The sequence below is a fragment of the Nesoenas mayeri genome (assembly GCF_963082525.1).
Source record: "Nesoenas mayeri genome assembly, chromosome: 6".
In the NCBI taxonomy this organism is placed as follows: domain Eukaryota; kingdom Metazoa; phylum Chordata; class Aves; order Columbiformes; family Columbidae; genus Nesoenas; species Nesoenas mayeri.
In genome coordinates, this window is record NC_137545.1 from 6,537,365 (window position 1) to 6,609,453 (window position 72,089).

Here is a 72,089-nt window from a genome sequence, read left to right on the forward strand (position 1 = left end):
GTGCTCAAGGAGGCAGCAGAGACAGACAAAATGTCACTGCATCTAACCTGAGACAGAGCCCCGCAGGGTCTGGAGGGACACAGCAGCACACGATGCCAAGAGAGCCTTGTTTCTAAGACAAGGCACATGAGAATCACAGTCACGAGAGGGAGGCACCACTTTTCTCTGTGACAGCCGTGGTGCCTCCTGAGGAAGGAGTTGCCATCTGCCAGGTGCCAACTGCTTTGCAATGAATTATGAGAGATGAATTATGCCATGACAATATGGCAAAAACTCTACAAACAGGATGGGCAAACAGAGGCAATGGCAGTATTTATAGCAGGCCAGATGCCAGGCTCTACATTAAGCCAGAAGATTCCCTTGGCCTGTTCAGGTGCTGGTAGATGTCTATTTTTACCTCAGAAACTCATACCCCTGCCCACAGACACAAGGAGAAGCTCCTTTAGGTGCCACTATTTCATTCTCAAGCAGAATTCTCAATCAAGAGGATGACCTACCCTGTGGTCATTGTTCAACAGAGCATGACCTGTACAAAAACCAGTCATTCTGGATAGCAAAGAAGTCAAACAGTGAGCTTCATGTCTTTACAAGCAGTGTGTCCAACACCCAGCAGCAGAATGCGCAAGTGCAAACTTCAACAGACCCTCAGACCTTTAGAGGGCAGGAGTTCTTGCCTGAATGCTATGCACCATGTTGTCCAGGGTAGGTCTGAGAGTACCACAAGGCAAATAGTGTGACAAGCAATGTACTACCACAGTTCTGCTACTGAGTCACTTCCTTCCTCTTCAACATTGATTGCAATAAGTAAATCCCACAGGGTAGATCATCTGAGCTGGATAAAAGTGGCTCCTTCAGAGAGTCTTATAGCAGAAAGCATGGAAAGGAGTCAACTCTGGAGTGGCTTGGGTCTTACACTGCTCCTTAGGTGGGCTGCATGAAAGCCATCTCTACGTTGAAGAGTTTCCAGTCTGTAGGCTTGGTATGAGAAGGGCTGTCTAAGAAGGAAACTCCATATGTCTGTCCCTGATACACAAAATTAACAGGTTGGACAAAACAATAAAAAAGCTGGTAGTAAAGAGAACAGGATCATGCAGTGAATAGCTCTTTAATGGTAGTAATGCGTAAACAGTAGCAGCTGTGATTGTGATATCATCTGTGTAACACAGACCACAGGAGGGCATGGTACCTGCTAGAGAAGTCTGGGCTGTGTGGGTGCAGAGGCTGTGGGATAACTCAAGGCCCTCAAGAAGCAGTGGAGAGAGTTTGCAACAACACTACTATAGGCTGAAATAACACCTACAAGAAGATGTGATAAGAGGATATGTGTACAGAAGTCTCCCAACCCAGTGGCTCACTTCAGATAGCAAAGCAAATTGTACACATACCCAAAAAATGGTAAATGAGCTTCCCTGCTTCTGTTTTGTCAGGTACATTGATGATTCAACAGCAGACAACAAGAAGAGAGGAGGAGCTGCTTAGTCTGAGAACACAGGGAGTCCATGTACCTAACATTGTGTTGCCACCACTTCAGCCTGTAGGCAAATGTGTAGGAACACCACACTACAGCAAATGGCTGGATTTCAAGTAAGTTTCTCACCTTAACATAAATTATCAGGGCCATTACAAAGCAGCTGTGATGCCTGGTTCATGTTTTCATCAGCTCATTGGGACCTGCCCACAGCATCTTCCCAGCAGACTGGAGCAGCAACACACCGCAGAGCTCTGTGACTGCAAGCACGGCTGCTGCCTCTGTGCTGGATGCAAGTGCAAATCTGGTATAAGCAGGTGCAAATTTCACTGAAACCAACATTGTGCTCTCCACACTCAGCATATCTGGCGACCTCAGTTATGGTCTATTGAAGTTCTTCTTTCAACAGTTTTTATGGGATTGGCTGTCAATCTACATCAACCAAAGGAAAGATTCCGGCTTAATCACCTGCCCGGCAGCTAATGAAGAAACTGCGACAGTGCCTGCTTAGCTTAAAAGGTCACAAGCACTGGTCAGCAGCTAAGATAGTTACCATGAACAGAAAAATATACTTTATTGCAATAAACTCTCCCGTTTATCCAGGTGACTCTCATAACTTCAATAAATTCTCAGGTACATTTGTGTTCGCACTGAAATAAGAAACAAACCCAAACCTTCTACAACTCCCCTGGGAGCTACTTATGAGACTTCACGAAAGTTACAAACTCCCTGAGCACTGACAGTAAAGTACAGACCAGCAAATACATTCTGCAATTCCTCTGAGTTATGATCATGAGAAAAACTCCACAAAATAAAACTTTTTTATTGCTCCCAGTATACATAAATTCTAATGAATCCCCTAGTGAAAAATGTGGCTAAAGGTAGAGGTGGGTTGAGAATATGCTCTCTCTTAAAATATCACCAGTATGCACAGTCCTAATGCTTCAGATTAAAAAAAGAAAAAGTGAAGAAAAAATGTCACAGGAAGACCCAGAAATATCCTACACTGTTGTTACAATCACATATTTGTTCAGCTACCGTCATGCTTTCAATATCTGTTGGCATTACTAAACTCTTACATCCCAGCTAAAATCCAAATCATGACTTCTTAGCCACCAAAGGTATGTGGTTATGTTTCCCAGGTTCGATTAGGTGACTCACAGAACTATCATATACTGCCCAAATAAAATACTCTGTACTTCAACATTTGCATGTTGAAGTACACATTATTATTTGTATAGCTTAAGTTATAGTTATGCAATTCAACTTATATGTTAGTTACATGCTTCACAGTGTGAAAGCACAGTTAATTCTAAAATTTCTAAGTGACATGATCTGAAGCCTTAGTATTTTTCCATGAACTCACTGGAAAATGATTTCAAATAATGAATCAATGTAAGAATTTCACAACTGTTTGTGAATAGGAATAAAAATTGTTACATGAATTATTTATTGCAAATTATTCCCTTCTGTCTCCCAAGAAGCCTTCTAGAAGCCATAATGTACTCAGCAAGGGAAGCTGTAGAAGTATTTGTTAAAGTTACAGCATGAGCTCCAGGCTTATTTTTGGCTGAGACCTGTTCAGTTTCTGGGCAGAGCAGGTTATTGTGTGGATTTCCTCACAACCACCAGCTCTGCAAACAAAACCCGGGATCAAAGAGTCCTGCTGGATTCCTGTTCTGTTCAGCATCCAGGCATCAGGAGCGGCTCTGCAGCCCCAGCGACAACCCCAGCAAAGCACAGACCTGCGCTGCCTTCGCTTTGGGAACTGGATCTGCACAGGTGCTAAAATGACAATGAACTAGCAAGAATATTCTGCTTGTCATGTAGAGGGAGGAATTGGAGACTATTATCTTCCCTGGCTGTTCCCATGCTGCAGTGCTAATGGGAATATCAAGGAATACAAGGTCTTTTTGTCAGAAAAGGCAGTAAATGCAAACAATGAGCAGATCTCTTGAGCAAGACTCCAGCTTTACTCAGCCACTTCTCAGAGTCAGATCGATATTAAGTTTCATGTCATAACTGACACTTCTCATGAATTTTGTGGTTTTAGGGCTTCTAAATTATACATTTCTATTAACATTCCTTTAAAGGGCAATATATTCTCTGTCTTATCTATTCTGAAAAGTTTACATGGAAATAATTTAAACTCTGCTAGAATAAATAATTCAGGCTTTCCCTTTTTATTACATACTAAGAATATCCTCAGATGAGTGACAACTCTAACGTCCCTGTAAGGTGAAATTTTTACCACTCAAATCCGTAACTATTTTTGCAATGCTTTTAAGATGGTATGCCATCTATTTATGCACTCTGCATTTTTTTCCCCACCTGAAAAAATGGGCTGAATGGAGATGTTCCTTGTTATATATTTTAATGTTTTTTAAATATTTTTTTCGTCTGTTGACTCAACTTTTGTTGGCTACTCTTTTGTTTTGTTTTGTTTTCAGAAGACATGACTTTATCATCAGCAGCTTTCCAATAAGACTGCCCAAACACTGACTGGTCCCAATAATATCAGAGTATGTACAAGCACAAAGCGTGGCTAGTATTTGACACTATGAAAACCAAGATGTTTTATGCATTGGTTACCTAGGTCATGCCAGATTTGAGGCAAAGTACACAAATTATGAACTTTAGCTTGATCTTTGTGTTTCTGATTTCTGAGGAATTTCATCAGATGAATATTTTTCCCTAATGAAAATAAAAAAGGAATTTGAAAACACCAGCCTCCTCCCTAAGATCCCACTGTGGACAGGTGGTACAGTCAGGAGGGCTGTGCCAGCACATCAACAGCAAGATGCTATTTTCAAGTAACAGAATCATTCAGAATCCTCCTTCTTCCTATAAAAAAGGAATGACAACAGTGATTTTTTATTTTCAGACTCTCTTGGATTGCAGAATGCATTTAGGCAGATATAGGAAATTAAACATACAAGTAATGTCCCTGAGTGTTTAAAAAGTGCTCAGGCATTTAAATGCCTCCACAAAGAAAGGTTTGGATCTCACGAGTGAGAGCCATCTCACTCTAAGTATAAAAAACCTGGCAAAGTAACACTTACTACCTTAATGACAAACAGGAGATGGAGAAATTTGGGCCTTAGCTTGTATGAGTAAACTCTTTTCAGTTGCTGTCTGGCACCTTTCAGGATCACTTTGAAGATTAAAAAGGAAAAAAAGTGAATTAGCCAGCTGAATTCTGCCCAGTTCAACAGCTAAATCTGGACTAACTCCATTGATTTTGGCGAAGTAATCTCTTCTTCATGCTGCTTTAACAGAGATGTTTTGGCCTGGGATCATCTCTAAAATGTATCCTTTTCCAACTAAAAGAGCACAACATATTTGGGAGAGCAATGAGTTTAAAAGGAAACAAAAAAAGGAGAAACAAAGAGAATATTTGGGGTAAGAGAAAGTGGGAAAAAGATGAAAGAACATGGAGATATTTGAAAAGACTTCCAATTAGATTAAAATGATGATAAATGGGGGTACAGCACAGGGGTCAGGCTCCTCTTGATAACAGGATCTGAGTGCTCTCCAACAGTTGGTGTCTGTCAGTTATGTGGGAGCCCCTTTGGTCTCTTGTGACTAGAGTTTTTCATCGTGCGTTTCTGACAGGATAAAGCAGAGCAGCTAAACAGGATAATTCCCACATTCTGACGGGTGAGTCATTTCCCTCATGCTTTTGAAAAACCTTGTAGGCGAAGGGGAGCCGTGCTGACAAAGCAGAGGAAGTGCACTTTTTGGGATTTCACAGGGCGCCTGGTTCAAACATGTGTCGCCGTAACAGAGAACACCTGCAGCATAGTTCAGCAGCCGTCTGGCAAACACGGCTGGGGCCCTGCACAACACGTGAGCTACAGGGCTTTATTCTTTATTTTAATGTTATTTATTCCTTCTGGGCAGTAAGATGAAACCTCCAGCCAGTACACTTTTCTCTCTCATTATACAGCAAGATGCAATGACTAAATTAATGAAGCTGCCCAATGCAGAAACAATCTCTTAACAGCAAAGAGCCCCATGGTGTGAAGAAGAATATGTATAGCTTAATGCTGCTTGGCAAGGCTAAGCTCAACTGGAGCATCACAGCGTTAATAGTGTTCCTTAATGCCAGTTTAGCATTATGGAGGTAAAAGGGCTGCCATGGAGAGCAATCTGAGCGGCTGGTAAGGTTGCTGAACCTGATGATTAGCAGGCTAATTACCCCCTGTGGCTCACAACTCATTAATCAACCATTAAAATAATCATTTCCAAGAACAGTCTCAGATGTATTAGGAGAAAAAGGCTGGGATAGTTAGTCTGTAGCCACTTTGGGCCAATTTGAATTCATCTGTTCTGGCAGCCAGGAATGATATCTTTGAACAATTAAGTGCCTTAACCCTGCTCAGGAACCAGAGGTCTCCAAAATCTCCAAGTGAAAATCGCCTTTGGCCCACAACCTCTCACAGCATCCTCCTTCTTCTCCGCCCTGGTCATCCTTCGCACCAGGACATGCATCCCACTTTCCTGCTCCGGCCACCATAATTCTAGGCATTCAAGGCAGAAGTTCAGAGCCCTCTTGTCAGGGTCAAACATCCACCCGGCCCCTGGGCTGACACCAGTTGCAGCTGAGCACTGAGCAGATCAGAGTGTGAACACACTCAGTCCAAACTGAACCACACTAACCCCCTTCATGCAAACCTGTCCAGCTTAACCCTATGCCAAATGAGGAAGAAAACAGCAAGCAAATTAAGGTTTCACTCAAACCATGGCTCAGCTGCACTCACACCACCTCCCCAGGGCTACAGCACTGTAATAGGAGTTCATGTAAGTGGGCTCCAGAGCAGAGATGCCGGGTGAAAGCACCTGACACACACCACTAAAACACACCCGCGGACCCCAGCTGCCAGCAGATGGCATGTGGCAGGACGCCTGTCCTTACGTTTGCTCCCCGCTTGTTTTACCAACTTCTACTCAGCCCATCCGTTGTGCTTCCTTCCGGCTCTGTGCAGAGGGGCCAGCCTGGCAGTCCAGGTGATCTCTTCTTCACCATTTGCTCCTAACACCGATTCTTTTGTCTAGGCTTTATACTTACCTCTTCTATTGCTTTAGAGAAGATCTGTGTAAAAAGGCAGGCCAGCTAAAACACTGTCCTCTTTTGACTCCTGCTTTAAAATCCCCCCTGCTGGAATGCCTGCAAAATGTTTGATAACAGCCAGACCATGTGCAAAATGACACTTTTATCTTTTAAGCTAATGAAGAATGTTTCATTGTTTAACCTACCTCCTGTCTGGCCAGAGGCTTCTGCTTAGTCTCGCTTATCCATATGTACAGCTAATCAGGTCTTCAGTGAAAGAACTATATTTATTACTTGTGTCCAGCACTTAGCACGACAAAGTCCTGAACACATGCTGAGGCTGCAGTACAGAGTAGTAGGATAATTCACATATTTTCAGGTCAGCTGGGCTTAATTAAAATCCCAGGATATTTAGAGAATTGGCTGAAGATGCCTCTAAGCACTGAGACCCCCCAAAAGAAGAGTGAGGCTTCATAAAACTAAAATCCAATTCCTGGAAAAATGTTGAGCAAATAAACAAATTACTTAAATACCTAGAAGAAAACAAAAGATGAATAAAAGCCAACATGAATTTGTTACAAAGATGCCATGTCAAACCAGTTTTACTTCCTTCTATGACAGGGGAATAGCTTTAGGGGAAAAAGAGAAAATGTTACATATCTCAACTCCAGTAAGGTTTTTGACATTGACATGATACTTTCAAAAAGAAGATAAGGAAACGTGGGCTTGACAAAAGTACGCTGAGGATCAGGCAGTGCAGACTTGGTTGGAAAATCATTCACTGTCAAAATAAAAAGATGGGCCTAGTGAGGTTCCTTAGGGATGATTTAATGTTCTCACTCGGGCCTAGATGATAGATGAGGCAGGATACCCACCAAACTTGCAAACGATGCAGAGCTCAGGCAGCAACAATCAGCTGTAGAAGTTCAGAACAGGGTTGGATAGCAGTTCTGTAAGAAAAGATGAGCTCACCATGAATTGAGAGCACCATAGCACCTCTGTACAATAAAAAGGGGGAGGGCAGCACATACAAACAAGAAAGTAATCTGCATATCATATGAAATAATGTTTCCATACTATTATTAAGGCCTTCACTGGAGCAACAGCTGTTTAAGAGAGATATAGACCAACTGGGAGACAAAAGGAGACTGACAAGACATAATAAAGACTGCAAAAACTAATATTGCTTTTTGCAGTGAAAATAACACAGAGGGGAGCTGTGCTGAGTCCTGAAATGCAGAAAGAAAAGCTGCAGAGACAAAGCGATGTGTTCGCTCTCTCACCGATGGTGGGCAGGATGAGTTGGAATACACTGAAATTACCACAAACATTAAGTTAATCATTGAAAACTGTAACAGGAGTGTACTATCAGACTAGATTTCCTAGGGAGGCTATCAAGTCACTACCACTGAAGTTTTTAAAGAATATTAGACAAAAAATCTTCAAAGACCAACATAGGTTTAGGTGAAAATGCTTAGGGCAGGGAGCTGGACTATATATTCATAGTAAAAAAAGAAAAGTGCCAAACTGGATGAACTTCAGCCCAGAGAAGTTCAAAAGCATAAGCGTTCCTGTGCTTCCGAATCCATAATATAGTAAGGGAGGATTTTGTTCTTGCACAGTACACTTTTCACAGGTACCCTTCCATCTGCTAAGTGCAAAATGAAGGCAAATGTTACGGTACTACATTACATCCTATTTGCATAGGTGTAAGCAAGAGAACAAATCCTTGTATTTACAGTCAGGGTTATATTAGACAGCAAAACATGAAGGTCAGAGTTGTTTCTGGGTTAAAATGACAAAAGCACAATTGAATTGCCTTTTGGATAACACATTTTAGCCCTTGTTTCTCCCAAGAGGGGCATGCATACCTGTGGACACCAATTGAACCCTTTTCCCATACTCTTGCTAACACAGCATCTTATTACATTCCTCTGGTGTAGCAGCAGTTCTAAGGTGCTACTGGAAGGAACAGAACAGAATCTCACCCTGTGATGTATGAGGGTAGTTCTGAGAGTGACTTACGTATCAGTACATTTGTTTCATGCCTAGAGTCATATCATTACAAGGTCTGATCTTCTCAGGTCTTGTAACTAGGACTAAGCTCAGTTAACACTCAACTAGGAGACTTTAAAAGGAAATCTAAGGGCTGGTAGAAGTGTTTGGCAAAGCTTTGGACCAGCTCCTCAGCATGGTGTTGAGGTCACTCTAGGACAAAAATGGGCAACGTTTCATGCAAAACACAGCGCAGTGTTTATACATCTGTAGAAAGAAAAGAGAGGAGAGAAGAAGAAGAAAAGCAGTTTCTACAAGAAAACATTGGCTATGCCACACACAAAAGCCCATCATTTTCATTTAGAAAAACAAAATCAAATATGCCAACATTTTCAAATGTCTTTTTCCTACAGAATTTCCATCCTCTTAAAAAACAATAGTGACCATGTCAGCATTTTGTCCTAAGCAGTAATAAAAAATTCCTGAAATGCTGAAGTTTTCCACATAACAGAAATCCCAAATGTTGCTCATTTTTATTTCCATCCTTGTGGTTTTGGAGGTTTTTTGTGTGTTGGTTTTTTGTTTGGTTGGTTTTTATTTGTTTTGTTTTTTGGTTTGGGGGTGTTTGTTTGTTGCTGTTGGGTTTTTTTGTCAATTACACGTCTGTCATTTCACAGACAATGAGGGCTGTGGAGATAACTTACCCTGCAAGAGCTGTCAAGAAGTTCCCAGCTGTCCACTCTCTCCCAGGGACTCCTGCTCTAACTGCAGGTACTGTTGACCTGCTTGTGAACTAACTCCTGGCAGTGACTTAGGATTTGCTGAACTGTTTGAGCTATAGTTTACAGCAGATCTCAAGCATTAACATAACCCTTCTAAGTCCACCACTAAACCAAGTCACTAAGTGCCACATCTACACATCTTTTAAATAGCCCCAGGGATGGTGACCGAACCACTTCCTTGGGCAGGCAACCTTGATAAGCATTTAAGCGAATAAATTTTTCCTAATATCCAATCTAAACCTCCCCTGGTGCAATTTGAGGCCATTTCCTCTTGTCCTATCACTTGTTACTTGGGAAAAGAGACCAACAACCTCCATGCTCCAACCTCCTTTCAGGTAGTTGTAGAGAGTGATAAGGTCTTGTCTTGGCCTCCTTTTCTCCAGACTAAACAACCCCAGTTCCCTCAGCTGCTATTCATCAGACTTGTGGTCCAGACCCTTCACCAGCTTCATTCCTCTTCTTTACACATGTTCCAGCACAGTGTTTTTCTTGTAGTGAGATGCCCAAAACTGAACACAGTATTTGAGGTGCAGCCTCACCAGTGCTGAGTTCAGGGGGACAACCGTTTCCCTGATGCGCTGGACACTCCAGTTTAGATGTGTCATTAAATGCAATCAGTCTTTATGAGACCTCCAGAAACAAAAGTGAGAGGTTTTAAATCTCTCAGGGCCTGACAACTAACAGTGCAGAAAAATGAAAGTATCTAACTACTTTTCAATGGTGAAATAATTTGAAGAGAACAGTTCTGCAATGAGATCACCTTGTGCTGTGGTAAGGATGACAGTACTAACAACATAGTTTAGTCTCCTGCAAAAACTAGACGTTTCCAGGAGCCAGACTAGGCTGTCTGCTCATCCAGTGAAAGCCTTGTTGTACCTCTTCGAGAAACTCAAGTGCTGATAAAACATTACAGCAAGAGTGCAGTACACATCATTACAAAACAAACAGGAGCCAAATAAGCATTTGCTGTGGGTATGTGGTCAGCAGCACTGGAAGGCTTCCCAGAAACACAAGGTTTTTAGCAGCCCCTCATGGATGAGAGGGAGGTTGTCCATCAGGTGGAGATCAGCATTTTATTATCACTTTACTGATTAGTTGGGATCCAGCCCAAGCAAGAGATGCCCCAGAGTGGTCTGCTCTGATTGATTTAACCAGCACAGCATAAAGCCTGGTGAGTACTTCTTGGATCTGTTCATAGAGAGGCAGAGGCTTGCAGGAAGGTGAAAATGAACCAATAATCAGTCAACTTGAGGTAGACCCTTGAGCAAGGAGCACAAAGGGAGGAAACACCTTCTTCTGGTGACACAATGAAGGTGTTCAAGCTGCAACCAGCTTGGCAGAGTGAGGCAAGGACTCATTATTAGTGAGAACCCTGAAAGATTTTAATCGAGTGCTGTGTCAGCATGAGAGTGTGGAAGAAAGGGCACAGCACCCTAAAAGTGCAGCTAGGGTACAGATTGAGGACAGGCTGAACGGCCCAGCTATGAGGAGAGGGGCTTGCTCCAAAAGTGAATGTTCTGGCTGTGGCTGAAGCTGTGACCATCAGCATCTCTGTCTGCTCATCCCAGCCTCTCAGCTAAAGGCAGTGCTAGAGGGGAGAGAAGATCTTAGAAGTGAAAACTAATGTTCATAATACGTAAGGCAGAACACCAACCAAAATCCCTTCCATCCTTCAGCAGAGGATGGAAAGGTAAGAAAAAGGTAAAGGTAAGAAAAGCCATGCTGGGCTACAAAGCATAACAAAGGCGAGTTGAGGAGGCAGACGAGGACTCATCTCTTTCAAAGGGGATCTCAAGTCTTCCAATAATTAAGTTACATCACATCCCATTTTCACTTTGACAGAAGTTATAAATCAGATCAGAATATTTCATCTAAGCCTTACAGATAATTTCTTCATCAATACGCTTTATTAAAAAAGTGATTTGAAAAAAATCCTGACCTTTTATAGGTCACTTCTCTTTTCCTAGCCAATCAGATCTTTTCATTCCCTGAGGTGCTAATCAATTATCAGCCCATTTATTTCACTTGATATGAAGACTGTGCCCAATTAATTCAGAGATGCATTAAAGTGAAAGGTTTAACAATTGAAATGAATGTTTCTTACTTTCTGTCATGTCCTGCTCTGGGAAATTAAGTTTAAATAAATGCTAACGGAATTGTCAATAATGCATTGCATAAAGGTCAGTGTGGTCAGGCTTTATACAAGGGATGTTTTTATTTCTTTATATTAGAATGTGTTTTCCTCTTTTATCTGGTAAAAGAGGAGATGCATACAGCTACCACATCTGCAATACAGTTGAAGCTTCAATGCAATGAATTGTGATTTGATACCTTCTCAACCATGGCTATTTCGCACCTCCAGTCTTCTGTCATAACGTGAAGTTAAATAGGCTCTCCATTCGACATACATCAGATAGACTGAACTTTGTATTGGTTAAACAGCTCATTAGAAAGATTGGTCTAAGTAGAGCTGAGATCTCTGGTTCTACAGAAAAAGTCTTCACCCCTTTGAAAAGAGAGTAACTTCTCAGTTAAGGCAGACAGATGAAGTTTTAAAAATAGTAGATAATGTGCCAGCTGCACCCACATTCCCTCTCATTTCTTTCTGTCAATTCAGTTTAGTGCCTCCTCTCCTGTTGCTGAGAAGCAGTACTGCCAGGTTTTCCTGGCTATATTCCCTGTGTGGAAACCCTTGTCCACTTTACCTTTGTAAGAGCCTTGGATACAGGAAAAATTCACCCTGTATTACAAAGATGAAGCTTAAACAGAGAGGAGCTAAGGCTAGGATCTGTAGATGATGGCCAAGTTGGGAATTGTTGCAGGAAACATGCCATGTGGAGGAAGAGGGCTAAAATTCAGCTCCCCAGTGTTACCCATTTGTCTTCTGCAATGTGGCTGCAATTATGGCATTTTCATTGTTTCAACAATCTGTACAGAATGAGCCAGAGTCCCTTCTGGTTTCAAAAAGTCCCCAGTCAACAAATATATTGCTTAAAAAACAGGGTAGGAGGCTAAGAAACACAAACTTTAGCTTCATGGGAAAAACTTGGCTGATCTCTTCAGTTTTCTGCACTTCAGTGACAGCACTCACAACATAAAATCAACCTCAGAATGGGATACAACTTTCTGAAGTTAGATGTGTTTTCTCTGTATAAAGTGGAAGCAGTTGAAAATCAAGAAAGTCATTCAGCTTGCAACCAGTTTGTCATGTGGCTGCCATTTCTCAAGGAAGATGTAAAGAATGCTCAGGCCTTTTTAGTCTTGGCGTCTTTTTTTTTAAGCCTGTAGCTCTTTTGTTTGTGGAAAACAAAACAACACAAGCCAAACAACTGTGAAAACATAACTTAAACATCAACTCTGAGACACACAATCTGCTCTTTCCATTTCAAAGCAAGGCAATTCAGATTTGAGCCGTGGTACCTTTAATTCCACCACTATTAGCTCCTTCACAGTCCTGGGCATTTAAGAATGGTAAATTGAGTTTAGCACTATGAAGATCTGAAATATGGTTCGGTCCTTCACCACATAAGGCAGCACAGGACATGCACGATTTGCTTTAGTGAGAAGAGCTCAGCTCTTTAAAGTTTGAAAAATACTGCTCCAGGATACTGAGCATCCTCAGTTTGCACTGAGCCTCAAGTAATTAGGTAATGGAGCTTATTTTCAGTCTTTATGCTGTGCTCTTCTTAAAGCTTTAAGCCAAAACACATCATCACTCATTCTGAGCTGCTTCCCACCCTGTGAAGCTGAACCAGCACTTACTACCTAACCTGTCTCAGGTTTCAAATTCATTGCTTGATATCACACCCCAGAAATGGGGCCAGTAGGTTTTTGGGGATTTATTTGCAAGCCCAGATTAGTACAGATTCATTTGCCACAACCATCTATGTATTTTTTTTTTTTTCAAATGTACTTTTCCTTTAACTACCTTCATTTAATTTTATTTTTTAAGCATCAAACAAAATAACTGGAACTTTGTGGAAATATGGATTCAATCAGCGATCATTGGCTATTTTTTCCTGCCTCAGTTATGAAAGGAGATGAGGTGTTTAAATTACTAGATTTCACATGTGGAAGGAATAAGTCTGAAGGAAATAGCATAGGATTCTTTCCAAGCTTGAATTACAAATTATCCCAGGACCCATGAGAGGAGCAGAGCGGAGAACAAGACTTCAGGAGACTCTTTGTCGAGTTTCTTTCTCAATCAGCCTTGAAAGGCACCTTGAGGACCCAATTTCTTCCTTATGTTGCATTCCTCTACTGCTGTAGAAGCTTAAGGAATCCAGTTGGTACCTTTTTCAATAGCTGCTTATATGATGTGCCGAAGTATTTATCTTGCAATAATGCATGTTAACGTCAATTTTGCAAGAAAAATTAGCTAACAGGTGAACTACTTCCCCCAAAGAGCTTACTTGTTACATCTTGCAGGTCCATACTACTCACATATGACTAGCCTACAAGCTCAAAGAGACTTTTTTTTAAAATAACCCTCACAAAGTGTGGATATTATTGAACTGCTCAAATATCTGATAGGTGGAAATTCACATCTTCCTTTAAGCCCTTTCAGTAAAGCAAGAACAGTTATCTTCATCCATTCTCTCATTCTTCCATGCCAAGTTTCTTTTCCTAAATAGGCGGTTCCTTCAGGCAGGCCGGTAGGAGTAAATGACTATTCAGAACACCAGCCCAGGTACTTTAATCAGCTGTGTGCCAGCAGGTGCTGTTCCTGCTCTGAATGCTCACAAATCCAGAGAGAAATCTCAGCCTAGAGGTTATTTTCCCCTGGCATCAAAATGGGGGAAGATAATTTCCTTCTCTGGTGCAATGCAGTTCCCATGTCAATTGGTGCCAAGAGCATTCTGCAGAGAAATAGCAGTAAAGGGAAAAACAGCAGCCAAGCTCCTGTATCATGTTTTAAATTTGATTTTTTAATTTCTCTTTTAATAATTGACCTGTCAAGATAATTACTGCAGATCATGAGACAATGTCTCTAGCACATTTGTGGAAAATGGAACCGTTCAAGGGAGGATATACATTTTCAAAGGGTTTGCTGCCTGGAGTGGAATGAAATTTCATCATCCCCTTAAAGACAAATGTTAGGGAAGAGGGGCAGGAGGGGCAATTGAGGAGGGTGAGGGACAAAGGGGGCTATGGCCTTTTTTAATTTTCATTTTTGTTTGGCTTTTGAGAGCTAAAAATCCAGTGGCGAATGAGCTTGTCCTGTAAAGGCTACTATTGATATTAACGCAAATAGACTTTTCTTGTAGATAGCTGCAACGCAACAGACATTCTCAGTGACAGGCTACAGAAAATGCCACTTCTTGCATTATTCAGTGTACGGTTTGCATAGTCTTTAAAGCCCAATCCATTTTCTTTGACTTCTATGCTGACTTCCAATGGGGGATTTTTATGCTCTGCTCCCCCCCTCGACTTCTGTCCTCCAAATCCTCTCCAGGGACCATGAGCCAGAGCATCTCCTCAGGCTGTTACACAGCACCATGCTGCAAATTCGAGCCATTAACATGACAGCACATCTGAGCCCAATGCTACTGTCCACCACTCCCTGGCTCTCCTATGAGAACAGCTGCTTTTAAATGGCAAGACACCACTGTCTCATGCTTTGATATTCAAAAGCTTAGTGGACCGTGCTCTGTGCACTAGGAAGAGAAATTTAAGCTGAATCTGCCCGAGAAGAGTTCTGCTGCACAGTTTAGCTTTTGCAGTTATTTTAATGCAGCACTGACCAGATAATAAAATCCTCAATATTGAATATGAGCTTCTGAAGTCACAAATGTCATCAGTTTAAAGCAGAAGCAGACATGATCCATTCTAGTATAAAAGAAGCCTAAATCATGGCTCCTTTGAAATCAATATGAAAGCACTTCTTAGCCTGAGTAGGCCAGAAAATGGACATAATTATCATAAAACTTGAAATTTCACTTCCCAAAAGGAATGGCCATCTTTTTTCTGTGAGCAAGGGGGAACAGCCAGATATCTCAGTTGTACACTAGACTCTCACTTTGCATTTTTAAGCACATTTCTAGGTGTAACAATTGATGAGAGAACTGTGAGAAAGCAACCTAAGCATCACTGCTTAGAAGATCTGCCTGAGTCTGCAGATAGCCTGAAATGCCAACTTTGAATTTCTCCTTTCCAATCCAATTTGGATTCCAAACAGAATACTTTAAGTGGCAGTATCACTGTTTCACTGCTCAAAAGCTTTTGAAAAGAAGAGGAAATCCCAGTGTGAAGATAGAGTGCTTGTAGGGGTGGGTGTCCAGTAATGGAGCTGTGAGATAGAGTAATACTTTTCTTCTCCCCAGTAGTTTAGGTTTTAAACACTTGAACAATACACTCCTGACTGCTGACTAGACCTACAGCTTAGCCCTACCCTTCTATATTTTACAGCTGACCCTGGATTTAATAAGAGACAAATCATCCTCGTTTATTCATTAATAGGTAAGACTGCATAATCACCTTACTCTCACAGGATAACAATGATGCCACTATTTGGGAGGCCACAACTGATCACTCTTGGCTATGCAAGAACAAGGAGTAGAGAAAGAGGAGTGGGACAAAAATGCAGCAGGTCACAGTTTAAAATAAAGGAGAAATATTTCAAAGTTGCTCCTAACCTTGGCTTAACATCCCCAAGGACAAGAAAGCCCTCACGGCTATTGCTATAATACCAACCAAATGAAGAAAAGATACTTTCAGCTATTCTAAGTTCTATTCTTTGCACTTCTTTTAGTTCAACATTTTTATCCAAAACCCGACTACCATACAGTGTATTCCTGGTTTCTAAGGCCTCACAGGCTCTGCTGTTTTAATGCTGCTACTACACTGAGGGATCTTCATGTCTGTAACAGAACCCAAGTTTCACTGCAGAAAGGAAAAGGAATTGATCTGCTCTGAGTCAGAATTACAGATTCAGAACACCGTGAAAGCTGCTGTGAGGTATTCCCAGTAGGAATTAGTGGCCAGCTGGGACCAAGCAGCAGTGACTGACTGACTTGAGAAGCCATTAAAACATAGAAGCATCACTTAACACAGGCAAAAAATGCCCTCCTGCCTTTTTTCCTCCCTATCTTGCCTCTTAAATCACCGGTCAGCATTATTTAAAAAGGGCTTTAGAAGCTTCTGTTCTGTTTTTTAGGAAGCACTGAATGAGAGATCAAGGCCAAATATGACCAGAGATCAGCTTTAGGGACAAGTGCTGATCTTGAAACAGCACTTCACACTTGAAAGCATGTACATTGCTCAGGCAGAAAGGAAGAGAGGAGAGAAGGAGCTGGAGCAAGGGCAAGAAACGCATGTTACTGCATAACTACAGCTTGGTGTTCAGTTTACCCTTCACTGTGCACAATGGAATTAAATAGTACAGAGGATGAATAAAATCCCTGTACTGCCTTGTATTTCTCCTGATTTGTGCTTGTTTTCTTTACCCAAAAGCTCAAAGACTTTCCTGGTCATTGGTTCTGGAAAGAGATTCGTTGGGATGCAAGTTTCTGACTGCTGCTTGACTTAGTGTAGACATATAGGAATTCATGCTGTCCCAGCAAGGGGCTGTAGCTCTCTGGGCATCCAAACAGCCCTGGTGCACTGCGGTTGAAAGCAAGAGCAGAGCTTCTTTGCGTCCATGTACTACAACATCTGACAAGGCAAGTCCCCTCTGCTCTAAGTGCCCAAGTCACTCTGCGCCACCACACCAGAGCTTGTTTCTAGCTCTAGATTTGGCACTTCACTGACCCACAGAGGAACACATGAGACTACAGACATGGGGGAGCCCCACTACGAGATCCTCTACCTACCTATGGTTTAACCACAGCATCTCTGTTGGAATGTAACTGGGCATGGCCCACTGCCTCAGCCACAAACCCGCATTGTGAGCCCTCTCATGAGCCAACATACAAGGGAACAGACAAAGAAAGCAGTCTGAAATGCTCTCCACGTACAGATTAATACAAAATATTCAGTGCCTTTAATGACAGACATTAGCCTTCTCTGAAGTCACTGCACAGGAAAGAACCAGAGACAAAACAAACCAGATGTGCCCTTGCTTGAAGTCTGGAGTAAAGTGGAGAACAGGGCTTCTGCCTTTCCACCAGGTTTTCACCATTACACCTTCCTCTGGATATTTTGGAGAGAAGACATTTCCCCATGCCCCCCAGCAAGCTCAAAACAGCTGCTTCCACCCAAGTACCTATGTGCAATAGCTTGCAAGAGAAAAGAAAAAAAACCCTGCCTTGACGCCTCATTTTCCAAACTTGTTGCTAGTTTAAAAGCCACGGGAAAACATGGAGATGCTGTCAACTCCATTACTCACAAATGCAGATAAATCCTGATGACACAATATTATTCCCAAGTGATGTTGTGACTTGGGCAACGTAAGTGCTTCAGTCCCTCCTTTCCACCTGGATACGTCCTTCTTGGCATGTTTGCTACTACATTGTATTGCTCGGTAAGAAATTAAAATTGCAAGAGCAGGGATATATCAGTTCCCCAACTCCAAGAAACAAGAGCCAGACAGTTCCTATTTAGTATGCATGGGAGAAGCATACATGCCTTTTATGGCTGAATGTACATGATGAAATACTATATTTGCTGAGGAGAGGAAAGGGGATGTCCCCCATTATAAGCTATGATTTATTTTTCCTATCTCTGCCTTGCTGCATTTACAGTAAGTTTCTTCCTTTAGAAGCAGGTAGGTTCATCTGCAGTTCCACAGTGGTCACAGGAAGATTTTCCTTCCCTCCTGGAAAGTATCCAGTGCTCTTTCTCTCTAAGGAAAGGGCAATCCCTCCCTCCCTCCCTCCCACTCCAAGAAGAGCAAAGATCTGGAAACCTGCCACGTATGACTATCGCATCAGTTTAATTTTACCGGTTACAATAAAGAGGATCTCTACCCAATTCTGGAGACAGTGGCATACACACTAAAACTACTGATTTTCCAGCCCCTACCCCTTCATCAAAATGCTAAAGAGCTGTAGTTCTACAACTACCTGGAGCACACTGTAGCCAGGGTTTTGCCTGGGAGCCAATTGCAGCAGGCACACACCTCCTTGGAAAGACTCAGACTTACAGCTTCTGCTTTGGATGGGAAACAGAGTGAATGAGCCCTGAGACTTGACCATGCAGTCTGTGTGAGAACGTAGCACCTCATTTTACCCCTCCCTGCCCTCCCCCTATAGTTCTTTATGGCATACACAGGTATGTGAAGGATGAGTCCCAAAACAAAAAGGTCCTCCTAGGGTGGTAGCTGAGGGAGCCAACCTTTGCCATCAGTACTTCTCAACCATGCCCCCTGTGAAGCAACACTGCTTTCCTCAGATCAGATCAACTGAGCTCTTCACCTGAGCATGCCCTGAACAGCCTCAGTCCAAACTAACCAGCTGAGCCAACACAGCTAAAATGAGAGGCTTTCACTGACCCTCTTCATTTCAACTGAAATCCGACAGGCAGCTAACACAACAGCAGCTTCACCAGCAGATGACACAGGAACACATCCTCTGCAAAGAGGTGGTGACAAGTAGCTACTCAACTTGTCTGTCAACACAACTGCAGATAGAAAATGATGCACCATAGATGCGAAAGCCCAGTCTCAGTCTAAAAGCCCATTAAATCACTGAGTCCAGTGGCTAAGCACCTCTAAAAAGACCTAAAGCCAACCAAAGGGAAGCAGTGGGCACAGGACACACTTGTGTCTTTCACAGTTGAGTCTTAAAAAACATATTTACCCCTTGTCTTAGGCAGAAGACAACCACTGCAGTAACACTGTCATCACAGCATCTTCCCTGTGGTTATCCTGCCCCCAAAACATTTCTAAGTCTGTTTAAAGGTGCTAGAAGACTCATGCATTGTTTTTCTTCCCCCAGTATCCTTGTTTACAGCCTGCGAGTACAAGGAGGCCTGCTGAAAACAAGAAAAAATATTCTTCAGTGTGTCTTATGAAATAATATAATGTATGCAGCACTGCAAAGATAAGTACTCCAGAAATCTGGACAATGTGAACACAAGTTACTTAAACTTACTCCAAAGACTGAGACGGTGATGGAGATATGTAAAGCTGTGTTCCCAAAGAAGTCATATTGGATACTACTGACATGCAAATAAGAAGAACACATTTAAATACCACCTAGTTGCTCCTCCCTTGAACACTACTGATCTTAAAAAAAAATACATTATCTTATCAGGCTTGAAAGAGCCCAGTCTATCACATCCTATAAAGTTATATCTTTACTATGCATAAGAATACCATTGAACTAGTCTATCCCAGTACTCCAGTCAGCCAACAGTAACACTGTTTTCAAGTGAGTTAGCTTGAAATTAGAAGAAAGGATTTGAACTGCGCACACATTTTGGTTACGTTAGGACCTTGGCAGGTTTAACAAGACAGCTGGGTCCTAAATTAGCTGTAAGTACTCTGGGGAGGGGAAAGAAAAGAAAAAGACCTAGGTATCTTTGAAACAGCCTCAGTGGAAAACATCTGGTCATTGCTCAAAAAAAAAAGAAAAAATTACACTAACGATGAAGGAGAAATAGGACAGTAAAAAAAAATACATATTTTTTGTAACGCCACTCTATAAATTAACATTATGCTTCAGTGTGGAACTTGCTGTTCATTTCTGGTTACCTATCCTGGGCAGTAACTGCAGTGAGAGGGAGGAGCAAATTCACACATGCTCTATGTTTGCCAACACACCTTCATCTGCTGTCACACATTTTGTTCCGTGTCATTTTAACTGTTCAGTCAGATCCTTCTTCATGTGAAAGGTCTTTTCCTGACTGCTATTGTCTACTCCTTAAGATCATTCTTAAAATAAAACGCCAACTAAAAAGTTGTTGGTATCCCTATGGACTTTGAACTCCAAGCTACTGTGACATTTTTACTTAATGGTTTACATGCTCCTTAAATAAACCCTCATTAGAAACCTTTCATGCTAGTTAGAGTCACCCCTCCTCTTGGATGAACTCGCAGGAACAACTGTTCTGCACCCAGGGAAACTGCTGCTCTAAACCCCTGTCCTTTTGTCACACCCAAGTAGTTTGAGTATGTTTGGTTGCAGCTCTTCTGTTATTACTGCTTCATTGACTGACTTCTCTGCGATCTCCCTTAGCAGCATGTATGCAGTATCTATTTATCGAGGAAAAAGTTGTTCCCACAAATCCGTTACTCCACGTCGAATCACACTGCGGGATAATTCTATCCACGTAGACTGGCACAGGCACTTCACTAAAATTTTACCTCATCAGTTTACTCAGAGTCATTTCTTTCTTTAGACTTACAGTACTCTTCTCACACCTCTGTGACCTAAGCTGTCCTTTGGGTATAGTTCATAGCCAGGAATTATAGTATCTTATTGATTTTTATCATGGTATCATATTTCAAGCTCTCTACTGAATAATGCCTATTCTATCACGGTCCTCTTCCCATACTAAGCAGGAGTGTCTGGGGCTGTCAATCTCACTGCCATTCATAAGTACTAACATCCACTAAAAAAAAATTAGAACAAAAGTGATCTGACAATGAAAAGCTGTAATTTGAAGATATTGAAGAAAAAGCCTTTTGTCAAATTTGACTCATATGGAATGTGTCATATAACATGACCCAAACTGTTTGACAAGAACAAATTACCATAACACTCCCTATCAAAATAAACCAAAGCCATTAGAATATACAAATATACCTCATCTCAAGTATGAGAGTAGAAAACCGTATTACAGGAAAGAATGTTTACTAGATTACATCACTGGATATAAAAAAAAAAAAGTCCTTATGAATAATTAATGAAGAGCTACTCATATTTTCATAATGATGGAATTATTAAAATCTAAAACTGAAATCAACTTCAAAAGTAGATTGTGTAATTCCATAGGGTTACTATCATATTGAATAAAACAGAGATGCAAAGGCTGAAAAAAACCTGACTCCAACAAAATGTAGATTAAGTGCAGAAACAGACAAAAGGCCACAGCAGCAGATCAAAGAGAAAGCAGCTTGGCAAAGTATGATGGAGCATTACCATAATGAATTTTCTGAGTAAGCAGTGTCCTTTAAAATAATGCTTTTGATCTCTTAAGAAGGCATTTACTATAAGCAAGAAAGGGTTTACTTAGCAAAAAGAAAAAACAAAATAAAAATAAAAAATGAGTAGACTTATCTAGGACTTAACTTTAACCCATCTCCAGCACCTCCATTGTGATGTTTTACAGATTTCTAACAGGCTTACCCTGATTATCTCATCCAACCTTCTGAATTCCAGCCAAAAGAACTTCCCACAGCAACTCCTGGCTTGTACACTTTAAGAGTGATTTCCTCCTGTTTCCTTACAGGATGAAGAGTGAAAGTGAGAGACTAGTCAGACATTTTAATTTAACTAGGGTCAGGTGCCTGGATTAGAATGAAACCTTGAACAGCTGAGTCAAGAGTCTTACTCAGGGCTTCCCTGTAACACAGGTGCCTTCGAACACTCCCAACCCAGGGTCAGAGAGACAGGGTTGGGATGTTCTGAAGGCAGCTGAGGTGGCATAGTAAAGCCAAACAGAAAAATCCTGGTTTGTTGTTCCCACTGCTGCTGGCTGCACAGGGGCTGGGGCAGCAAATGCTGCTGTAGGAAGGCCCCATTCTACCAACCCCACTTCTCTCCATCCCATAGCAAGAGATAACCCCATCCCCCCAACTTCCTCTCAGCAAAGGCTGCAGCCATCAGCACCGTGAGCTGCAGCTTTGCAGGGGGCTGCAATCTCGCAAAACTGTGGAATTACAGTTGCCATGGGCAACTAACTGCTGGCCGTGCCTCCTCCTCCAGCCGGCCTCTGCTGGGCTTGCAGGAGCGGGCAGAGCTCCAGCATCTCCACAGCGAGAGGCTGAGATGCTGGAAGGAACCTGTCTCGTTCTGTTCAGGTTTTGATCCAAAACAGTCCAGCAAGTGTACGGGGGGATCACAGAGCAGGCTGTGTCCTGCCTTGGCATCCAGCTGCACGCTGGTGCCATCCCACAGGCCAGGCCATGCACCAGCGGATCAAAGGGAACCGGAACTGTCATTACAGCTAACATAATGAAGACATGGTGCTAATAATTGTCTGGAGCAGGAGTCTGCTCTTTTGAGAAATTTTCCTGAGCGCTGTTAAAGGGGCCCTGGTTGTTTTCAAACAGCCAAGTGAAATCGAAGGCGCTCAGATCTGCTAACAATTATCCCCGGAGCCGCTCTTGCTGCTGCCTTTTCCCACTCCGTCCATCACGCCGCTGCCTCCAAGCAGGAGCCGCATGGCAGGTTGAGCGCTCTGTGGGGCGGAAAGCCAGCATGCCTTATTAACTTGGAGTGACTAAGCCTTTTGTGCAGGAGCTGAATATAATTAAAATCCGTTTTCATTGCTAAAGCTGTTAGAGTGAGGAGGAGCTGGGCTTGGGCTTTTCTTTCTGTTCTGCTTCTCTAGGGAGCTCGTGAAAAACAGCAAGGCTGAAGTTCACAAAATACAAAATGATTTGTTCACAAAATAATAACAACAATAAATAAAAGACAAAAGAACAATGACTGCACATAAACTTAAGCCACACAGACATCTGATACAAAAAAACCCCACTTTTTTAGAAAAAGAAGAAAGTGACTCAAAGTGTGAAGACAACTGTTTAAACAAGCACAGGCAAGTCCCTTTTTGTACTTAATATGGCAGTTGACTGCAAGATTCCATTTTCCAGTCTTGACTTAAGCTAGAGAAACTGCCAGAGCCATCTCGATTTGTTTAAAAGAGGCTTCAACAAGCTGGAAATCCCTTCCACCCTTGTGGGAATTCCTGCAAGGAACTGAGCAGGCTGAAATATGACAAAAAACAATGTTTGGCATAAGTAACTGTGGCGGCTGCTGCTGCAGTAATTTAAGACAGGCAGCAGCTGGGAAAGACTGTTTCTCATGGTAACCCTTTCCATGTGTCCTCCACCCAGATGTAAAGTCAAAGACCCTCCTCTCAAAGGAGCAGCTTTGAAGTTCTTAAGTGAGATTTAACTCCAACAACATGGCCCCTGTATCCTTGTTATAAAGCACCAGTAAAATAAGATACCACACCCCAAAGACTCCAGGACTTTGAAGAGTTAAAGCAGAGGTAGGAGACACAACCTTGCTTTGCTCAGGAATCCCAAGAATTGTGCTGCGTTTTAGCAGCATCGTTTGAAGTTGGAAAATGCAAAGCCACTCAGCGAGATTTTTATCTCCTCGATTCAAACAACAGTGGTAATAGAGACTCCATCATCTGAGTGCGCCTATGACCTGATTTTTGGCTGCTTCTCTGAGATACTTTTGAATTCATATGCTTTTAATTTCTGAAAGAAAAAGTGTTTGGGAAAGGAAGTGGGTATGAAAAATATATCTCCAATCTGGGAGCTACAGTTAATAGAAAGGAATTGTCTGGTTTTTATTTATATATATAAACACACAGAGTGATGATGAAGCACTCTAGAATCTCTGGGAGTTTTTCAGAGTGCCATGAAAAAAGCAGTCCCCATAAACTTCCAATATGGCTCATCACATACAGATTGATGCTCTTCACCCATGGAGAAGAAGCTCTGTGCTTATTCCTCCACTCCAAACAAGCCATGCAAAGAACCTCATGTTACTAGCACAATGAGGAGCTCCACAGCCTCTTCATCCAGACCTTGTTATTACATTAATGAAAAACATTTGGATCACACAGTTGAATGGTATAATTGCATCTATTTAACACTGTAACTATTCTTTCTGGATAGACCAGTGTCAACCATCTAATAATACCTCTATATTTCTTAAATGCAAGCTGAAGAAGAAAGGGGGAGCATATGTATTTGAACAAAATGTCTTATTTTTAGCAGTAATTCCACTTCCATCCAGAACCTCTGCAAACATTCACACTAGCTGATTTATAGCTAAAAAAAAAAAATGTTCAACATGCTCAAGCATGGCTTATATCTCCATGTATATGTGGATATATCATGTTCACGTGACTGTGGAGGAACTGTTTGAGCAACAAGCTGAAAAAGGATCCTGAGAGCTCAAGGGGAATGCCATAAAACTCAGGCAATCAAGCACACAGGTATAGTACAACAGTCTGCTTTCAAAGCAGAGCAGCAAACAATTAATGAGAAATGTATGGGGTGACAACTCTTATCAGCCACTTCTGAAATAATTGCAGGTATGTTTACAAAACTCTGAGCATATTCAATGACAATTTGAAAAGTGAGTATGAAACTCAATTCATTAAATAAGTTAATTATTTCAAAGAGTTCAACCACTTCCTGTAAATCACAATCTGAAGAAAGCAGCCCTGGCTGAGAAGGCGTTTCTGTTCGGCACGGAGTAGTTGCATTTATACAGTCCTAAAATTACATTTGTCCCTTTGAAAGCAAATGTGAGGCTGATGTGGACCCCAGTTAAAATGAATTTGACAGCCCTGCTGTAGGCTGTGATGGCTACAGTATAATCACTTATTTCTTTGTGAAGGATTTATAATGGTATTAAAATGGACCATTTCAACCCACAGCAAAGGAATAAACAAAAGCTCCTCCTCTTTTTTGTCAAGATCATGGACATAAAGGGCTTGTGTGGATCAGCTTCACAACTGAAGGACCCCCAAAGGGAAGTGCTGTTTGAACTACCCCAGGGCCTTCTGAGGCTGCCACACAGCACCCAGGACTTACCTGGCCTCTTCCCACTGCACCATCAGGTCCCCAACACCAACCACCATCTTCTCAGAGGGGCATCAGCATCCATTTCCTCAGGAAGGCAGCGCCCATCTCCTTGCCAGGCACCAACAACCATTTTTCTCAATGGACACTGGCAGCCATTTTCTCAGTGGTCACTGGCATTTCCTCAGAGGGTTGTTGGCATCTATCTCCTCAGAGGGACACTGGCAACAATTTTTTCCAACAAGGCAGCACCCATCCCTTTAGCAAGTACCTAAGGTATCTCCTCAGTGTGCCACTGGCGGCCATTTTCTCAGTGGTCACTGGCACCCATTTCCTCAGAGGGTTGTTGGCATCCATCTCCCCAGAGGGACACTGGAATCATTTTTTTCCAACAAGGCAGCACCCATCACTTTAGCAGGTACCTGAGGTATCTCCTCAGTGTGCCACTGGCAGCCATCTTCTCAGTGTGGCACTGGTGGCCATTTTCTCACCAAAAAGCAGGCACTCATCTCCTCAATGTGGCACTGGCAGCCATTTTCTCACCAAAACACAGGCACTCATCTCCTCAGCGTGGCACTGGCAGCCATCTCCTCAGCTGCCTGGTGAGCTGTGTGCCTGTGCCCTGTGAGGGGACAGGGCAGCCTGAGAGAAAGGGCAGCAGGCTCAGGCAGCAGGGCAGGCAGAGCAGCCAGCCCAGCGAAAAGTGGGGGACTGTCAGTGTTTTCTCAAGTCTGCTGCTCATGGAGGCTGCAAGACAGTCACAGCGGTGGTTTGCAGCATGAGGAGAGCAGAGCCCTGGATAACTTCCCTGAGCAGGTTTGGAAAGCCCTGAGGAACAGATAAAGGGTGAGTGTCAGGAGGATGGAGCCAGGCTCTTCTCGGTGACAACCAACGATAGGACGAGGGGTAATGGGTGCAAACTGGAACACAAGAGGTTCCACTTAAATTTGAGAAGAAACTTCTTCATGGTGAGGGTGCCAGAGCCTGGCCCAGGCTGCCCAGGGAGGTTGTGGAGTCTCCTTCTCTGCAGACATTCCAACCCACCTGGACACCGTCCTGTGTAACCTCATCTGGGTGTTCCTGCTCCATGGGGGGATTGCACTGGATGAGCTTTCCAGGTCCCTTCCAACCCCTGACATTCTGTGATTCTGTGATCTGCAGGACACCTGCAGCTCTGCACCTCCACAAGGCCTGGCCTTTGTCTTGCGCACCCTGCAAGCAGCCAGCTGAATCAGGACAGGCTTTCCTGCACATTTGATGGCTGGAATGCATCTTTCTTTCTGAGGAATCCCCAGAGGAATGTCAAGCGATGAAGGTAAAGGTGGCCAGAAGCCTGCAAGCCAGGTAAGTCTGCTGTGTTCTTGCTTCCTCTCAGGCCTTGGCCTTGTGCTGTCTCCTAAGTACAGGAGGAATGACACACACTGTGGGATATCTAAAATGCAGCGGTGGAAATAATTTTGCAAAAGGGTCCTTTGAATGCACAGGCCTGAAAAAACCTCAATTTAATGTCTGCTAAATCATACCAAAGTATTTGCCATTGCTTCTCACAGTGAATGTTTGCAGGACCAGGCCCCATGTCCCTTTTCACCTCACTGGGCTCTCAGGTACAGACAGAGCCTGGAATAACAGCAATAGCAATCTTGAAAACGTGCAGATTTTGTTAGTTCAAGCTCATGCCCAGATATCTTTGTGGACTGAATTTTTCTAGAAAACCTTAAAAATAATACACTTCTAAAAACATGTAGATTTGGGCAAAATTTTTGTAATTAAAACTATGCTTACTAGACAAGCCAGGCTAGGCAAATCAATCAATATAAATCCCTACCTATTAGAAAACACTCTACCAAGCACATTTGTAATTTGAATGCTCTGAACAAGGAGAGAGTTAAAGGAATGAAAATCATGGTAAGGGTGAAAACTTGAAGCATTTTTATTCATGTCAGTTAATTTTTTAGTACTTTTATTTACATTGATATAATTGGAACATAATTTGTTTTCATTTATTGTTTAAAATCTATCTCAAGTATCTTAAAACAGCCAGGTAAAAGCCAGGGCACTGTAAGCAGCACTGCTCACTGCCCATGCTCTTCTCCTGCACTGCTGTCTCTTTTTAATTTAGACAACAGAGTTTCACCTCTTCACAGTCCATTGCACTTTCTCATTCTTTCGCACTAGCATAGGGTGTTGCAAACTGAAATGCAGTAATTTTAGGATCATTTAAATGGAAAATGCAACTAAAAACACACAGTAAAATCTCCTATGCATCTTCGGATTTGGATCACCTGGCACTCTTTGTCTTTAAATTCCATCATTCCCCAAATCTAATCTATATCCACAAATTACTTGACAGTGTGCCCTGAGATATCTAGCAAGACTTATGTATAAGGTGGGTGTTTGTGTCATTTACTAGCTAACAGGAAATAATTTACTGCTAAATTGTTTCTGATAATATGTATTAGATTGCTGCTATGTGGGATCTGTTGTGGGTTCATATGCCATATAATTTGTGTGCTTTACAACCTATAAAAGATTAATCATAAAGCCAAGCTGTAACTTCATCACAATCAAGGTAAAAAAACCTGCTTTTGTGGTTGCCTGTTTTCTATTACCTCCAGATTTTATAGTAACTATTAGATCTAAGGTATAAAACTTAATTTATGTCTGTTCAAAAAGTTTACATGCCGTCTGGAAAAACTTTGCAGTCTGCAGAACACACCCAGTAAATGCGAGGGGGAACATTATGAAGTAGGAATCTGTGTATTGGCAACATTACTCAACATAGAATGTGAGCCGGGATTGTATTTCTCAGGACTGACTTGTTCACACTGCGGGTACTAGAAAATAAGTTTTGGGTTTGCATTTCAGGTTCATTTGCTTAATTCATTATGCTGATCTTACCACTAGAGTAGACTGTTTCACAGCAAAGAACTCTACCTTGTCTAAAAGTCTTTCGGATACATTTAAGCTACTGCTGTGCCAACAAGATCTAATAATTAGTAGATTTCTCAGCAAAGGAGCTGAAACCAGAGATGCTCTGAAAAAAACCAGAAGTAGAGGAAGGCCTCCTATGCTTTTTATTATATACAAAGATATCCAAATAATTGTGTGTCTTAATACTGTTTGCAATGTGAATAGTATGAATCCTCCTGTTTTTGCTTGAGAGGAGATGGATAAGAGGTGAGTCTCTTGGAAATACTGTGCAGAGCACAATAACTGAGGGAACTAATAAACAACGGTATTATCAAGGAGCTTTTTCTGGTGTGTTACTGGCTCTTGGAGTGAGACAAAATGCACAGTGATGTGGCTTTGTGTTCTTTTTTATTATATACGAGAAAGCTCTGAAAAAATGTTCGCTTTCTTATCCCCACCTCCAACCACAGGGTTTTTGTATGTTAAAATTTCAGGTACCTTCGTCCCAGGACAGTTGTAGAATTACTGAAATTACCAAAATCATCATAGTAGAAAAGCCGCAAGACTGCAAGCTGAGCAGTCAGCAAGTGATGAGGTTTATCCTCAGCTTGTTTAAAACTATTCGCCATTTTTTTTCCTCATAAAAACACTGACTTTTAGTGCTAAAGATTCAAAACAGATGCAATGATAAACACATTGCAAGGCTTTCTACAAAACTGCAGGAGATGAGAGCTACCAGTCCTGATATTCCTGACCTAAAAAGCAATTTGAAATCAGCTCATCCTTAACAATACATACAACCTTTCATTACATGAAAAAGTAAAGCAGCAAAATAGCCTTTAAAAATCATGCCTACATCTCTTGTAAACTTGTAATAAATGTCCCTTTGCCATTTTGTAATTGTTGATCATGCCTGTTTTAATGTCACGATACCACAATTTTTTTTTCTACATTAACCTTTCAAGAAAAACAAGGTAAGAGCTGAATCTTCTAAACAGCACATTTTGGAAATTTTCAAGTCATCTTCACTAAAAAAAGGGGAACAGTATAGAAAAAGAAGAGTATTTCCAGTAATGTCTTTGAAGGTGAATACAGATCTCTTTAATAATCCCTCCAAAATCCATCTTTCTTTGCCAACCAAGTATTTCTGTATTCAGTTGATTCCACCTCCCCATGATGAGTTGGATGTTCCTCTCCCTCCATGGTTATCACTAAGAGATTTGATTCTGGGCAAGCTGACAGAAATACACCATGGCAGCAGCATCTTCAAATTATGAACGGTACAGGATTTCTGTGTAAACATCAATTTTTCCAGATTGCTACTGCCTGAAAGCTTTAGAAGCTATGCTCACAACTTCTGTCTACGCTAATAAATCTTGTGAATGTTTACCAGCAAAAATGTAGCTAGCACCAGCGCTGATTGTACCAGCTCTGCTAGGGCAGACCAGAACCAAGGCTTGATAACCTGAGTAATGCCCAAGTGTTGGCAACTGTTCACCTCAACGCCAACACCTTCTTACATCCTCAGGCCATCACAGAGTGAACACTGGTACTACTACAAAAATCATTCTGAACATTGGAAGCAACTACACCACTGTTGGAAAATGGGCGCTAAGTAGCCTGCATTAAGACTGTCAAACTGGCAATCCAGCTCCATCTGGATCCTCAATGATTTTTCATCATCATATAACAGTATAAGGTTCATTTGCCATCTGGCTCCTGAATCAGCTGCTGTCATACAAGCAGCACCCAGCTGGTCCAGGGTCAGGATTAATTTGTTATTTGGGGTATCTCCATTTTTAGGTGCCCAGCTTGAGTAATTTTCCTTGCTGACTGGTTATCAAAGGGGATTGCAAGCACTTGTTACTGGGATACTGAAAAACTTCAGCAAACCCTTTAATGGTACTCAGGGAGGTCAGTATTGCAGCAGCAATCAGAAAAGCACTGGAGTGGCCATTGTTACAGTAGCTGGGCCTCAGGTCTCTGCATACTCTTAGTTCACAGGGGGTTTTGTGGAACTTGAGCACTTCTCTTTTTCTTACTGGTTTTGGTTGGTGGCTTTAGAAGCAAGAAATACTCAACTGAAAAAAAAACAAAACAAAACAACAAGAACCATGTATAAATGCATTACATCTGGGTCCCAGCTCTTAAAGTATGAAAACTAATAATTGCTTCTGAAAACTTTTGCCTATTTGCTTTAATCTTTTGGCCATCATCTGTCCTTTCACAGTCTCAGCTGTTTATCCTTTTCCCTGAGCTTCCCCCTGAACATATCTGGTTCAAAGCTGTAATGAAGGCACCTCATTCAATGAAAGAATCTCCTTGCCCCAAGGAAACTGCGAAGTGGAGCAGTACTTTGCTGTAAGCACTCCATGAACAAGCACAAATGCTGAAAGAGCCATTGGTTGTGGAGCTCTCCAGCTACTGGAACACTTCATTTCTCATTTTTCATTCTTATTTATTTCAAAGCCATTTGTAATAAAGCTACAGCCTGAAGTGGAAGAACTCACCTTAGCTGGAAAGCTTCATTGCAAGGCAGCAAATTGCACTGTATCAGAATATCAACCTTATCTAAGATTCATTGAATCAATTATACATATTGCATTGCCTTAAAAATGAAAACTGGTGAAGTATTACTGTAATTTAAAAATCGAAGTGGATTTGTACAGAGAGATTTAAAATTTAAACCTGTTTAAATATTGAGCTGATTAGGAAAAAATATTTTTGAGAAATGGTATTCAATAGGAGAAGAATCTCCATTCAGAGAAAAGACAGCCTCAAACTAATTTTGTCATAAGAACGAACCATAAAGGAACGTATTCACTGGGCAACTTCCATCTAGGACAGCACATAAAATCACAGTCACCTGGATGTTTTAATGTCCCTTAGTGTGAATTTATGCTGAATTAGGAATCCAAGGGAGTGCAAGGTAATTTACCCTGCAAGGATGGTAACAGAGACATTTTGGAGAATATTAATTGTGCTAACTTTATTTTATTGATTTATTTTGATCAAATAAAAGCCAACAGTTACTGTTGGTAGCTGATGAATGACTTTTTGTGTGTATTTTTAAAAGCACAAACCATAGTGGTGACCAGATCCCAGCCTCTTGATTACTGATGCCTGTTCTCAGGTGAGTTGGTGTTTTAGCCCACATCCTCCAGCAATCAGTATTTCTTGTTACAGCAAAAGTGACACCTCTGTGAGAGCAAGGTGTCAGCTTCTATCCCTGATCTGCTAATTAGTTGACCAGATCAAGGACCAAACTGGCAAGATGATCTTTCATCTTATTATCATGGTGCTGCCAGTGCCTTGTTTTCCCTCCTCCTCTGTGAATGCTGCAGGATTTTATAGGTACCATTTTCCTGTTTAATAATGATTGACCATCTTGCTTTTCACATGCCAGCATCGTTTGGCTCTGATGAGGACAACAGTAGAAGTTTTAGATAGCAGAAGGGAGAGATATGCCCAAATGCTGTCTTGCAAATGGACTTACATTAGTGAAGTCATCTTGAAACTGATCTGAAATCAGGCATCAGTTTTAATCTCAGCATTGCTCACTATGCTTCATACAGCATGTGTCTGCTAAACAAACATGCAATAAAGCAGGCTGGTGAAGTTAACCAGACAGATGGCTGAAATCCTACATGCAGGATGGATTGGTAAACGGATAGGTAAGGACACAGATGAGTGTTTCAAAAGGCAGAGAAAAGGGTAGTTGATTACAAAGCTAGATAGAAAAAGGAAGGTATTATAAAAAGAAATATGGGATAATATAAACAGAGCCCTTAATCCAGTTGACTGTAAATCCCTTTTTCTTAATTGGTTTAGAAACTGTGGGCTGTAATGTGAGACAGAGGGCTCTCAGCTGCGTTTTCTTCTTAGCTGTCTGGAATCACATTAAGTGGGAAACAATAGCAGAGCTGACAGCTCTTTGTCTGTAGGGGCACTTGGAGCTAATCTGCTATTGAGACTAATATAATTATATGAGATTATAGGATTGCTGCTGATACACAGATTAGGGAACTCCCAGAGGGAGTTGCATCTTGGGGTATTACAAAGGGGAAAAATACACAAGGGTCCCGATTACCCAGAAGTCAGGGGGGAAAGCTACAAAAACACACTTGGATTTATTTTTTCCCAGACTCTTACAAAATACCACTTGCATGCATACACAAGGATCTCGACCCAGCAGTAGGAGAATAATGTGAGATACTTTAATATACATTGTTTCCTCCGCACACAATGCTCCAGTGTTGTCCTGAACAACCTGAGGTCAGAGACAAAAATGCTCATTTCAAATTGCTCTCCTGCAAGGGTGCCACTTCAGTGCAGTCATTTGAAATGAAGGCACAACCTAGATCCAGGTTTCATATAGCAGCTAACTGTCCTTGCTTTCTCCCTTCCTCTGCATGCACAACACTGAAAGATATCAGCGTCTAAATGGAATGATGTAAAGTCTCTTGGGTGGGTTTTGAATACTGATAAATACTACAGCTGTGAGCCCAGTCCTTACCTACTCATACAGCTTTACTCCATACTCCCAGAAGAATGAGCCCAGAGATACCAGCTTCTGGGTACTCCAAGCCATTAGTGAATTAGACTCTTAGCAGTGTCATTAGGTGTGTAAATGCAAGTGTGTTAATTTTAAACTTATTAACCAACTCACCACAAGTCATGCAAAAAGTCTGCATTAGTGTAGCTAATCAACTGTAGCTATCCCAAGTCTCAAGTTATTGGGCCATGTTTTACATATAACCCTTTAAATTCATATATTTCATATATTTCATACACGTTCTTTTTCCCTGGCCAGCTGGCAGCAAAATGTAAGCATGCTGTTCCCATTACTGCTATTCCCAACTCCAGGACAAACAGCTGCAATGCTGGTTAACAGCATTTGCTCATATGACAATAGCAAGTAGAGAGCTTCAACAAAGCTTCCCACCTCCTACTCTTAATTTTGGTCCAGGCATCTAATAAGAGATATTCCCAGCTCCTGAGCTCTAGAGCAGGAAGAAAAACAGAAACGTGAAAAGAAACTATGATTATCTTATAGCAATGATTTATGGCAAAGCCAGGAATAAAATATGATTGACAGCAAAGCCCAGTACTCACTGGACCACATTGTTGTAATTCAGATCTGGCAGTTTCTAACTGCAGTGAAGGAGGGGACTGGTTTTCTCATTCCAAACTTTAAAATATTTTCCCGTGCATCCAGGACAAAATTGTAAGAGAGCTGATGCATTTTTTTAAATTCAGGTAAGTGAGTTTTTTGTAGTACTAGACAATATCTCCATAAAACCCACATTCTTTAAATCTTGAACTGGAGGACTTTTGGCCTTCACAGATCATGAGGAAGAGTTACAGATGGGCCTAAGCATCCTTGGGAACTCATCCTTCACTTTATTTTAGCCAAAACATAAAACAAAGTAGCCTTCAAGTCTTGAACCTGCATCAGGCACTACCCTAATGCCAAGACAGTTTTAAGATTAAAGGAGTCAGGTGGGTGGTTGGCCTCCAGCTTCTTCTGTCTCTTGCTTCTTGAATAGACCATGAGACCTTGTCTTCCTTGGTGGTACCTAAGGGTAGGTTTCAAGAAGTGTCCTCCCATTGTCTGGCATAATTTTTAATGCACAAAAGCCAGTTCCTCCATCTGAACCAAACTGCACACACTGAGCATTGTGTTATATATGGATCTGGAGCCTGAAGCACTGTCTGAGGGACCAACCTGAAATATTTCCCTAGAGAGAACATGCTGCTTGCCAGTTTTAGCTGTCAGCTGAGAAACATCCAGCTACTGCACACTGGGGAAGAGTAGTCAGGGGATGATGCTGAGCAGTAGTTCATTGATGAAGAAGGAAACAAGACAAATTCCTTGAAGTAAATCTAATTCTAATCATGGTCCCTGCATGAATGAATCAATGGTTCTCTACTTCCTACAGACCTTCTCCCATATTGACAGGATGTTTGCAATGAGATGAAAAGTTGGCCTTTCTGTAGTGATTCCATTATTTATTAGTTGGTTACCTCGCTATTGACTCAGAAATAAAACAGCAAAACAGGTTCCCCTTGCTGGACTGCTACAGTTGGCCCCAATTACTGCTCCATCCTCTATTTTCTATTTCTCTTTCTCTGCCCCATGCCACCCCCCACTTTAAGATGGCTTTTCCTTCTGATGTGTATTTTTCTCTCTTTGCAACAACTTCCAGCCACTAAAATTAACCAGTTCCTGCTAAGGCTAATACAGCATTGTGAAGCTAGAGAATTAACACCCTAATATACTCGATGCAGATGGAATTTCAGCTCGAATACAGGTCAGGCTGCCTGCACATACAGAAAAAGCATTTGTGTCCAAAACCTTAACTATTTTTTCGTTGCTACATTAAGTGACTCAGTACAAAATAATTCCTCTCCCTGTAGGTCTGGGCTTGAAAACACAGTATATTCATAAAATTTATTTTCCTTTTTTTAGCAACCAGGGAGCTATAATATGTTTTTATTTGTAGGAAAGCTCATCTTCTGAAAGCATTCTGTCTAGGAGACAGGTCATCCAGGCTCATTCAGCAGACTAAGAGTCTGTACCCCAAAATTAAATGAAACAGGGATTAGCTTCAATCAGTCTTTATTTTTGTTCGGAGTACTGAATTTTAAACAGGCGGACTGAGTGGGTGAAAACAGAGAGCATGAGTCTGCCAAACCCCTTGGACATCTAATCTGATGAAAGTTAGAGTGGGAGCCGCAGGTGCAGCAGGGAGTGTAAATGGCACTTAATGTGCAGTGTGGAACAGGAGTGCTACATAAAGCGCTTTAAAGTGGGACAAGTGACAAACTCTCTTGTTTTTAAAGGTGAAAAGCATCTTGTTAGGGTCGGAAGTGGGTTAGAGAGTAGAATTTACTGAGGAATTTTTGTGAGGGAAAGAGCAATGTGGAAGGAGAGAACTAGGGGAGAGTGAGCAAAAAGCGGCTCTAGGAAAGTGAAGTCAGAGAAAGCAGACTGCCATGCAGAGACCTGCTGGTGCTGGCTCGCAGGAGAGGAATGTCTAGAAATGAGGCTTCTGTTGCAGGTGTACGTGAAGTCTGAATGAATCATAGAATCATTTCAGTTGGAAGAGACCCTCAGGATCATTGAGTCCAATCATAACCTAACTAGAGCACTAAACCATGTCCCTAAGAACCTCGTCTAAATGCCTTTTAAGCCCCTTCAAGTATGGTGACTCCACCACTGCCCTGGGCAGCCTGTTGCAACGCCTGACAACTGTCGGTGGCACAGACCTGTTTACTCATAACCCACAATCTGTACTGGTGCAGTGCTTAGACAACTACAAGCAAAGATGGGTGAGCTTTGCTCCTGAAGCCCTGCAGAGCATTAGAGGTAGAGCCTCTCTCCCAGGGCTGCCACAAGGAGCCACAGAATCACAGAATCATAGAATAGCCTGAGTCGGAAAGACCCCACAATGATCATTGCCATGCTGTAACCCTGTTGTCATCAACAAAAAGGAGCCCACAGCAAACTTTGTGCAAGGGTTCAATGGCTTTGATTCCACCCCTTAGATTATTATATACCTAAGCAAGAGATCACAAATGCTATACAGTATACCCTGGAGAGAGGTTGACTCAATAGCCTTTCTTTCCGAGTGCTCTATTGTATAACTTCTAATTGTGATGCAAGTGAAACATAATTACTTGTAATAACACGGAAGGAATCAGCAGCTACGTTTGTTCACATATATAACCTGGGTTTCTCTGGTGTTTAAGTGCAGTAGCCAGCTGCCAGCAAAAATGTTTGTTGCAGTTTTGGTTTACGTAGTTATGTGAGGATTGAAAAAGTTAAAATGATGAATTATTGTTCAGTCATTACTGAAGAAATATATCTACAACTCAAGAGTGGGCAAGAATACTGCTTTGCTGCCAGATTTATATACACAGCTTTAATCCTGGTTATATATGAGAGGAGCTGAATGTTTATGGTTATCTAACCAAGTGACTATAAACTTTGAAAACAGATGAAGACAGAAAAATAATGTAATTCAAATTAGTACAGAGGGTCAATCAGAATTAAGAAAAGAGAAAGGAGAGGAGAGAAGCTGATTTAATTTAAGCAGCATTAGGGGGCTAGATATTTCAAATGTTATTTCCCTGGTGCTTGACTAAAAACTGCTTCATAGATATACAAGGCTGTTTCTTATAATCAGAAAAGATGTTAAGATATGCATGAAATGACAATGAAAATTCACTAGAACCAAGATTTCTAAGAAGCAAACGATATTTTCGGGGTGTTTCTACTGTGGTGTGTTCAACTTAAGACTCACAAAGGGCTTAGCAGTCTTTCTTTGACTGACTCTTCAAATGTCTCTTTAGCGAAAAGTTGAGTGTTAGAAACCAGAGAGACCCAACATCATTATTCATGTCTTGATAAACTTGTAACAAAAGGGGAGAACCCAGCATTTTCTATATATTACTCTGAGTTCTCTGGGATCTTAAACATTGAAGAAATATTAAGGAATGATCCAAAAACATTTTACAAACTAATCTATCTGTCAAGAAGCACAGATGGGCGCATTCTGAAATTCAGCAACTGCACAGAGGTGTTCAGCACCACCATACCATAGTTCAGAACAGAAGTAAAGGCTATTATAAGCAAATAAAACTCTGAGGATGAAGTTCTGGTGGCAGAAAGTAATACTCCAAATTGCAGCCTGATTTATTTTAGTGAGCCATGGGAATCAATGTGTTAAAAATAAAGCATGTTCATATTTTACACTTGCATGCTTTTAAACAATATTAACAAGATTAATTCAGACCCTTTACAACATAGAATGAAAGCGTATTTGGAAACTTCTAAAGCTGCACACTGTGAACCCAACAGTCTGTAACTGCTTTGTTAAAATATAAAAGTTTTCAAGCTAACATAATGGATTCGTGGATAGTAAGGTCTAGAGGGATGGATCATTATGCTCATCAACTCTGACCTCCTGCATATGACACAGACCAGAGCATTTCACCCAGCAATACCACCATCGAGCCCAATAATTTATAGCTGAACCGTGCCATCTCTTTTAGAAGGAAGGACATCCAATCTTGATTTAAAGACTCTAGGCGATTAATTTACCACATCCCTTTACCATCTGTTCCAGTGGTTAATTATCTTCAGATAAATGTGTATCCTATTCGCAGTCTGATCTTTGTCGACTTCAGACTTTTATCTCCCTCTCTGTGTGGACATGATGGCTCATAATACTTTGATATTTCCCATACATTAGGAAGGAAATGTGATGCCTAGACTGGAAATTTCAGGTTTGCAGTTTTGTTTTGGTTTCTCTTGTTGAAACCTTAACACAAAGACTTTCAAGGCATTGGCACACCACGCTATGATATTTCATTTTGGAGCAATTTCAATGACTCAGTGTTAATGGCATATAGTATTCCAGATTTTGAGGAATAAAAATATTATGTGCACTTCATCTGTTTGTTTAAAGTGTGTTTTTCCTAATGAAGGCTGTACTGTGCTGACATGTGGAAGCAAGAGTTTGATCTAGTGGTAAGAATAAGGAATGCTGAGAGTTTTAATTCTTCTGCACTGATCCCAGTTCTGCCACTGCAATTTGATTTGTGAGCCAGGGGAAATCACCTCAATCGTAAAAAGTTATGGGGGCTGTGTCACAAAGTGCACAGAGATTTTTGGAGCTGTGCTGGTTGAACCACATTAAAAACAGTGCCTGCCTGATGCTGTGTGCTCTTGAAAGCTTAGTATTAATAACTTCAGCTAAAGTGATTTCAAAGTCCAAACCCTACCCCAAACTTTTAAGTGTGTCATACCATTATGAAAAGTGCTTTGTCTACCAATATAAAAAATATATTTTCATGAGCAACGCAACACATACCCCCTTTGTATCTGCCACGTGCAGAAGTAAAATCTAATTTTGCTGCTGGCATTGTTTTATTGTTTAACCTGAGTTATTGTTATTGCCATGTCCTCCTTATAACCTTGTTCTAGATCACATTTATTTGAATAATCCCACTGTCTATTAAGCCCAGAACTCCATTCATTCTCTGGTATTGCACTTTGGCTGTTTTTCTTTCAAATGCTTTCCTTTAGCTGTACAGTCTGAGTTCTTGGAGGATGACCATTTCAAGTTACTCTTTTCCCAGAAATGCTATGACCTCTGTGAAGTGCAGCTTTAAGGCCTTAGTGTATGTTTTTGACAATACAGAATTCAACCTTTTTCCTCTGTCTACAAGCAATTAAATAAAGCTCTTTCAGGTTACTGATTTTGTAGCAGATTTGATGATCTGAATACAGAGAGTTCCTCAAATACCTGGTATTTTCACTACCTAAATCTCTCTCTTGCCCATTCCACCGAAGTCTTCAAATTTATCAACAGCCTGTGCCTTTCTTGGTAAAGAAACCCTCTATTCCTAGTTCTGCATCATGCTTGGTTCCCGTTAGCCACATGAAAGTAGTCTTAGATGTGGAGTAAAAAGCCTGGAGTTAAAGTGTCTTGCTTTGTCCCTTATCACATTTGTAGGGTGTCCTGACACATCTACAACATTATCCAGCCTCTTCTTAGCCAGGCCACCCTCACAGCTGACATATGAACTCCCTTGCAGACATTCCCCCAGTTGCACTTTCCTACCTATCAACAGACAGAGCTCCATACAGGGATATTGCAGACATGACCATAAATTTAGTGCTTACAACCTGCTTTGCAGTAACTCCTCTCTTGGTGCCTGAGGTCCAGCATATACTTTTGTGTGAGGCAGCAGCCCTCTGATTTCATGCACTGGTGCAGCTTTACTAATGCAGTTCAAATTCATGCTTTTGGACACTGCACAATAACATCCATATGCAGACAAAGTCATGGTGTTAGAACCAGTCATGCTATGTTAACAAAGGCTTTCCTTTCTCCAAAGGGATCTCCAGGATGCACGAGGAAGGACCAGCGCCTGCTTCCACTGCCAGACGGTGCTGTGCTGTCCCTTCTGTTCATGAAGCAATTAGCACTGAATTCTGGCAGGATACCATAGATGGCCAAAATAACAGAACTGAAGGAGTAAATTCCTCCCTAATCCTCCTCTCTTCAACACTCATTGAATGCTACTAGATCTCCTTCAATCAGGAGCCACAATTAATAGAATCCTTTCTTGAGCTGAATTAAAACCTAAGAACCAAAGGCCACTCAGGTATTACAGCTTTAGAGAGATGCTCCCGAGATGACAGGAAGAATTTTTTTGATGGAAAAGGAGCTTCAAACAACCACAAAATTATTACAGCAGTGTAAATACAAATGGAGACACTTCAAGGAAGTCACCAAATTCCTCCTGATTTTAATTCTCCTCTGCTTTGAACTTGTGTAATCGCAAGCTTTATATCCCTGACCTCTGCTTTTCTCAAATTAGCTGGCATATTCCGGATACTATCCATATAGCTGAATCAAGACAAATAACTGGAGACAACGGTCACACAGAGCTACACGGATTATGTAATGATGAGGCAGTTTTGCTAAGTCATTAACTAATTAAGAGATGCAACTATTAAGATTTTTTCCTCCCTACCACTTCTGTTTTACTCTTGATGGATAATGTATTCCCAAGATATATCAGGCATTGTGATCCTCATCAATATTTGTGCTTCTATTGTTCAGACAACAGCAAAAGGTGAAAAATGCTGTGTATCTCTACATACAACACAACATAAAAAAGCACTTGCCTTGAGAGATCTGTTTACTCAACTGAGGTTGGCAGCTACTAGCTCAGACACATTTGAGAGCACTAGAAATGTACAGCTAGGGAAGTGCACTGTGGATCTAACAAGGAGTGACCCTGCAAAGCAGGATTATCTGCAGCAAGAGTTAATTAAAGAGAAGCACTTCTGTAGTAGCAGTACTGGAGCGGTCAGCAAGGTCTCAGGCCTGAGTGCTTTGAGCACCCTGGCCACCCAAATGACCTTTTTAGTTTGCCCCCTGCTGTCCTGCAGCAGCAGACCTGGCCCAGGACACAAAGCAATGGTCCTCTTATCAGAAAGGAGCAGAAATAGCTTAAAAATACGCTGTGCTTGGGTCTTGCATTGAATAGTGCCAAGCACACAAAAGTCAGGCCAAGATATCTGGCCGTTATGCTGCACTGAGAACAAAATTTCCTTTGATCCATATTAAATTTGTGCCTTTTTATTTCATCAAGAGCTGACTTGCATTTAAGCTATGGGACAGAATGGAATTCATTATCTCTTGTCTCATATTTTCTCTATTACTTTGCACTTTTCAAATTAAGTCATCCTAGTCTTTTTTTAACTTCGTCTAGCATAGACTCTCCCATTCCTCCATTCTGTTTCTTTAATAATTTTGTTGGGCCCTTGTCTGGCTTGGTCTCTGCAGCAGCCATTTAGAAATGAAGCAACCAGAATGGAATGCAGAAGTTTAGCTGGAGCTGTAACACCAATCAGTGTAATCCTGCTATCACCCTCCACTGCAGGGTGACAAGAAACCATGGCAGATGCTCTCTGTTAACCCCCTGCCCTCCCCATAAGGAAAGGTAATAGGAGGAGAAGGGACAGAGACAAGTTGGAAAAGTTAAAAATGCTTTATTAATGCTACTAATAAATAGAGAAAATAATACAAAATATATAAAACCACTCTTGAATTTCCCTGAAACTTGGGAGTTACAGGACATCTCTAATCACTTTCTCCCACTTCTGTTTTCCTTCTCTTCTCTCCTCCCTCACCTATTTTTGCAGAATTTGCTATCAGTGGTTTCTCTAACATAGGATTCCCATCCACTCCGTCCCTTAGTCCCAGGTCCCAGCCAGGCAGTATTAGCAAAAGACCAAGAAAAATGTGGCCCAACTGGAAGTGTTCTGGAGTAGAGTGGTGAGAGTGAGAAGAAAAGAAAAGAAAAATACATGGCTGTAAGGGAAAAGCAAACGAAATATTCCTGACTGCTTTATTCCTTTTTCTGTCAAAAGGAACAGACAAATGTTACCTCTGCATCACAGCAGCATCTTTAAGTATGGTAGTATCTTTATGCATCTTCTCCACTGTGAAATAACTCATGCTTTAGAATAAATTTGTACGCATATATTTATATCTGCAATATAAATATATAAATATATATGTATAGAAATATATTCATATGCATGAATATAAAATATAAGTCTTCTGAGAGGAAAAATAAACTCCATGAAGTGACTGGTAACAGCTGTCATTAGGATTAATGATTTAGGCTTGGATGCCAGAGACCTACACTGAAACCAGTGCCCTGGAAGCAGAAAAATCCTGACGTAACTCTGCTTTTAACCATAACTCAAGGCTGATCTACCAGGAGCTGAATAAAGTAAGGCAGATAGTTTTGTTGTAGCCACTGGGAACGTTCTCCCAAGTCTACAGCTAAGCCTGTACCGAGACATATCAGCACTACCATTAAACGTGGAGCGCAGGATGTGATAAAACCTTGTTTCAGTGCTCACGAATTAAATTTTTTAAATGCTTTAGAAGCAAATTGTTGCCCATCCCCAAGGCTTCTCTAATTCCTTATCCTCAGCCACCTACCCACTGTCTCTACCTCACAGGCCCAGCTACATCCTCACCTGAAAAGTGCAGATCCCACCACTGTTGTGGGATGTGCTGAGCCTGTGTGCAAGATCTGATCGTTTGGTAATTGTAGTGCCATTTGAGGTCACATACTCTGCTCTGAGAGAAGGGTAAATTAGCTCAGCTCAGCCATAGGGGAACAAACATAGACTGAGGACAGTCCTGGTGGAGCAGCTGACCCAAGGTGACCTGATGCAGGGAAAGCACTGACCCCAAGGAACCTGTTGTTAGGTTCTGCAGATACAAAGCAAACTAGGACAGAGCTAAAGGGAGCAAAAATGTTGTTAATTAAAAACATTCATGACCAAATACGTGTTCAAGTTCCAAAGCTTCCTGAGATCTGGTAGTTTTCTGAGCTGTTAAGAGGCATGTAAACCCCGACTGTACACCCTCATGAAGAAATTCACCTCCAGCTCCTCACAGAAAGGTGGGAAAATGGCTTTAACGGATCAGAAGAGAATGTGCTACTTACTACGCAGTGTTTATCTTGTAATAATTGCCGTTTTACTGTAGAATCCTAACTCAAATCCCACTAATTCTGAGATTCTCTGAGTACTAGCTGCAACATTTCATGATAAGCACAGCAAAGCCAGTTCATAGGAGTGTATTTCAGGAGTTAGGGTATTATGACATCTGCATGCTTTTTCTCACAAGATTATAAACTGAGGATCAAAATGGTAACACAAGACACTTGGTTTACTGCCTTCTCCTCCTCCTCCACATCTTCTAAGAAACAGCCAAAAATAAGGTATCACATCCGGGATAACCCATTTAATGCCATAGAAGCAGTTCCCTCAGTGCTGGACTCAATTAACGATAAACATAGAGACAATTCCTGCTGTGCAAAGCCTGTCCAAAGGCATGGATGTTTCAGGGGTTTCTTGACAGACAAACCAGACTCACTGAGCATTGTTCTTAGCTCATATACTCTCTTTTGCAATGCTGTTCATTAGGAAGACTGCCTGATAGTTATTCACAGTGCTGTGCTGATATGCTTTTTGGTATATGATGATATACCTGGGAGTACAACTAATCATTTGAGTTGTTTGCCTGTGGAACTGTAGGTCATTCAAGTTTTTCAGTGTTTAAATCTACACAGATTGCTCTGGAGACCCCAAAGAATTAGCTGCTGTTTACACATGTACAGACAAAATCCCTTTAAAAAAGTGAGCCTCTGAGTTGGGAACTGCCTTGCCAGACATGAGACTCCCAAGAAGACAGATCGTCTCACATATTGATACAACATCACAATGCAAATATCATATTGCAGTGTCGGGACAACATGCAACAAGTGTTTTGTGGCTCTCTCAAAATCCATTTGATGTGATCCATCCCTCCTCTTGTTCCTTCTGTCTGTGCACAGAAAATGTGGTTTGTTTCTTCTCTCTTGCTGGATGCTTGGAAAAATAAGAGATGAAGGCTTGAAAAATATGCTGCATACGAGCCACATTAGCTGCCCTCAAGAGCTACAAACAGCTCTATTATTCTTCCAGAATATTTATATTACAGCAACGCCTAGAGGCTCCAGCTAACAGCAGGGCTGTACAAAACCAGGCTGTGTGCCAGCCACGGTATAAATGTACGTTAACACACAGCCCATTCTCCAATGAGCTTGGGATCCTCACTGCAACCAGCCATATATACCACAGAATTCAAGATCTTTTTTCCCCACAAATGCTCCTGTGAGACAGGGAGGTTTCAGATCCTTGCAGTTCTCACACTGCAGCCAAAACCCCCGATAGTTCTGATAGGAAATTAGTGCAACAAAACTCAAGGTGGGATCTTATGAGAGGGGAAGCTGGTATTTATTTACAAAATCTCTAAGTTGATTTTACACACTCATACTCTCACAGATTTCATATACCCATACTCCTTCTCTAAATACATACTTTATATAAATATGTATTGTTTTGAAGAAGCAAGCTGTTTTAATAACTACTGGAAGTGGACATTATTTACAACATATGCTAAAATTTTTATGTATTTCAAGCTAACGTATTAGTAAGAAGACAGGGAGTTTGCTGCTGCAGAAATGATTATATATACAAGTGATGATGACTTGTACTAGCAAACCCACCTCTCAGCATCAGTAGTTTGAAGAATCTCTTCAGGTGATAGAGCAAGAATCAGGAATGCAAAGTGCAGCATTGCTGAAGTGTTGCAATAAAGGCCACGCACCTCAGTTCGTACACCACCCTTTTAGGAGGAGAAACATGTCAGCTGAACAGCAGCTCAGTTACACTCCTCACGAGGTACCCTGCCAGGAGCAACAACCTCCCCGCATACTACAAGGGCTAAAGGTCTCAGGATTAGAGTGAACAAGGTCAATGTTAATTAATGCTTTAACTAATCACAGGGTAAATGCTTCCAGCCACAGGCAGCCTACAATATTGGCTTAAACCGCCATATATATGGTCATGAGCTGCTGTGATTATAGTAATGTTTTCAAAGTGTACATGCACATATATTTTTTGCATATAATAGTGAAACCCATATTGAACTGTCGAGAAGTCAGGCATGTTTTTCAGGACCGATCTTCAGGGCTGGGTACCTCCATTAGGTTAGTTAGTTAGTTAGTTTAGTTAGTTAGTTAGTTAGTTTAGTTAGTTAGTTAGTTAGTTAGTTAGTTAGTTAGTTAGTTAGTTAGTTTATACAGACACGCACCTAAGTAGCCCAAACTTCTTAGCTTTGCAGCTTGGGGCTGCTCAGGGTGTGGACAAGGTCAGCATTACAATAGTTTGACACTCAAAAGCGGTGACCGCTGTTTCACCGCTGGCTACACAGAAAGCTGCATCCATAACTCATGACCCTTCTCTTCCCAGACAGTGTGTGTTGGTCAGGGGGATAGTGACAGTTAGTGTAAGTTCTGGGACACAACCAACAGAGCAAAGCCAAAATCCCAAAACAAAGAGTAAAAAAGAAGGCACGAAGAACAAGTGAAACCCTTTCTCCTCCAAGTCATAAACATCTCTTTTGATCTCCGTATCTCCTATTTCTGATCTGACAAGTATTACAAATGCCAAGCCCACACCTCGCTTTCCTCCCGTGATTAATGTGCTACGGTCTTTCTGAAAGCTTAAAGAGCTCTCCCTCCGGGCCACAACATTTGATAAAGAAATGAAGCCTGGCGATTAATAATTCCCCGGGCTGAGTTTTTGTTTAATAACTATTCTGTCAGTGATAGATCTAAAGGGCGAGGGTGTGGATGTGTGTGCATGTGGAAGGAGTAATTTGATTGTGGCCAGGAGATTTGGCAGGCTGGCATTACAAAGCAGCTCTTTAGCAGTGGCTGGAAAACCGGCGTGACAAATCACTCCGTTCTCTGCTTCCCCAGCCTACCCCCTCTCAACAGAGCTCTCTCATTAGGCTCGAGCCAACCAATCCAAGCCTATGATTTGGGAAATATTTCCTTCTTGACATTCAAGAGAACAATTCCTTACCCAGGGAAAATTACATTTAAAAATAAATGGAAAAGCATCAATCAGCTAGGAAAATATATTCAGCTTTTTGGATCTCTGGAGAGAAAGTGATTTTTTTTTTTTTTATTTTATTACATTTAAATAGGACTGAAGGCCGTGGTTTGATTTTTTTTAAAACTAAGATAACTAAAAAGATAGCACCGTAACATTTGCATATAAACTGTTACCGCTTCTTTATATAGAGACAGTATTTTTCATTAAAGCTAAATCTTGAATATTTACAGACCTGTAGAGATGTGCTAGCAGATACCTGTTAGTAGAGACAGATATGCTACATAGTATGAGAAAATGCAAGGCCTATTCTTGGGTGATTTGTATTAGTTTTTTTAAACCAGCAAACCAGCTATGTTTCCAGGTGAGATTTTTAAGAATTCTCAAGCCTTCTTTGAAAAAAAAAGATCAACTTAAAATAGCTTTCCTTTAAAAATAGTTCTTTCTACTGAACAGCATCTTGTTCACTCTTGCTTCCTTAGGCCAGAAAAATATGAGAGTTGGCCAAGCCACTAAACAGTAATTTTTTATGCGTAGTAGCTCTAAACTTGGCTCATGCAGGCCAGTCTTCTTATAACATGTCAACCTATGCATGGAGCCAAAAGAAAACTACCACATTAGAACAGCTTTCCTGGAGCATCCAGAAATCCGAGCTGAGGTAGGGAGGGATCCTGCACCTCCCTGCACATGTAACACCCTGTCTCAAGGAGCTGAGATCTCACAGCTCTGGACATCTGTCCTCTCCTGACCACAGTACTGCTCACAGCCGTGCATCACCTCCTGCTGAAGATTACCTCCCTGTCAGGCAGGCTAAATGGCTCCAACACATTTCACCCAGAATGAGCTGGGTTGGCTAAACAGCTGAAATAAGTGAGTTTTTACAATGCCAGCTGACCTGTGACAGATGGAATTGGAAAAGTCACAGGAAAGAGTCTCAGCAACTGAGGGTGCTCACCCAGCATCATGTCAGAAATACAATCCATGTGTTCTGGCTCCCAGTCCTTCCCTGTTGATGAAGCTCACTGCATTTACAATGCTGACAAAAAATACATTCAGCAAAACCTTCTAATGACATTCCCCCCCAAATCTATCTAAGGAGATATTTTAATATTATGAGAGAGATTATGAATTTTATCCAGGGGGTAAATAACCGAGCAAATGAAATGTGTCATTGCTAGGCCATGAAGGAAGAATTCATTGCATCACCTTTTCCTAATGGGACATTATAACTGATCGTGTTTTATTTCTGCAGTCCTGCAAGCTCCACCATGTCCCATAATTCACCGCAGAGTGTTGGAATTCAGGCTTTGCCCATATCATTACATGAAGATGAAGTGCTAGTGCTGCTCTGAATTACATTTCTATTCATTTTACTCATTTTTTTTGAGTATTTGCTTCCCATACATGAATTGTTACTATTATATAAAGATTCGCTAAGGCACCTTACTGACAATTTTTCTTCTCTTTTACTCTGAATTAATAATAAAATGCAAATCAGTAGCGGTGGGATTTTTTTTTTCCTTCTACATAATACAATGCTTGAATAACAGAGCATTTAAAGATTTACAATACATATTAATGGCATTTAAGCACCCTTCAGAACAAATACATCTTTGTTTTTCATCTTCTCCTTCTAGACTCACCTTTTCCTATCGTATGCCTGCTCTCTGCACCTCACACACTTTAAAATGAGGCCACCTCATCACACTCTTCTCTGCCCCATCCTTTTCAGTTGGCAGCAAAAACCATCTAACTACGTAAAGAAAAATGACCACTCATTCCCCGCCCCACTGCAGAGCAAAAACTCCATATATCTGGTCACCTAGATAAATCCACACAGCATTGTCTAGGCTGAATGTCAGGCCACAGTCACAAAGGCTGCTGCTCTATTAAATTCTTCAGCTGATAAAACACTGGTGTGGCAGCTTTAGTCTGTGCCATTACAAACAACTGACTATTGCTTATTAAGTGAGACAAACAGCAGTTTCTGAGATTGTGCCAGACTTTTACCTCATGTAGCCAATTAAAGCTATTGGTTGTACATACAATTTCTGTTTTGTCAGTGACACTACTCAATTACTACTTTTTATTCAATGATGAAGTGACAGACATCTTTAAAAAATTTAAAAAAAAAAAAACCAAACCTAAAAAAAAAAAAATAAAAAATAAAAAAAAAATCCCTAAAGTATCTACCCCAGATTTTATGTGAAAAGAATTTACAGCCTGTTTAGCAGCACTTTTAAGCTTGCAATAGGAGGATGGTTTTGTGACCATGATGAGTTGTGTGAATGAAAACTGTTATCTGCACCACAATCTTCCATCTTCTGCCAGGAACAGCCCAGCCCCACATCTCTGTTAACCGTTCTTGCTTTCCCAAGAAATTATTCCTTCCTCCCCTTCTCTGGGGTTCAAGCAGTGTTTTTGGCACCTTTAGGAATCATCACCTCTTCCTAGCTCTGTTAGCTGGTTTTTATAAAGATGACACATTGATCCCAGTTTGGAAACTACTGCCAACTTCAGCATAATGGTGTGGATGTATTTGGTTTGGATCCATCACCATGCTGAGAGATTGTGCAGCTCTGATCATTCCTAAGCTGTCCTGGAAAAACAAGATCAGAAAGAAAAGCTTTTCCTTCTTGCCTAAGGCTGGCTAAAACCAGAAGCTAGACCAGCACATCAACTGTGGAGCTCACAACACCCAAGACCCACCACCTACTTACTGAGCCCATAGGACTCAAGAAGGAACGTGAGGAGGTTGTCCCACACTTCTCCAAAGGCAGCCCATTTTAAAACATTGATTATTTCTAACAGAACCTGCAGTGCTGGAGCACACGAGCAGCTCAGAGTGCCAGAAGCCAGCACTGGGTGGCAGGCGAGGACAGCGCTTAGTGGTGACTCCCAGCCCTGGTGCATTACTTCTCAGCTTCTCCCAAACTTGTCTCCTTGTCACCTACCAAAGGCTACAAAAGCTTTAGTTGGGTGGTAGAGCAGGAGAAACCCAGGTACCCAGCACTGGGGACTGCCCTGCTCTACTAGGTGTGCCTGAGAAACCAGGCAGAGCTCTCCCTCTCCCTGCAACCAAGGCAGGCTGCAGATATTGGCTCACTCTTTTCTCTGTTTAAACCTGAAGTAAAAACAACAACGCCTTTGAGAGGGAAAAGCGCGACTGGAATTTGTCCAGGCAACTAATCTTGTGGGTGTAATTTTAGAACAGAGCAGTCTGGTAGTCACACACATTAACAAGCACGTCTTGCGCTGCATCCCTGTGTGATGTAAAAGCAACTCAGGAGTCAGCAGCTTTCTCCCCCATGAAAGCAACCACTAAAACGTTTCCCCATCACCACTAGTAAGGGCAAGCCTAACTTGGAAGGTGAACCCTTGGACACAGATCAGCCCTCCTCCATCTCTAAGAAAATAAATTAATCTGTTGGGCATATGTGGGAATATTTTGAGACAAAGTCAGTGACATTTCTGTTCCCCACAACTGAGCTACCGACACCATTGCAATCCCCTCTCTGTGTTTGGGTGCTGTTGTTACAGTCCATTCACTTTGTCTCCTCCTGGGCCTACTATGATTCATACCAAGTGTCTGTGGACCCTTTAGACACCCAGGCCCTGTCTGAATGCATAAAATGCTAATCTCATTAGATTTCTCATTTTCAGTGTAATATTGACACAGTGCTATGCACCACTGCCACAGATTAGCAGGCTTGCCAGAGTGGAGCCCCACTAATGAGTTAAGCCAAATAACACTCAAATCCCAAATCAGATTTAAAGCCATCCAGACAGAGGACCCGCCAAGGATGGGTGAGGGGTAGGAAGGGAGAGGGTCAGCCTTGTTTTGACAGAAGTAGTTGTCAATTAAGTGAGAGGGGATATAAGCGAGCATGCAGGTTTTTTCCCTGGTAGGACAGGCTCAGTCAAACTCCAAGTTATCATTCATGGCCAATAGCCCAAATAGACCTGAAAAATATTCTGCAGTAACACATATATCTGTATGGACTGTCAGCTTCTGACTTGAGAGAGAAACACTTAGCTATAAAAATCAGGAGCTAGCAAAGCTTCTATTGACATCATTTAATCTACAATGCGTGGAAGGTCTAAGCAGCTTATAGATCTGAGCTTGATTCATTCCAGCCAGGAAGCTGGAGATGAGACGAAGGGTGGTTTTCATCTATTGGTTTCTTATTCTGCCAGTGGTCCAACACGCTGAAGAGATGCACAGAGGCTCAAAGGAAAGGTACTGAAAGAAACATGTCTCTTATTGTTTGCATTCCAAATAAGTTCTTCAAATGTAGCTGCAGTCTGAAGGCTAGAGCTGGCAGGGATATTTTTTTTACCCTATCCTTTTATATGAAATTGCTTTTTTGGTGGGAAAATAATGAATTATTGAAGCTGAAAAATTCCATGGGTACCTACTGGATTCATTAGGCCTCCAGTAAGACATAATTCCACCTTAATTTTGGGAAAATCTGGCCAGACCCAAATGAAGCACCTCAGAGCAGCCTGGCCAACAGAACACTGTCCCAGAACAGGGAAAACCAAGAACACAACAGGGCTACTCATGCCTATAACAAGGATCCAAACACTAGCTCTTCAGGATAATACTTTCATTTCTCTTTAATATTTTCCATAGAATATACCTTGAAAGGCCTCAGCTTTGCCTCATGGAGAGAAAATTTTTTCTTTACAATGTTGGCTTATTTCCCTGGACAGTAATATTGTTTCCTGTCCAACAATTTACCAAAGAGTGTCTAGAAAACAGCATGGCTTGCCATTGCACTCATTTTCTCCTTGTGGATCCAATTCTGTATGTTTTACTCAGGAAAGCGGTCCACTGCCCACAGTTTTTTGCCAACACTAGGGAATAAGTCTTGTATCTTTAATGAAGATCCAAGAGCTTAGCACCAGGACCACACAGCTGCAGAGAAGAGAAGTGAACTGCATTTTACACTGGCTTGTGCATCATCAACAAGTTTGTCTGCAAAGTTTTAATTCCTTAATCTTTCATTTGACACTTGATGGATGGAGCTAGAAAGAAGAAGGTTTGACTCTCAGATGTGGAATTCAGCTAAGCAAAGCTGCTGAGAGAATTCTGACTGGTAAATGTAGCTGGTTTGTTATAGAAATCTCTCTTTCTAGGAACTTCCATGGAACAAATGCTGTCTTAAGAAAACCTTTCTTCCCAGAAGCCATGCTTCTCAGCACATCCCTTAGTGCTGTACCTTTTAACCATCGTGTCAGCTATCAGAGCACACAAGCCTGCTGGTCTGAGCCAGAATCCAGAGAAGTCAATGTGAATCTGTCTGCTGATTTCACAACATCTTGATCCAGGCCTTAAACTGCATTGCATGCAGATATAATGGCTTGTCTGTGTCTTTTTCTGCCTCTCACTAAGCAAACAGAGTAGTAAACAGTACATTCAAAGAAAGAGGGTCCATTTTGGTTTATTGTGTTGTAACTCTATTAAATTGTCCAGCTGATAAAGCATGCCAATATGCTGCCAGGTTTTAAGAATGAGATAGATTTTCCACACCACTCACATCTTTTCAGCCACTAACAAATAGATCCCAGGGTAAAGGGCATGAAATACCCATCAGTCCCAAATTTTCCAAATGTAGGTAAGCTGCCAGGAATGTGTACAGATCCCACCCCTTCCAGAGACAACTGCCCACAACAGTCTCCCTGCCCCATGCTAACAAGATACTAATAACAATAGTAATCACAGTTTGCCTGCTCAGCTCACCCCAGGAGCATGGCAGCAAATTGATGATCATTTCTCATTGTGAATTATGACACAGGCACATCACCTCACCCCTGGAATAAAGCAGCACCTGCCAATCCTGTTAAAACAGCAAGGGGAAAAATGAAAGCCCTGCCGTAGCCAATCTGATTCCCTGCTGACTCTAATTACCCAGACGGGAATTTTACAATTGCTTTCTCCACCAACTCCTGCTCTGCAGTCTGCAGACTTTGGCTAGTTCTTTCTTTTGTATGTCTACCGCCACTGAGTAGATTGGGTTCCTAATGAGTCTTGACACTAATGGTACAGGGAGACAGTGCAATTACATATCCCCCTCCCATTCAGAGCAAACCTGGCAGGAAATGACCTGAGACCTCACACCCTTCTACCCCAAAGAATCCAGTTCTAATGGCTCAGGAGCAGGGCCAGCTGGTGCACGCCACCCCCGCCAGCAGCCCACACTCCAGCTCCCCTTGCCATTGTGCAGGTGGCTGGAAACAGTTCTCTATGGCCTAATCCATGACTAGCGGGTCGAGGCTAACACAGAAGCCAGAGAAGCCCTAAGCACATTTGGAACTGAAACCCATCAAGAAAGAAAGAAAGAAAAAAAAAAAAAATCACACATGTGCTGGAGAGCTCTAATGCACAGTTGTTGTCTATTAGGTGTTTAACAATGTGTGTAACTCAGACTGCTTTAAAGTGGGGAGGAGAGAGACGTGCTTCTGTGATTTCCATGTTGATTGTAGTCCAGGTGTAAAAGAGACTGGAGCTACCTATTGAACTGTGAGCTAATTACAAGAAGAAACAGATGTTGTCTGCTAATGAGGATGCAGATCCATGAGAAGCATCTTAGCTGGTGAAGAATAAACACATCATCCACTCCTTGATCGAGTAGCAGTCTACAGAAGACTATCCCTAACATACAGGTGGGAAGACAAGGCAGAGGACCAAGGGCACACACAGAGTCTGATCAAAGCATAAAATAGACCCAAGTCAGCTTGTTCACACTCTAGTGCTTTAAATACAAATCTATTGTTCTCCTCATGCTAGTAACTCTGAACCCAACATTTCATATATCATCTAATCTCCTTCACTGCTTTACTACCCTACGATAGCATCATCTGCTATTAACCTCACTGCTCCTTCTGCTTCTCCTCAGGGGCCTGGAAGTCTTCTGCATCCCAGCTGTTTGTCACGATGTGGAGGCTGTTTCTCTTGGTCCTCTACGAGTTCATTTGGCCTTTGAGGTTCTTTCTCCTCCTCTCCAGCCCCAGGTAACAAGGATCTGCTGCAGTTCTCAGCTGTTCACCAACTTCTGTCTTGTTACCCTCGCCACACATACCCTTACGGTTTCCCTGTACACCCTGTACTTTCCCTCCTAGACAGCATTATCTGTACTCTGAGGCTGCCATCATCATGCGTGAGCTTTAATTGCAATGCTTATGGATTATTATAGTTTAATACCAAGGGGAAAGATTGGAGAACTTATCTCCAGTGTAACTTCACTGGCAGTAGTTAAAACATGGATCATATCAACCTTTTGCATCCTCTTCTCCTCCAAAATTTGGTCTAAAATGTATGTAGCTTTAAGAAAACAACAGCTAATTTTAATCTCACTAACTGCTCTTTTCCTTACTGACAGAAGTGCTCTGAACCACATCATATCTTACAAAATTTTGAGGGACAAGAAATTGTACAGAGAATGCATCACAGTTACGCAGATGTTGCTATTCTATAACTCACTGCACAAAGCATTCCATACTTGCAAAACATGAAAAAGGAGCAGTAATTTCAAGTGTTTCAGGGAACTCCTAATGCAGTTCTTTCTTTTTATTTTCCTCTCCAGTTTTGAAGTATTATTTATTGTAGTATTGAATTAAGAACAAGGGTTTACTATAGCAACCACAGCAGTGAGAGTTACTATTCATATACAGTCTCTGAAATGCAAGCTTTTAAGCACCTTCTTAGTAGCACTTGTTGATAAACCTGTGGCATGGGTGAGTGCTATGTGGTTTATAAGGAGTGACTTGCACACTAAATTAAGCCTGGAGGAACTGTATTGCTTAAGGTCTTCCCTTTCTCCATGATTTTAACCTCCTAGAATTAGCACACTTGTTACCAGAGAACACCACTAATTAAAAACACAAAGACGTCATCTTTGAACAAGGACTACAAAGGAGGATCTGTCATATGGCAGCTTTTCTCTCTGCCACTATGTGGCAGCAAAAGTTGTGTGTGATTCACTGCATCAGTGTCTTCATAGACGTTCCAGCTGTGACCTTGCCATCACTCATTCTGCAGACCCTCTCTCATTCAGCATCTGCCAGCTGTCAGCATACTACTCCAGGGAAAATTACAGAAGATTTCTGGAAAATTACAAGGGGCAGCAGAAGGGAGGATTTGATTTGTTTCTATTTTCTCTGTGTAAGGAAGTTCAGGTGCCTGCAGTTTGCCAGCTTCCTGACTTCCCTTTTCCGGAGTGCCCCTCTCCATTCTTCTGTAGTCCTGCCCTTCACGGCTTTAGTTTTTCTCATGCCTCTCCTTTTCACACATTTCCTCTTCCCACATTGTCATTTGCCTGCTCAAATCCATCCCACAAGCAACCAAGAATTCTCCCCCCTTCTGAGGCAGAGACTGGGTATTATTTAGACATATTGAGTATTGACCATTACCTTCCTTGATGAGTTTTCCTTCCTCAAGCTGCACTCCCTTTACAAAAGCACCTTCCAGACCCATCAAAGATGCAAATGGATGTGCACTGGGAAAACCCGCAATTAACAACTGTGGTTAACCACAAGCAGATACGACCATTTTAAACATGCCTGTCTTTGTCTAGACTAGATGCTAAGTGGTGTTTGAAGTATACTCACTTTTGATGCAATGAGTAATTCTGTTTTCACATTCCCACCTGCTTCCCCTACTGGTTGAGAACATCATAACAAATATATTCACTGTTCCTGGGGATCTGATATTCAGGATTCTCACTCTTTCATCGATTGAGGTACCATTGAATTCAAGCTGGCAGCGTTCCACCCTGCAGGACAGAAGTGCTGATCGCTGCATCCTGATTTCTTATCTCATTATAGCCTACATTTTTATCTGATGTACTCGGTTGCATTTTCCACTTCCTTCCTAAAATCCAGCTGCTACCTTGGTCAGGTAACCACTTCACTACAGGGTAGCTATGTTGGGACTGTAGCTAAAGCAGCTCTTTTGAGTGTATTGTTTGTAAAATGTGTTTGAGTTAAGAAAGCTACATGCACACACATTATTACTGTTCTTTCCAGAAAGCTATCTGCAGTCAAGTTCAAAACAACATTCTACCATGAATCTCAGGGAAAAGTGTTAGATTTACATCAAGGCCAAACACTCCTTTAGAGAGGATCTCCTGGTTTGTATCATTATATAGGCTATGGCTCTAGAAAGCATCTCAGCAGATGTAAGCAAGGACCTGATCAGCTGGAATTGGGTGCTGCTGATTACAACTTATTTCAAGAAGACTTCAGGGAAACACAGATGCACACCCTAGGCTCGGCAGAAAGAAACGGCTTGAAGCACTCACACAATTACAGCTGGAGAAATAGAACCACCATGGAGTATCACACCACTCATTAACTCCACTGCCAAGGTTAACACCTCTAACACCCATATTTTAGCCACCTCACGTACACACTGTGAAACTCCCTTTGATTGTCTGCTTCTCTCCCTCTGCTGTAGGACCCAAATCAAGCTCTGATTAGACTGTTTTCAATCTTCTTTAAAAAGCCATGGACAGTTTTAAGTGAAATGATGTTGCACAAATTGTTTTAATTAAAAGAACCCTATTTTCTCCTTGACTAGAATCATACCCCAGGTAGCAACAACACTGACAAGAAAATCAACAGGTGGCCTTTTTGCCAGTTACCCAAGCATCACATCTGCTTTACTCAGCACATTTTCACCAGAAGTTGGTTACATTCACTCAGACTTTTATAATCCAATTTATTAATGACTTTCCTAACCCAAAAGCTAGAAATTTCATTGAATTTCAAATAATGTTAAGACAAGTTATACTCTTTGGCAGGGCAATGCCAAACAAGAAGTGTAGCAAGGGTCTCATTCATTAAAAATCGTGCTGTTTAGCTCCAGCATATCCATTGGTTTGCTGATACTTTCCCAAGTCCCACATATTTTGAATATTTTGTCCCAATATGGTCTGATTATTGCTAAGTGGGAAACCACTGCCAACAAATTTTGTGCAGGCTGGAATTAATCTCAGAAAAGGATGGAGGGCGAATATTACAGAAGGCCTTCTATTGTGCCATCCTTCAGTTTAAACTGTGTGGCAAGCCCCAGGCAGGCTTGGTGCCCATGCTAAGCTCCTTGTTGCTTGTATCTTCAAGAAAGCTCCCTTTGGCATAAATTCTAACTGGGAGGCACTGGGGACTGTACATGAAAATCCCCCAGCCTAGACCCCCAAACAGACTCAATGCATTGACTGAGCACCTGAAGTCCCTCTGTTTTACTGTCCCCAGGCTCTTGATACTCCATTTTTTTGACACCTCCACTAGCATCTCGGCATTTCTGCACATTACTGCAGGACCAGCACCACGGAAAATGTAGCTGTAGAGTTGCCTTCCTTTTATATAGGAAAAAAACAAAGCATTTCCTCGGTGTTCAAAGCACTGACACAGGTTGTGGAGGCTCTGGATTCAGCTCCTTTCCTTGTCTGAGAGGTGTCAGGCCCTTCACTCTCTGTTGGTACAGACTTCACCATCAGGCTAATTCCAGGAAAAGGCTTTTGCTGAAACAATAGTATTTCTGTGAGAGATGAGGAATGTGATCAAAGGGATAGGGAAGTCCCTTGAGAAACAACAAATACAGGTTCTAATTATTTCAAAAACTTTATACTAAGACTTCCTGTCAAGAAGTTGTTGAAAAAAATACAACTGACTGACTTGAAAAGAGCTGAACCCAGCTCTCCCACCTATTTGCCAGGTAAGCCCTCTGCTCCGGAGTGCTGCTCCTACAGAGGGAACCAAAATCTTTTGGTACCATATGCATTCACTGTTAGAACACTTTCTGCATTTGGGATATGGGCTTAAATCTCTCCAGGAAGCCCAGCTGGTGGGGAATACAATCAGCCTAGGTGACAAGTGTTTCTGACAAGAGAAACTTTTTGTCCCAACTTTCAGGAAAGAGCAGCTGTTTGTGAAGCCCAAGTGGGCAGATGTCTCCTTTGATGGTGCTGAATGTGGTATCTCAGTTGCAGAAAGAGGCAGAACTTTAAATATACACCTCTCTTCAGCTTGCTGGCTTTTGTGAATCGCTGTCTGAGATGCCTGTTTCTCCCTGGATACTGCAAAGAGAATCTAGGTACCTCAGTCAGGTTTGTGATATTACAAGCTGTAAATGCTTATGTCTTTTGTGGATTTGTGTCCTAGCTGTTCTAGGAATTGAGATGATTTTATGCTATTATTACACTCTTCAGAAACAATTCTTTCACCCACACCCTGACAGCTTCTACCTCACATGCTCAGGTTTGGAAGGCAGCTCCTGAGGAACAGATGCTGCCAGCCAAACCACCAGTGCTTGACGTAACTGCACTTTCAGGAAGAAGGAAAATGTAAAAGGAATCCAGGTTCATAATAATACTCTAAAGCTGTTACCTCTTCTCCACCTTGCTGGTGACTAGGCCAGAACTGCTCTGCAGGGCTGCAAGCAGACGAGAGGAGACACTGTTGCTGTGAGATCAAGCTCTAAGATCACCAGTATGAAACGGAACTGGAGCAACCACTTGACACAAATTCAGTGGGACAGCCAGTGGTTTTCAAGGGCTTGCAAATAGTGATTTTCCAACTCAGCAGCTGAACCAGGAAAAAAGCATAAATATTTTATTTCATTTAGATTGAACCAAAGCCTTTGTTTCTAAACCCATCATCCTCCCCTTATGTTGAACAAGTGCCCTCTCTGAGCCAAACTGCAATATTTAGTTTTCAAGGACTTGTAAGGAAAGGAAAATAAATGAAGGGTTAGATTCACAGAAGCGGTGGAGAGGCTGGCTCCAGTGTAAGCATCTCTGAGCAATGTTTGGTGAATTTGCCTCAGGTTTGGGAAATCACCCTCAAAAACTAATTAATAATGGGGGCAAGGATTAAAACCCAGATGCCTGCTCAGTGTTTTGTGCATTAGATTAGGAAGCTGTCGTCTCTCCGAACTCACAAACAATTCCTTGAGGATCCAAAGGCATCCAACCTCTAAATATCCCACTGCCTGTTAGTCAAGGCACATTTCTGTGTGAGTGGACATCAAAGGAAGGGGCAAATCCTCAGGCTGAGAAGGAATTGATCTGGATTCTGTCATGTACCAGAGGTTTTCACCACCTATCCCTCTCTCATCTTGCTCTGCTGAACTTACGCAGTAAATGAGACTGACATCTGCCAGTAATAAAGTAGCAAATCCTGCCCAGGGTGAGAGATGGCCTTTTCATCACCCTGTCCATCTCCCTCTTTCTGTGATCCTGATTGATGAAGAATTCTTGGGTGAAACAAACCCACTATTTACTATTCGCTTATGCAGCATAAGAAGTTACCTAAGGGTGAATGAAACAGTATAATGGCTAGTTGGGTAAGTCACAGAAAGAGGTGACACTCTCTAACCATGCTGAGCCATTATGCAGCAAATTATCTAGGGCCAAAACAGAAAAAGCAAACAAAGGAACTACTGGATAAAGGGAAATGGCTAAAGGAAAGTTACTTTCTCAAGGAAGCTGAATTTGAAATGTTAACTAGACTGTGGTAGGATTTATTAGAAACACCCTGGCTTTGAGAATTGTTGTTGTGTATTGAAATATTCAGCAGAGTCAAATGTGGATTTTCCCTGTTTACCCAGCAGTTGTTTTGCCCATCTCCAATGGCAGTCCTCTCACAAACATTCACTCTCAGGACAGAGACTCGTTCCACTGATTCTGATCCTTCCCCTTCTGCAGTGACAGTCTGCAGCATAGCTTCGCCTTCCGTTAGACTTCCTGAGGAAAGCCAACACTAATGCCAAGTTTGGACACAATACTGTCCCTCCATGGACTGTAATATGAGGCTGCAAAGCAAACTTTGCTTTCAAACAGCCACAACAAAATAACAAATCCACCCCTTCATTTTCTACACTCTATTTTCCTAATTAGGTGGGTGGGAGAACAAATGTCCACATGCAGAAAGTAGGTGGGCATAGGCTGGATAAATCCCATGCTCCCAATTCTTGGCATGAAACAGCGGAGCCATTATCCCTTCTAAATGTCAGGGAACTAGCTCCAACTCTATGAGGTGCCAGACACCTGCTCCCACTACTCCCAGCTTTGCCTTCTGCTGTTGCATCTCTCACTCACAGGCCTTGGTATAATTCCACTCTGCACAAATTGAGCTGTAAGTGCCAGGAAAGTGGGATTCTGAAAGCATTTCATAGAAAGGCACAGACCAGGGCAGCAACAGACCCACAAGGAGGGACACAGCTGCCACTTCCATGAAGAGGAACCACTCAGTACTGAGACTGCACATTAATAAAAAGCCAACAGAGGGTTAAAGCAAGATGCTTTCTTACAGGCAGATGAAGCTAAATGGATTTAGGGATTTTTTTCACAACAAAGAGGGGCAGAAGAGCCACAAAAGGCTACTGAAAGAAGATAGTGAGCTCTCCTATCTGACACATGTCAACACAGAAGCAGTGGCTACAGAACAAGGCTGTCACATTGGAAAAGCAGCTCTTCCAGCCACAGGCTGGGCTGCACAGCAAATCCTGTGCAGTGCAGTTCTCAGATATAAAGGCAACTATCTAACTTAGTGCAAGGAGGTCATCACTCCCTGCCTATGATCAGGGCTCCCTACACACTCCTATCTAACAGTTTAAGATGGCAGAGCCAGTGGATCCATCAGCAACCAAGATGCATAGTAGAAGACAGATCTGTAAGGAGGGAGAGTGAGAGTGCTGCTCAGTTTCTTTCTCTGGCCTCACACTGCTCATCTGGGGCAAGTGACTCCTGTTAGACTATTCAGCAGCAACCTGAGCAGGGTTATTTACCTGCTGACTACTCCACAGCATGCCACAACCCTTGCAGGAGAGCAAGTACATCACTGTGCTTAGCTCGCACCTCTTTGGGCAAACCTGCAGGCTGCAACCATAGCACTGCAAATCAAACAGCAGCAAACTACAGAGACAGGTGAGAAGGCCAGCCAGTAGTTTACTTTCTAGTTCATCACATGGCTCCAACATTTTCATGAAAACTGTTCAGTTTTCATGGCAGTAGCAATACTGTCACCACAACTTTCAGCCACTTCAAATGACGTGTGCATTATTAACACACATTAAATGCATCGTCCCAGAACGGTGGCGCCACCTGAAGACAAAACATTTATTGCACTTGAGAAATGATACATCACTCCAGAAAAACGGGACACTTTTCAAGAACACAACCCTTTCTGCCACACTGTGCTGCTCTGGAGACTGCCCACTAAAGACACCAAATAACACACCAAGCGAAATACAACTCTTCTTGTGACTACTCAGTGGTTTCTCTGGCAAAGAGAAGCGCTGCCCTCCCAACACAAACCATTTGTCAGCGTAACATTTCCACAAATGACAGACCAGTTGTCCCAATGAGTGGCCCATGGAAAAGGTCTTAATTAGACCAAGCTAATGCAGAGGAGAAAATGCATTGATTGGTGTAGAAACAGAAGAATATTCCCAGACTACTTTCCACCTTGTTTCCAAATTCATATGACTCCCCCATATGTCAGCTCAAGTAGCAGTGTTAACTCTTCCATTTTCTGTGGAATCAGTGAGAATCAACTTAAACTCTTATGTAGGAATTTAGTCTTTCCCTCTGAGAATCATAAACAATCAAACCATACTCTGCAAAATAATAATTTTTAATTTACATTACATAGCATCTAGCAATTCCCAACCAACTTACAGAAGTTTGAACAATGTTCAAATAAGGCAAAGATATTGTCCTTCATAAGACAAGAAGCAAACAGATGGAGAGGGAGCATGAGAAACAAAAAGTAGATTTCAGTCACATTCTGAGTCTTATTTACTAAGAATAAGTCACTTTAGAGTGGAGGGTTTCTGTTACTGTAGGAGTTTTTAAAGGAAAATGATTATCGGAAACTGCAAGATATGTGCCAAGCACATGTTTTTCTTATTGAGTTTCTTGTTTGCTAGCCTTATGTAATGCTTCAAAATACATTGCTATGGGCAAGTATCCTCCTGAAGGAAAACCTCTGAAAAAGACTATTGAGAAGATTAACATCTAGCATATAAAATAACATAAGACAACAAGTAGCTGTATATGACAACAAGTAGCTGGTGAGACCACACCTGGAATATTGTGTCCAGTTGTGGCCCCTCAGTTCCAGCAGGACAGGGAACTGCTGGAGAGAGTCCAGCGCAGGGCAACAAAGATGCTGAAGGGAGTGGAGCATCTCCCATGTGAGGAAAGGCTGAGGGAGCTGGAGAAGAGGAGACTGAGGGGTGACCTCATTAATGTTTACAGATATATAAAGGGTGAGTGTCAGGAGGATGGAGCCAGGCTCTTCTGGGTGACAAACAATGACAGGACAAGGGGTGATGGGTTCAAACTGGAACACAAAAGGTTCCACTTAAATATGAGAAGAAACTTCTTCATGGTGAGGGTGGCAGCGCCTGGCCCAGGCTGCCCAGGGAGGTTGTGGAGTCTCCTTCTCTGCAGACATTCCAACCCGCCTGGACACCTTCCTGTGTAACCTCATCTGGGTGTTCCTGCTCCATGGGGGGATTGCACTGGATGAGCTTTCCAGGGCCCTTCCAATCCGTGACACTCTGGGATTCTGTGATATGGAAAGGAGAAGTACTTGCCTAACCAGATACCAGTAGGTCAAATTTTTATCCCAGATAACCAGTCTGAAATAAATCAATTTACATGAGCCCTAACCTCATGTCAGTGGGTTAACCAAGCTCAGAATCTGCCAGCCAAACACACACTACTCTCAAAACCTTGTTGCTTGGCTGATAGGAGTCTTGTTGTTTGGAACCACATGGATTTCCACTTCTGGAGTATTAACTCATTTTCAGCCAGCAAAATCCACAGGATCTGTTTGTCTTGGAATCAGGAAGTTCCAGCTGTCTGCTTCACCCAGTATGAATAAATGCAGATTTACTGTTTCAAAAAGACTTATAAAAGAGTAGCGGTTTTCTGAAGCAAGAAGCAATCTTTTTAAACTACACAGGCAATCTCCAGACACATTTTCCTTTTAATCTATCTGTGGCCTGAAGACTGCATATGAGGATCCCTAAAGATCTACCTTCAGAGAAAGCCAGATTGAAAGAGTTTCCAGATTATGTTTGCATTATGTGCTGTCCTGGAGAAGTGCCCGATTTCAGCTTATACAGGAAGCATTAGCATAGCCAATTGTACTATAAACATCAGAAATAACACACAATTCTTCCTGAGTTTGTTGCATAGCATCTCGCTTGAGAGAAGGAAAGAAGAGGGAAATCAAGGCAGTGGAGAAGGAAGAGGAAGAGTCAGTGAGTCCTAAGGGAAAGGAAAGGGCATAACTGCCTTTAATTTCAGAAGAAGGTAAGGTGGGCATGACAGCATCTAAGTTCCATTAAGGCTGCATATTTCTCTTCCTACCTGTGCAAACCAATCCACGAAGTTCAGCAGGCTAGTAGGTCTGTCTGTCTCACAACTAGTGCAAGCGCAAAAGCAACACCTGCTGTTGCTATTGCAAGAGAAAAATCAAGTGTCTGACAAGAGGGAAGGGAAAAAGAAGTATAATGTAGGTGGCTTTCTCCTCACTTAAATGCAACCCAACACTAAAAATCTCAACCTACGCTCAGGGCCAGCAAACACAGAGGGCCAGCAAAACAACCTCAAATCCTGACCCTATTCATATCATGGCAGGTTAAGAATAAAAGGACATTTGGACTTAACTACTGCTGTTTGAAAACAACCTCAGATTTGGATACAAAGCCAGAAAAGCTCTAAATCTTTTATTCCCCTAAATAATTTTAAAACTTCCCATGCAAGATTTCAGCCCAAAAGACCCACTCTTTCAAGATGGCACAAATATCCCAAAACACTGAGACTGGGACAGAAAGTCAGTAACATCTCAGACCCTTGCAGACCTGAACTGCAGATCCATTGCGTCACAAACATGAAATACAGGATCTGCTTCTGAATCCTATCCAGTTCACGCTTCTCACACAGTGTTTTATCTACCTTTCATGGCTGACTAAGCAGGACTCTCCTCACTTTGGAACCCTTCATGTCCTTTGGTTCTCCAGGCTGTGTATCCACATTTAAACCAGCTCAAATACCTTGACCTAGCTCTAAAGGTCACCCAGATATTGTAGGAACAGTACTCAGAGGGATCCAGACCAATCTCATTACTTCACAGGTCTCTCCCCTACACCTTAGAAACACACCATCAGTGTTTGGAAATGTTATTTTTTTCACCTGTTTCCTTTAAACTGATTTCACTGCTGCAAAGGCATTGTCTCTCTTCATTAGCAGGGTCTTCACAGAAATAGCTTTGCTCCAGCTTATGTATTTTAATAATTTACTCAATCAGCATGTACTTGCTCATTTCCCTTTCAACTAGCAGTGCAGCCATGCAAGTACATTTCTGTTGATGAAGCAGCTACAAAAATTGTTTAACTGTGACCTTAAGCAGCCTAGTTATGGCAGAAACCCTCTCCCATTAATCAGTTGCACTTTGTCTATAGTATTGACTTTGTACTCTTTATGGAGCCTTTCATTGCGGAAAAGCTGGTGGATAGCTCAAAAATGTCAAAATTATATTCAGATTTCAGAGCACGGCAAAAATAAACAGGAGGAGAGAAAAAAAAATCTTGACAAAATTCTTATGCAGCTTCCAGATGCTGCAAGCTGTACTTTGGGAAATGTGGTGCGGCATTTTCCTGTGTTATTTGAGAAAGTGTGTAATCACCCAGTTGTTGGGCTTATCATACAAGAAGTTGCCAGCAAATAACTGTTATCTCTCAAGTATGAGATTTCTGTCTCTGGCTGACAGTGCTGATTAAAGAGTTCCTGTGGTGAGTGAGTGTGGAAAGGCAGCCATTTTAGCTGGCAGTATATTGTACTCCATTCATATTATTTTTTTAAAAAAAACCAGTGACTACACAAAGGACAAACAGCATCATAGCTGGAAAGGCAGAAGCAACTGTGAGTCTATAGAAAAACAAGCCACAATTCAGTACCAGTGTAAGATTGTTGACGAGATGTTACACTGAGGCTGGCAAGCCACATTTAGTTTGATAGGTATGAAATTCTTACTTATGCAGCTGCCTGCCAGAAGCTGTAGAGATCATCCTGATTAGAAAAAGGCAGTTCCAGAAGTTCTTGTGTCCTGAATAACGCTGCACTTGCAAATCCTGGCAATTCCTGGTCAGGGGGATACATGCTGCAGAGTTCTCGTCTCTTATCTACTCCTGGGAACTCTCAGGGCAGCTGAGCTCTGCAGGAGCAGGAGATGATTCAGCAACAAAACATTGAGCAGTTAGACAGTAATCCTGCTGGGGTCAAAGCCTGTCTTTGGAATCAGTGTCTGTGCAGCACCCAGTGCTGTTGTCTTAATGGTAAATGGTTTAATAGAAAGAGACAACAACAAACACCATTGGGACTCAATCTGAGCAGCCATTATCTGACCTCTCTCTTAGCTGGCAGGGAAGAAGAATATCTTTTTATACAGGCAAACCCCAGAAATAACATTTGAGAATTGAACAGAGGAGATGGAGCACATGAAATTGAAGGGTTAACACATTTTTTTGAAAAAGGGTGTTTCTCCCTCCATAATTGATACCAAAGCAGTTTTGGGCACAGTGCATCCCAATAAGAGAGCATGTGGCCTCATTTGGCTCTTCCTCCCCCAGCAGGAGCCCCTGCTGCCGGCTGGTCGCCGTCCACCAGGGCCTGGCATCCTTGCCTGGTTACAGTCCACATACTGCGCCACATTACCAGTGGGAACAGGACCATCCGAACAGATTAGCACGAATGCAGCCTTGCCAGAATACCAGTATGTGGATAATACTTAAGCGTTAAAGGGGAATCTCTGTCCAAAAATGATGAAATGACAGTCTGCCTTCAGCTTGCCCAGCTACAGTTAGGAAATCTGTCACAGGGTACCCCAGCTGAGCTCGGCACACCCCAAAGCCATTTCTGCAGCCCATGACAAAGAAAACTGTTTTGGGAATCAGGTTCTCTAGAGGGCACAGGTACGAGAAGGTCCCCAGCAGAAAACTGGAAGAGCTGCAGTAGACCACTTGCTTTTCTTGCTGCTGTACCTTGGGCAGGGAAGCCCAATTAAAAGGTTAGAGTCAGACTGTGCTGAAGTCTCTGCACATGGAGGGTAAGGCAGGAGAAGCCTCAGCCCATCCTTTACTCCTCATGAGGTTCAAGCACTACTCTGTGTTGGGTTTGGGTGTGTTACCCCCATTTGCTCCTGGAGAAGTTCTCTGGCTGAGTCGGCTGGCACGCTGCTGTGTCTCAGCCAGACATTCAGGCTGGGTACCTGCAAAGCTTGCAGAATGGGAACTGAATTTTTGCAGGATACTTGCTGCATATAACCAGGAGCTGTGGTGTGTGAAGCAAGGAACAGTCATACTCACAGGATCAGCATTAGCACAGCTCACCTGGCATCTTCCTTTACCTCTCAAAATTAGGGTTTTTCCCATCTGTAGTTGGAAAAGGAACACAGGTGTTTACACAAAGTGTAACAAGCAATTAGTGTCACCTCTGAATACTCTTTTCAGAAGGTTTTCATAATAAAGGAGGAAAAAAACAATGACATTCGCACAAACCATGGCTAAAGTGTTTGACACTTTTCAAAGGTGTGTGTTGAAATGCAGAAATATTTTTAACCCCAGATAAGATCTTAAGGAAATGTTTCCTGGGCCTCAGAGCAAATGTAAATCTAAACTGCCAAAACTATGTCAGTAGATTTCATTACAGTTTACTTAGTTAAGCTGAGAATGAAAACAAGCAGAGTTCTGGGCAAGTTTGTGCGCCTGCAACTCCTTTTAGATCTGATTACATTTTACAGTGGTTTAGGAGCGACACAGAGGTGGCAAGTTGCTGAATTCTAAATGTCCTTCAGTAGCTGGAACATCGCATTCCCGTGCCTTTCTATGAGCCACATTACTTATTTGTCACATATGTTGTTAACACAAGGAAATGTATTCAATGAAGAAATCCAGGCAGCCAGCCATGGACAGACAAATGAAAGTGACCAAAAGCAGGTTGGAGCAGAAAGGGTGGGAGAAAGGACTGTTAAATCTGTGCAGTCTCCAAATCCTTTTACTATCAAACACAAAGGCTTTACAGAGTGAAATCCACGCTTCCCAATGTAGAAACCGCTCTCTACCTGCTCCTGAGCAAGGCTGGGACTACACTCCTTTCTTGACATTTGACCTCTCTGGCCCACACTTTCTCCCTTGAGCTGAGGACAGCAGAGGAACAAGTGAGCATTTGGGGAGGCTGCTTAGCAGAGATGTGAAGAACCTATGGATCCTTCATCAGGGCTCACTGGGAACCCATTTGGGAAGGAATGCGAAAGCTGAAAGCATTGCCAGCGTTATGCTGAGCTGTTGTTCTCTGGAGTCCAGTCTTCAGCCAGGCTGTGAAATCAGAGGACTTGGAACTGAGACAAGGACAAACCCAAATACAAAACAAGGCTTCTGCTGTATCACCACATTTCACCATTGTCTCCGTAGGGCATGTGGACACCATGACAGGTCACTGCCATGTTCATAATCTTAACACAACAATTTTCCTCAGCCTTTTCTGAAGGTAAAAGTAACATTCCGCTATGATAACCAGGGCTAATTTTTGGCTATCCCAAAGAGTATATCCCAACCCCTCACACCTGACAGCTAAGACACAAGGCTATTGCTGTTGGGATGGATTAGCACTGTGGCACCTTCTTCCATCCCAGGTTATTCTTAGTGACTGCCCCAACCATTGAGAGCCAAATCCTGGCCCTGGTTTCAGGAACTTAAACACCACATGACAGTGTAAACTGGCCCTATACACAAGTAATCTAGCTAAGAACCAGTTGACTGACCAGGCAAGGCAGAAGGTAAAGGAACCCAGATCTTCCATATCCAAAAGGCTTTGAAATCAGATGAAATTTTGAGTGAACAAACTCATTCAAGCTTCTCTTACCATTTGTGCTCTTTGGCTATAAAGGAAGCAGTAAAAACATTGGCACTTTTCTAGCAAAGAAAGGTTTCAGGAGCCTTGCATGCTTTATCTTGAAATAAGCAGGTCTATACAAACTCTTTGGTATGACTCCCACTGCCTGGCCAGGGGCTCATTCCTTCCGAGAAGAGGCTTCAGGCCACTCCTCTCACTGTATTTGCAGCATTCTGCTTGATCCCTTCTTCCTAACTCAGAGTGAAGCCTTTCCCACACCAAATCATCAGGAAGGTCTTGAGCATTACCCTGTGTGCAGGCACAGCTGACTGCCCTGGGGATGGGGATGGGTTCTGTGCCTTTTGCTAGCAGTGAATGGTGCTTCTTTCCTACAGACACAACTCATGATTGTGCAGCTTGTTGGGCTCCAGCAGCCACAGCTGCTAAACATGGCATGGAGAGGTGCATCTGTGGTAGCTGTGCTAGTGAAGTGTTCTATTTTCGCCTTTTCTTTTCCTTATATCAGGCAAATTTAATATTTCATTATTTGAGATATGTTGTTTTCATATCTGTCCTCTGAGAAACTGAGATCACTGCAGCCTGGAGACCAGCCAGGTCTCAAGGGAATTACAGTCCTAGACTAATAAATTTTGGTCTGACCTAGAGCAACTATAAATCCTAAATAACCCCTCTTACTTCACTCATGTTATTCTAAGCTCACCATGGTGTTTCTGACTCTGGACATTGTCCATGCCCTCTTTTCCTGAAAGGACAGTTTGATAGAAAGTTTGTGTCTAATAAAGCATTCCTGCTAACCCAAATCTTTCCTACTAATTCAAAATACAACAAAAAAATAGGCTCTTTTACTCTGGAGAAGATGACCAATCTTAATACATTCTGAAAGCCTTTCAACTTCAAAGCGAAAGTCCTCTCATCTTTCCTTTGCTGGCCTGATCTTAACGTCTTTCTCAGAAAACCAATGAAATCAAAGTATAACTCATGATCTCCAGCAGAAATTGATTATGTCCATTTAAAGGCCTATTGCCCAATAAAACAACAATCCAGTGTCACAAAGATTTCTGTTGTTCCCCCAGCTCCCACTAACCATAGTAGAAATTGCTGTAATCCAGCAAGAATTAACCACTTCACAGCATTAGCCAGTTAAACTCTCCATTCTAAACCCACACTGACCTCCTGCATCGGCACAGTGCCCAGGCTGTTCCCGCATTGCTCACATGTGCTGATTGGTGATTCACACAGACCACTCTGTGGCTTGCACTGTCACCACAGTGCACTTCAGATTCAAAATTAAGACTTGATCTCCTGCATTCCCACCTATACTGTTATTGCTTGCCCACCAGGGGAGTCCTGCTATTCTCATCTACCTTCATGAAGGATCATTTGTCACTCCAAGCTCTCCAGCCACCTGGAACATGGAAATACCATTTACATACATTCAGGGCCCAGGTTGTCTCTACTCTTCCTGGCTGCCATAGCAGCCTAATTCATGGGTGGTCTCTTCACACAAATTAATAGCTGTATCTTCCTCTCTTTGATGCAGGCTTTCACAAAAGTCCTTATTAGCCAGGAGTCAAGCTCTGGAAAAACACTAGTAACTTTGGGGGATTCCTAGCTGTCTTCTACTACAGAATGGATTAATTCAGGATTTCGGCCTTGAAATAAACTCCCTGGGAAACTTCAAATGTTGCCTTTCCACACCAAACAGCTTCCAAATCAGTTGTTGGCATAAACAACAGTCAAGCTGCCTTCTCTTCTTGCCAGAAGAACTAGGTCCAATGGGACTTAGCAACCATAATTTTTTCCACCACAGCTTCCAGCTCAAGCCTTCCCACCAACCAACCACCCATTTTTTTGTGGGCTCCATCTCTGGTATGATCTCCAAGAACCTCGGTCCCAAGCTCAGGAAGGCAAGGGCATGGGTCTAGCCCTACTCTGGGACATGGAAGACAGTTCTCAGAAATCTGCAGGAATTCTATTTGTCTAAATCCAAGCTGAATTTGACCCTTATCAAATTTTAATGCAACTGGCAGAACTCTTACATTACTGCCTTCTTCATTTAGTTCATAGTTCAAGAACTAATATTCTCCATCTATCAGCATTTCACAATGAATTATTTGTTTAGCACCAAAGAAAAGCGATTAAAATATACAACACAGTGAAAAATCACATTCTCATCCTCTGCACTGCTGTATAATTCACGCTGAAGAACAAATGAGATTACAGCTCTGGGACTGTCTCCAGAATGAGTTACATTTGTCCCATTTCCCATTCTTGTTATAATCTTTGTCAAGACAGTAGAATGATATGTCCCATTTGCTGTCCCCTTCACAATATTTGTCACACGACTGCAATAATGGAGTTGCTGGGTGCCCATATACACATCATGAATTATTTGTTGATGTAAGGAAAGTTTTCTTGCATTCTCTTTGAGTAATCCTTCCCTCACTTTAAATCCAGAAGCAGGTAGTGATCAACATTATTCCTTTTTATTGCTTTTACTAGGAGCTTTTCTACTCTCAACCTTTTGTTTAGAAGTGGTAGAGGAGGAGCAGCAGAATGGCCCATACAGTGTATCACTTTGCTAATTGCAAAGAGAGATCCAGGTGTTGGCAAACATCAGACCTACTAATATAATATCACCAGGCCTAAAGGGCAAATAATTGCAAGAGATAAATCACTGTTCAATAAACACACCATTAGAACAGCCATCTACCCCTAAGCAAACAGCTTTTAGAAAACTTATCTTCTTATGCAAGCATTTGTGCAGGATTGATAGTCATCAACTAACAGCATTCATTAAAGCTATCTTCAAAAATGGATATGCTCTGGTTGCTGCTGAGTAAATGCAAATAGGAAAAGCAAAGGAAAAAAATAAATGCATGAAGAGTGGTAGCAATGCTTCAAAACTAACAGGAAAAGGAGGAAACAAACATTACCCTGTTTTGCTTGTGCTACTAGGAACACTATACATGTCAGAACACTGAATAGCATCAAGTGAATACCCTGAGGAAGCAGCTCTCTGTTATTTAACTTGAAGACTTACCTGCTCCTCCTTCATTGGAAACTGAGAGAATAGGCTCCTACTGTCATTTTCAACATATCTTGAGTCCATTTGGACTGGAAGTTAAGCGGTTTTGAGCACTGGGCCATAGTGAGGAAGGCCAGACTCATGGTGCTGAAGAAAAAAAAAACAAAACTACTCCCAGGCCCCTCCCACCCTCTGCAGATGCCCTTAAAGCTGCTCCCAGGTCTCTCCCACCCCCTGCAACTCAGGGTGACCCAATGTGATCTGCTGAAAGCAAGTGAGTGGAGGCTGTGGGTAAGGGAAATGAGTCAGAACCAGGGAACGCAAAGCTAAGGGATATCCTAGTTCTCCAACCCTAGGGCTGCTCAGGCACCTTAGTAGTGAGCAGGTGACTATAAGTAGGTGTGTATCACAAGCATTTGCGGTGTGCTCTGCTGCATCTGTCTGTGGTGATCTGTATTTGCTGTGTGAGCTGTAGCTGGATGAGGAGCTGGTTTTGCTGGTAGGCTCAGAGCAGCTGTGTTCTGGCAGTGCTGCTGCTGGTGCCAGCCACGCTGGAGAGGACCCAAAGGAGTGTACCAGCACAGGGGAAGGGAAGAAGGCCAGCAGAATCAAACTGGCAGCAGAAGAAAAGCCCCACTTTGGGCATTCTGCCTGGGGCAGCAAGACACCACAGGAAACCCACAGTCTTTGTGATATATGCTATGTCACAGGGATATAAGAATAGTGTTTGTGTTCCACCAAAGGTCCGTTTTGTGCAGTTCACTGTCAAACTTAACCTTGATAGGGCTGGTAGCAAGGAGCCAGATCGTACTAGAGGTAGCGTGGGCACAGGTCACACAGCAAAACAACCACACAGAAGGAACACAAGAGCATGCTGCTCCCTCAACAGCAGGCAATAATGAAGTGGCCAGCCCAGCAAGCCACTTGGGAAAGAGATAAATGTACCAGCAGAAAGCCTGGTCAAAAGCAGCAGTGAGCCCGTTGAGAGAAGACAATCTCTCTACAAGCACCGATTTGGTAAATCTGCTTCTGAACAGGGAAATAACAAGTCCTGATCAGCAAAAATATTTGTTTTTCTCCAGTCAAAGAGACAGGGAGCTCAGTATAATATATATTTCTGTAAACAAGCAATTTATATCATATGACAGCTACAAATTAACAGTAGAGACTCCTCCTTCCTCAGAGAGAGACAGGGGTGGCCAACAGCAGGGTGGCCAGGGAAGCCACAGGTGCAGAATGGGTCGAGGACCTGATTTGACCCAAATACACAGCAACTAAAGTGCTTCTGCTCGGACATAAATGACCCAGAGGCTCTTTTAGCTCAGTACTAAACTAGATGTGATGTGCTAGCTGTGCACTTACCACATCTTTCTTTAGGAGGAAGAATCCTAAATGACAAAGAAATCAAAGTTGGGAGACTGTCATTCATGCCATTCACACAAAAAATGAACTTTTCTCACCACAAAAACAGAAGCAGCAATATGGCAGTCAGCTTTGTATTTAGAAATGAAAGAGTAGCAAGAATGCTGTCAGTTTTTTTCAGAGATTATACATTCTTCATGGATACTTTTTGTATTGCTATTTGAAATCTGCATTTCCAAATGTGAAATATAGGCGTGAACATTGTGTACTAGTTTAAAAAAACATACATAAAACTGTGACAGTGAACAGATGCCTGGAGAGAATAAGAACAGAGAAAGTATGAGGATACTCCTCCATTCCCCTAATATCACTTTCCCAGTGTGCAGCTATTTTCAGCTCGAGATGTTCTCCCCATCCCAACATTTTCCTTCCCTTAACCGTAAGTTTTCCTTCAGCCTGCTTAGGTGAGAGCAAGTATATAGTGAGCTGTCAGTGACTTTCAGCAATGATTCAGAAAGATTTCTCATTTTAGACTAAAATGGGATACTTCACAGTGGTTAAACTTACCATGAACTAAATAAAAAACAAACCACAAGTCAGGCTGACCAAAGGCAAAATGCCACCTCAGTGTTTGCTCACATGCCATCAGTCAGCCAGAAAAGTAGGAGAAGGAAAGCAACGACCATAGATCTCTCAATGAGAGCTAATTCTGCATTTGCTGCTGTTTACAAAAGGTGTGTAGGCTGAAGTGACTTTCATACACCTTGACAGCAATACAATTATATATATATATATATATAACTATTAACATCTTTATTCTTGGTTATATGTTGCATCCACCTTAATAATTTATTGCCCCTTGTTAACTACATCAGTTGTGTTTATGCAAAAGCAGAAGGTATGAATTCCCAGGAACCGTTGTGGGGTTTCACAATGTACTGCAGAAGGAAAGCAAGAGGTTGTATAATTATTCTAGCATGACATGTTCATGCATAAAATTAGGCCTTCTCTCCAAGCCCTGTCTATCAATAAGCCCTGCAAGTCTATAGGAGAGTTGTTCATAACACATTCAATTTTACCTATCAGTATGATGTCCAATTATGTGGGAAAGGGTGGAAGAGTTTATGCCACATCTAAACATGACAGACATAACCTTTAAGTACTGGCAAACGCCACGATGTTGCTAGCATTGTCACGTCTCCCACGGAGCCAGTTTGGAAATGGAAGTTCTATACTACCTACCCTTCCCTAATGCATTTCGTATAATGTTCCTTCCACAGGTACTGAAGTAGCATTTCTCTGACCCCTGGTTTCAGCACACGAGTATCCAGTTGTAAGTTCAACACTAGGTCCAATCATTGAACCCTGCACAAAATGAAAAAGAAGTGAAATCATTTTCTTGCATTGTCCTAAGTAAAACACATCAAAAGCTTCTGCCCCATCTCCAAATGGCAAAGCTCATCTATACCTCACAAGTCTTTTGAAGCAGGCCAGCGTGTGTTCCTTCTTAATACCTCCCAGCAGGGAGCACAACAGCAAGTCTAGCTTATCTTAATTATCTCTCTTTATCTCCATAGGAGGAAGAGATTACTGCCAGTGTGTTGCTGGCTGGAACAGAAGAAGCCAAAGCGCACAAGTCATCTCCATTTCTCCATAACTACTCCTACAGCTCAGGTAAGTGCAATGGTAAAATCTAGAGGGAGTAGAGACAGAAAGAATGATATTTCTGTTGCTTTGGGTTACCAATTGTAACTGGAAGTAGATGGTTAGAGTCACAGTGTGTGCAGAAGAGAGAAAAATGTTTCTTTGTGTAAAGGAGGTTGTGTTATGTCCTTGCTTACCATACAGAGAAA